Below are 53,136 nucleotides of genomic sequence, written 5' to 3' on the forward strand. Positions count from 1 at the left end.
CAAGACATGGAAATCCAGAAGGATGGTTCTTCTTCTGATTCAAATGCTGAATGCGAGTGTGCGGAGGCTGAGAGCAGCAGAAATCTGGAGGCTCAAAGCTGTCAGTTTTTATTTGCAAAAGAGGAAAGAGCTCAAGCCTCGTCTACACCATGTGAAACATCATTTTTGGAGCTAAAAGCAGGCTCTAGTAAGTGTACAAAAGGATTTGTACCATACAAGCGATGTTTAGCAGAAAGGGATGCCAGATCAGTAGTTAACAGTGAAGAAAGGGAAGAGCAGCGAATTCGTCTTTGCTTGTAGTCGTTCTTCTTCAGGCTTTTTGCTTGTGCAGTTTCATCTTGTAGAAAATATTTTTCCCCCTTTGGTTGGATTGGGGCTATTGAAGATGTGAATCTCTGGTAATACCAAAAATCTTGGATGATTGGTGAGGATGAATCGATGAAGCAACATGGTGCCAAAGAGGCTGCTCCTGTGGCTGTGTAGAGAGTCTTTTTCAACTTTGCTTTTCTTTTTCTCCTCCAACTTCTGATACATACTATTCTTTTGTAATATTTCCTTTCATCCCTTGCACTCTGTCCATGTAGCCTTTGCTGTGTAAGTTCTTCAGCTGCAAATGTTAATGTCTGATCTTCAAATTTTGCTGTCTCTAAAATTCTGTTACATTCTGATACTACTTTTCTCCAATACAAATTAATACTGAAGAAATATGGATTAAAAATCTTTCTTGTTTTAATACGGATGATGAGATGTGAAATTTTTCACCATAAATCTCTTCAATGGTCAATTGCCATTCTTAACTGCATATGCTGTCTCTAAAATCTTGTATTTAGGAGCTCAATTGGAAAAGATGGGTTCAAGGGGCTGGCTTGATCATATTAATTTAGATTGGCGTTGTGAATATGGTGTCTAACATGTAAGTTAGAGATTCAACGTTGATTTAAATTTAAATTAGGAATTTAACAATGATTCAAAACTCTAAACTATTATGTTTCGAACTTTTATTTAGAGTTTAATGTCTAATAAGTAAGTTAATAATTCAACGTTGATTCAAAAGTTTAAATTATTATGTTTCAAACTCTATTTAAATATTGAGTGTTCTTCTCCGTCTCTCTGAATAAGGTTCCGTTTGATAAAACTGAATCTGAATTCTGAAATCTGAATACTGAAACAATTAATTTGCTGAATTTTAAGCACTGAAAAAAAATATATGAATGTCTGAATTTTAATGTTAAACTAATTTATACCGTTTGATAAATTTTTATAACTGAATGTTTAATAAGTTTAATTTGACAATTTTGTCTTTATATCTTTTCATTCAAAAAAGAAATAGAACCTATGATTTAATTAGGTTAAAATAGTTAGCTATGAAAATGATAATATTTATTTTTAAATCACATTAATATAAAAGATGAAATATATTATATAAGGAGTACGGAGAAGATGTGAAAATCATTAAAATGGAGAAAAGAGAAACTGAAAACCATTAATTAGATAAGAATTTTGAATATAATTAACAAACAATGATAGATTTGGTAGATAAGATAAGGTAGTTGAAATAATTCTATTGATTCTTATCAGAATTAAGCATTCAGTTAAGATTCTTGTGCTGAAAAAAATACACACAAGTTCAGCATTGTTTAACAAGTTCAGTAGATAGATTTTCATTTATCAAACACTCAAAACATCTGAATGTCTGCAAAGGTTCAGTTTCAGCACTTTTTTATTTTATCAAACATATCTAAATGTAGGATACAATTTGCTATTCATGAACCTAACAGCCTTGTAGGTTTGACTCTCAGGGCAGAAAAGTGTCTCTAAGGCAGCGAAATTCCTCGAGGAGCAACGAGCACATTAAGGGATGTGAAGGCAGGACATCTGGTCCATCTGGAGATGGATCATGCAAGGCCTTTTCTTGAAAGTTGTCAGAAGGCGCATTTTGGGACGTGTCTATATGTTCTTAGCTTGGAGGGCGCAATATGCCAATGTTATTGAAATAAAAGAAGGCGTGGTTTTAGGTTACCAGATGTGCCAACAGAATATCCAATTGAACACGAACACTCAATTTCACATACATTAGAATATCGTATGCAAATTTATGTTAGTCTGATTTCTACAATGAGCTATATCCACTACTGAATTATCCAATTGAAGTTCTGCGTTATCTATCCAGGTTTCTGGAATTCTTGTTTAAGGTGGCCATTGAATCCAGCTTTGTTCCATAGTTCAAGGTGGTCATTGATCAGCTATTGCTTGTGTTAGCCATTTCTGTGCAAGATGTTAATTACTAACAAGCTTGTAGATTTTTCAGGCACCGTTTAAAAAATTAGCAAATGTTGCCTTTTTTCAAGTTCACATCAATCCCTATAGACTGGTTTGCATTCGCCAAAGCAAACGTGTCCAAGAGAATCAAGATAAGAAGTGGAATACCGGTCACTAAAATCCTTATCCAAGTCAGACAAGGGGGCTTTTCTCGTATGTGATTCCTAACCTGATTAGATAGATACCTGGATAACTTGGAACTTGGGAATGGAATATTCCAAGATGATTGCAGGTTGGCTCGATTGTTTAGGCCTTGTTTGTATTGTCATTTTTCCTTAAAAAATTTTATGTTTTCAATGAACCCATTTTGTCGATTACTTTTTAATTCATATGTATCAAATCGTTATAGTAATTTTTTTTTAATAAAAATTCTAAAATATAGTAATCTAAACGAGTTCAGTTAATGTCCCTAAATTGTCCATTTGCTTTTGCACGGGATGCTATCAATCAAAGAGACAATTCATCTGATAGCCTTCATAATTTTCAAATCCACTTATTCTTACATTGATTTTTACAGTGAAAAGTCTAATGGACAAAAAGTCTAGTGAAGAAAGCAACGTTAGGATGGATACTACTATACCAACTACTAAGACCCTTGTTTTCATCTCACTAGAAGAACCTTAAATGTATAATACCATGTTCTAAAATGAATCAGCAAATCTTTGACCTTCTAGAAATAAAGGCACAAAATCTATTAACAAATTGTCTAGCAAGTCGTCCCCGTGGGCTCTTCTTAGCTCCAGAACCTTGTTTTCCTGCAAATAACCCTTCTGGTTTTCTTACGACGATTGGTTAGCTTGGACAATCAAACACCCATCGAATCGGTCCTAAAACATAAAGCAATTAATTTTGAAAAACGAGTCAATGACCAAAGCTGGCCGTTAGGGCTACATACGAGCCGAATCGATTGCGAGTTTCTTGAGTCAAACTTCGACTCAAATTCGATGTTAACCGAATTCGAGGTGATCAACTCGAGTTTGAGCTAAAAAATACTCAACTCATTAAATCGCGAGTCGATTCGATTATATTTATATTTTTTATTTTTTTATTTTAATAGTAAAATTAAATATATATTTCTAACATTTTATTATTTATTAAGAAAATTTATTAATTTATTTAATTTTTAAAATAAAATAATTATTTTTTATTTTTTTAAACTTGAACTCGACTTTGACTCGGGTCGAATTCGAAATCGAGCTTTACATTGAAAGTTCATCAAGTTCAAACTCAAACTCAAGATTAGTAAATTTAAGTCGGTAATCAATTCGATTATATTAAGATTCGACTGGTTCGCAACTTTACTGCCATAATCCCGCGAGACGCACCTTGAAATGTCCCAGTAGAAGCAGTCGCAAAAGAATCCCAGCCACATGGCCCACAGGCCACAGTCATATTCGCCACCGTTGTGCTTTTTATCCGAGCCATGCTAATTTTGATTCTTTGCTGGAAAGTGTGTAACAAAATCACTTCGTGTAAAAAAGGACTCACAAAATATATAAAAAAAAGTATGCCGTGTAATTTTGAAAAGAGAATAATTTCCTCTCAAGGTACAACGTGAATTTAGGAGATATTACCACGTATCCATCTCATCTCCTAGTTTGAAGACGAATACTTGGACTAATAGTAGTAAGGTGTTGAATTTGATGAGTTTTTCGATTTTTTTTTTTCTAATGGAAGTGGAATATTTTGAGAACTTAATTCTTAAATGTCCCATAAAAGATAGGAAAACTTGCAGTGCTAAAATTTGGTGATAAGAGAAGTTTGGGCAGTTGAGGAAGGACTGAAAAAAAAAAAGGCAAATAGAACATTTAGATATTTTTTAATGGTAAAAATTAATGTGACCCAAAAGCGCAACAAAAACTTATATTATAGGCGAAAGTGCAAATTACACCAAATGCTGGGGGCTTGGGTTGTTAACCAATTACTACTACATTAATCAACCTTCCGCCAGAATTCCCGTTATTTCTAATTACCTGCCACGTGTACTGTCATTTCATTTTTCCTTTCTTTTCATTCCTTCCAAATTCCAATCTCACAACCGGTCATATATATACCCATACACACATCATCATCAGTTCATCAGTTTCGAAAATCACTCATCATCCTCCTCCTGATCCCTTCTAGAACACTTCCATTCCCTATTATTCTCTGTCGTTTTCTAGATCGGAGATTTGCGAAAGAAATTGTTGAAAATCATCAATGGCAACTGCCGCGACTCTAAATCCAGCTGAGGCTGAGAAGCTCGAGAAGCTTAAAGCTGCTACAGCGGCGCTCAATCAAATCAGGTTCCTTCTCCTTTCGCTTTTCCTTTTTGTTTAGTTTTTTGAAAGATTATGCTAATCTTTAATGGATAATATGATGTATAAGGACGAGTTAATGGATCTGAGCAATAACTGAGAGCTGATTTGGCGGGATATTAATCTGTTCGGTTCAATGTTTGCAGTGAAAACGAGAAATCTGGATTCATCAACCTCATCACTCGCTATCTTAGGTATTGTAAATTTTAGCTTTTATTATGCTTGGTTTGTCGTCCGATTCCATTTTTTTGTTTATCATGCAGCAACTTTTCCAAATTTCCATGTCTTTTGCTTCTTCTTTCCGCTTTCCGAGATTTCTCAAATTTGACATGCCAAAATTCATGAGTTCGGAGAACAGTGTGTAAGAAGAAAACTTTGCGCTGGATGTTGTACAGATTTTATGTTTTGAGTTCGCTGCAAAAGATCCTTATTTCAAATGTTTCGAATCCAAATTCGAAATATTTTTGATGATTTGATGTAATGTTGACTGCTTTACTGCTGGATTAGTATCAGTTATTCTTGTGAGTGGAATAGAATAATGTTGTTTATTGAGGATCATTCTTTCCATTCTTATCTGCTCTGCTTTTGGATTGAAGCGGCGAAGCGCAGTATGTTGACTGGAGCAAGATCCAGACACCCACAGATGAGGTTGTGGTGCCTTATGACACCTTAGCACCCGTGTCTGAAGGTAATTTTGTTTTATTGAACGTTGCTTGTTCATGTATCTATCAAAATAGTTTACTGTTTTATGTAAATGTCAAAATAATAGGATTTGCATGGTTGTTCTTTATGCTAAGAAAATTGCATATGTGGATGAGCGCAGATCCTGCAGAAACAAAGAAGCTTTTGGACAAACTGGTCGTGTTAAAGCTCAATGGCGGCTTGGGCACGACAATGGGTTGCACTGGTCCAAAGTATGCCTTTTTCTTTTTGGATAACGTGTGATAAAGTTTGCAGATTGTGATTATAGGATTCTTATGAACCAGCCAAATTTTGTTTCTTGTGCGTTGCTTACTTGTTCCTTTTTGTTAACATGAAGGTACTTTTAACAGCTTTTGATTGCTTTTCTACAATACAAAGCGTCTCTTCATTGTGCTGTTACATTTATGTCTGGTAGCACTTTTTCTTTTGGCATAAAAAGATACATAATTTGCAAAAGAATCATCTCATAATTAGCTAAGGAAATTTATGGGTTTACAAATTCTTTCAACCAGATAGTACATCTTCGCCACTTGTAGAGACTCATAGACTAAGAGACTTTTTGTTTGTGAAAATTCATGATGGAACTTCTGAGAATATTTGTAATGCCAACAAAATGACTGGTATAAAATATTAGATCTGTGTTCATATAGTGCTTTTACTATCTCGTTGGATTTTTGTTGTAAGAAGAATAAAGAAAGGACAAAAGAATGATGTCTTTTAGTTTCTGCCATCAGAACATGAAGTGCCTTTTCAATGCCTTTTTTTTTTTTGGGAATATCTTGTAATAGTGCATCCATAAGAAAAAGATGGTCATTTCTTAAGCCTTACTTTGCATTTGGCTTGACAAGTATAACAGAATAGAATAGCTGTTCGTAGAATTACACTTTCTCCTTGTCGCTGCATTGGACCTTGGGAAGACTTGGATGATGTCTCTATCAAATGTAAAAGTAGAATTATTAAGTTTTTGATAAACAGTTGTATCATCTTCCCTAGCTTTAGCTAAATTAGACATTGGACCACGGAATAAGTTGCAATTGACTTTTTGGATCTTCATAGAATAAGCTCATTTTTTTTTCTTCCCACAAGACAAAGTTTTTGCACATTGATGTTGCTTTCCCTGGGATTTGACATTGTATATCTTCATGATGTAGGTCGGTCATTGAGGTTCGCAATGGTTTGACGTTCCTTGACTTGATAGTTATCCAAATCGAGGTAATATATCTAGACACATTCTCCTTTTAGTGTTATGGTCTTTTTATCTTTGCAAAGTCAGTTGATAGTTAGAAGCCCTGTGTAGACACTCAACAAGAAGTACGGATGCAATGTACCCTTGCTTCTAATGAACTCCTTCAACACACATGATGACACGCTGAAGGTAAATGACACCAATGTATATGTATTATTTGAAGTACTTTCCGCTAACTCAGATCAAAGGAGACTTACCTATTGCTTTTACACTGAGCAGATTGTAGAAAAATATGCCAAGTCAAACATCGAAATTCACACATTCAACCAGGTCGATATAGTTTGACCACATTCAATGTTTCATTCTTTTTCCTTGTCTAAGATACCCATAGGGTTAACTCATCTCACATCCCTTCATTTTCAGTCTCAATACCCTCGATTGGTGGTTGAAGATTTCATGCCACTTCCATCTAAAGGAAATACTGGAAAGGATGCATGGTATGAACAAAATTTGAGTTCCTTGTTTCTGACAAATACACATGTATGGTTTGACGGTGGGAAAGCAGAAGCTGTAAAATCTGTAGAATCTCTACTAACACAGGATGAAACTATGATTCTTTTCAAATCTATTATTGGGTTTGGTATCATTATAACTTCTCTTCAATTGCAGAAAATTTATTTTCTGATGAACTTGCAACCTTTTCCAATGAGTTAAGCTAGCTATACCTGTACTAAAACTAGCCAATATGTACTCCCATATGCATGTAGATACACCAAGCAGTAAATATGGAAGAAAGGTGAATGTCAAATCCTGAATATCCAGTATTGGGTAAAATAAGTTGGGAAGAAATCCTAGAGTTTGTGTTTGTAGAATAATCGTCGCGCTAATAGGCACCTTTTGAACTGAAAAAAAGAAAGTTACTTACAAGGCAAGATAGAGAGCTATGGTCTCTTGATGAGTGGAAATGTGGTAAAAAGGAGGTATGACTTGCCACAAATTGAGCATGAAAACAGATTATGTACTATAGAGAGGGTAATGTGATGAAAACCAGAGAGCACTTGAACTTCCATTTCTGTAACTTGGAAGAAGGCTTGTGAGCTGTTTTCGAAAAGTTAAATAGTTTGTGAATGGAGAAATAAATTGAGGTCAGGTTAAAGAGGACGAAGAAGACAATTTATTCAATATTAAGAAAATAGCTACAAAGTAATGTCCAAATACATATGGGTATTTCTCCTGTGAAGGGAAGTCAGTAGGAAGTGAGGGAGCTTAAGTCTCAATGGTGTATGGATGTAATGCGCCTTTAATGCATTTTCTTAATGTCCCTATTTCTTTGCGTAAGGTATGTTCCTTGAACGATTGGATTAACTTTTTGAATCAGCAATCCCTGTGCATTAGGAGTTTAGTCCATGTTTCTCGAAAACTTTTGATTATCCGTTATGTTACTCATTAATATAGTTTGCCTTTTCAGGTATCCTCCTGGCCATGGTGATGTGTTCCCATCCTTGATGAATAGTGGCAAACTTGATGCTTTATTATCACAGGTTTTGCTCATCATGCCTTGATTTTTCTGATGTAGAGAATGTTCAATTTAGCAAATTAATATGCCTTTGATCCTTTTCTTCTGCCTTTTGCTTCATTACAGGGGAAGGAATATGTATTTGTTGCAAATTCAGATAACTTGGGTGCAGTTGTTGATTTAAGTATCCTTGATTAGTCTGATGACCTGACATCTACTTCCCAATATATAATGCATAATCACTTGCTTTGTGATGGTGGATCTCGTAACAAAGTTTTTGGCAATATGTGGTACTTCTATTTCCTTAATTCAATCTTGCAGAAATCTTAAACCACTTGATCAGTAACAAGAACGAATACTGCATGGAGGTAACAAAAGAGACTTTAAACTTTTGCTTCTATGTATCTAAATACTTCTCCTACAGTCTTGTCCCTTGTGTTTGGCAGGTCACTCCAAAAACATTGGCTGATGTTAAAGGTGGTACACTCATTTCTTATGAAGGAAGAGTGCAGGTATGTATTCCTCTCTATAGCTGCATCTCTCTTTTTTCATTTCTGGGCATAGAAAAAGAGAAAAGGAAAAGAAAACTTGTTTAACAAGTCCTTGACTTTAAGCAATTCCTCATAATCCACAAAGGTGATAGCTTCTGACTTACATAGAAAGACCATTTCTCTGCTGCAGTATGTTGCAACAGTAAACTTGAATTTTGTTGTTCACTATACCTTTTTCTCTTGCAACTATATTTTGGTTGTAAGTTGTAGGTAGCTTGATACGTCCATCTGCTTCTGTTTATCACTTTGTATCGCTTGGTGTAAAACCTACTCTGACAAAATTAACTGGTGGCAGAAAAAACACAAATTTAATCAAGTTGGCACTGTAAAAGTTACAAGGCCAGCTGTTGCTGGTAAAGCATTGCTTTTCATATGTAACAATGACTTAAGTTGTCAATTGTACTTAAGAGAAAATTGGAATAGCTACTGAAACTTGGTCTATTTGTAAAATTTTGACAAGATTGATAAACATGGTGTATTGTTTACATGGTATTTTTCTTACTTGTCTTTTGCTAAATGCTTTAAACAATGCCATGACATAGATAGATGTATTCATTGATGCACTGGAATGTTTTCTATTTTCATGCTTAATAGTTGCTATTAATTCATTTTCTGTCTTCTGTTGCAGCTCCTGGAAATAGCTCAAGTTCCTGATGAACATGTGAGATTCAATGTCTTCTGGTTTCTTTACCTTTTAGTGAAATGCTTTTAATTGTTGGCATACTACATGCAATCTTGTGCAATTTAAACATTCTCTCTTTAAATAACTATTTCTTCATAAGAAGTTCCCAGGATTGATGTATGTAGGGGTATAAGCATGTTACATATAACCAGCTAAGATTGTTTACTTAATGTGAAGTTAGACTAAACAAAGGGTACCCAGAATTAGCCCCATTCTTGATGTAACATCTTTTCCTTGGGTTACACAATTTCATAGACATCATTTTGATATTAAAGGATTATGCTGCTCCTCTTTTTTTACAGGTGAATGAATTCAAGTCGATAGAGAAGTTCAAAATTTTCAATACCAACAACTTGTAAGTGTTATGCTTCTCATTTTAAGCTGAAATGTTATTTGCTCCATGCACTGTGGGCAATGCTTCCTTTATGGAAAATGCAATGGAATGATATATTTTCTGCTATCATGCAGATGGGTGAACTTGAAAGCAATCAAAAGACTTGTACAAGAAAGTGCACTGAAGATGGAGATTATTCCAAATCCAAAGGTTCTACTTCTTAACTATCTGTTCTTCATTCTGTCAATGTATCTGTTCTTCTATTAAATTTTGTCTGATTAACAGGAAGTAGATGGGGTGAAAGTTCTTCAACTTGAAACTGCTGCTGGCGCTGCAATAAGGGTATATTAACCTTATCTCTTGATATTCATTTTAAACATCTTTATTTTCCGTTTCTTTCCGTTTAGGTTTATCAATATGGCATTTCACATTACCAACAACCAAAAGTAAGAAGTATAATCATTTACTTTCACACCCCCCCCCCCAACCCTCAATCAGTTCTTTGATCGTGCTATTGGCATCAATGTTCCTCGATCTCGATTCCTCCCAGTAAAGGCAACTTCTGATCTGCTTCTGGTCCAGGTGAATTTTTAGTTCATATATGGCATTCTGTTTTGAATACTATATGAATTGCTGTTTATTCATTCATTTAATTTTTACAGTCCGACCTGTACACTTTGTCTGATGACGGCTATGTGGTCCGCAACGAGGCTAGGAAAAATCCAACTAACCCAACTATTGAATTGGGACCTGAATTTAAGAAGGTTGAGATTTTAATTCCCCCCATCTTTCTCTACAGGTTGAATTGTTTATATTGCTAATTGTGTATTCCAATTTTTTAGGTCGGCAACTTCTTAAGTCGTTTCAAGTCTATTCCCAGTATTGTTGAACTAGATAGCCTGAAGGTGAGCGGCGATGTGTGGTTTGGATCTGGCATCACCCTGAAGGTAATACAAACTAACTACTTGTGTTCCTGTTACTCTGTTTCTGAAGCTTTATGGATGTATCGGTCCTTGAAGATTTGCTTGTGAAATGTGGCAATTTGTGGTGTACAGTGTGGTTTGTTATTTCTTATTTAGTGTCCATATGGCATATGCACTAACTTCTTATTTTCTTCTTTTTTCTTCTTGTATTAAGGGGAAAGTGACAATAGCTGCAAAACCTGGAACCAAGTTAGAAATTCCCGACAGAGCTGTAATTGCTGATAAGGTAATATATGCAGCTGACTGCCTTAAAAATTCGGTTCATCTATTTAAAAAATTGGTTCATGGTGCATAGCAATTTGGCTTTACATTCTCTCTCTGTTGCCAGGTTATAAATGGCCCTGAGGATATTTAAGAGGTCTAATTCTCTGGAAGTGATGCATAGTTTTGCAGAAGCGATGGGGACTTTTTGGTTGTGATGACACTTGTTTAAGTTTCTATGGGTTATGTAGTCACTTATGGGGCTTGCTTTCTTGGTTGCCTGATTAGCACATATATAGTTGACGGTAAAAAAATAAATGGACGGTTTTGTTCCGCAATGCTGAGTTGTTATATGTGTTTTATTTTTTATTTTTTAGTACATGTTATCAAATTGTGATCGTCAGTAGAGAAGTTTCGACTTTTGAGGCCGTAAAAATTGCATCCGCAAGTCAAATTTTCCTAGGGTTTTTATTTGCCGGAGATTGTTGCACCTTGAACTCTAGATGGTATCTCCGTTTATTCTTGAAGGTGGTGCACTTGAGTTTCCATCAACAATTAGATTTTTTTTTTTGGTTTTTACCTACTCAACCCAAGTTGCAAAATGGACAAAGTTCTTGGTTGACAGTTATTCCAGGTAAGCAAATGCATTGTCACCGATGAAGGGACTGCAATTTTACCTTCGTCCCGGTGCCAGTGCTTTTCCAGAAAAGCTTGTCTGGCAAAACATGGGGGCGGTTGCTCTAGTTTTGCTGCCTATTTAAGTAACCCAAATGGTATTAACACCGGCAAAAAAAATGTCTTGCAACTCATCATTGCTTTCGTTTTCAAGGCGGTGATGGTGGTCACAAGTTCCTCTAGAAGTATCAATGCTATCTGGCTTTAAGTAAGAATATGATACAATTCTCAACATAAACGACGGAAGCACCGAAGAGAGTTGATTTATAATTCTTTAGTGCTTAATTTCCGTAAATCACAAATTAGTCATAAATTTAGATTCAGACTCTTTCATGATTTATTGGGCAAAGACCAAACATTTCCTAAAGTACATGCTTGTTGATGGAATTTTCTTCATAATTCGAGATTGCGTATAAATTTTAAAAATTCAAAGCCTATTTAAGTAATTTCTGATGGAAATATATTGGTACTGGTACAGTAGTACACATTTATGCAATTTTGCATTACAAAATACAAATATGTCTTACACTTCTATTTTTATTGGTTCCAGCGAAAAAGAGTGAAACCTAATACTCCCCGAAGTATCAACGTGTAGTAGTCATGGGCTCCAACAGTAAAACACGAATATATCAAAAAGTGTTCATAGGTTTTGTTTTATCTTTGGAAAACTGGTAAGATACCTCAAATACTTGATTATCATGTTGTACGAGAAAATAGAAAAAGATGCACATATTTTGCACATACATACATCAATTTTGATGTTTGAGAACTTCCAGCCTATTAAATGCGATTCATATTTTTTCTATGGGATTCTATTAAAACTAAAGCTTATTTCGTAGTTGATGAGTAGAGGACAAAAGAGGAAAAAAAAAAAACATGAAGGAGAAAGAGATATGAAACTAGGTCCTGAAATACATCAATCAAGTACTGATAGTAATTGCATAATTCCCGAATCTATTGATGATTCTATCGAGGGGCTAGAGCCGTTGATATGAATTATTTTGGTAGATATTATGTTGTAACTTTCAAAATAAAGAAGATAGTTAGTACATAGTTTTTGATAGAACTCTACCAAAAGAAGTGGGGGCTGTGCCTCTGGTGTTAACCCGCCTGACCGCCACTGATGCCTATTCTTATGCACATTGAAGTAGCAGCAATAGAATATCCAGCCAACCAAAAAAAAAAAGAAAGGAAAAAGAAAGTTTTAGACGATTTAGTGTCAATTCTGTAGTCGTAATTAGCAAGAAAATTGATTTACATGAGCAAGGCTATTCACTTAAATTCAAGGCCTGTGGTGACTCAACTTTTAAATTATTTTGTTTCCAAGTGCAGGAAAATTAGCTGGTGAAACCATCCTTAGTAGTAGTTCCAAGAATGCATGAAAGTAGTAACGCTATTCACTGTCATATTCTATCATGAATGGGTACGATTTCCATTAAAACATTTTGTGCATGTAATGTGAAATGGAATATTGGTTCTCATGGAACATGAGGAATTAATCATAGGGTTGCAGATATGTTTGACCGACAGATTTCTTATACATGCAATTTGATTATTGGGACAAGCAAAAGTATTTGTGAAAGAAGTGGATATGATAAGAATTGATAACTAACTACCAATCTTATTATATAATGTTTAAGTGACCATGTTGATTAAATCTAACAAAGTTTGGACTTATAAGAACTTCTACATAGTTAGAGATTAACTACAAACTTTTAAAAATACAAAGCCTTTTCAAGTAATTTTCGATGAAAAGATATGGGAAGAGTACACATTCATGCATGCATGCATGCAATTTTGCATTAAGAATAGGCCTTATACTTCTAATGTATATTTGTTATAGCAAATGGAAAAAAGTGAAAACTAAAACATCTCAAACATCCTTGTAGGGATTTACTAACAAATTAAGAAACATTTATATTCAAATCCCATTACAGAAGCAATCAAATTCACCCAAACCTAGATCCTACTGCTAATCTAATCTTTTGCACAGTGGAGCTTATAAGAGCATGAATTGTGGCCACCGAATCTGTGATTAGTTGGTCAGAAAATGTGTCGGGGCGCACCATTATTTGGAAAGCCACAGTGAGCAGTGAACTGTTCGATCCGATCATGCTAGAACTAGAAGAAGCTCCGGCTCTAGCTCCACCATCAACTCCGTCACTTGAGATGATAAAGCCCGATGGTAAAACATTTGTATCTGTGGTGTCTTGACCACTTATTGCAGAAGTGATGGTTGAAACTGGCACTGGAGCATAAATCAGATTAGCCCCTAACAAGTCGATGCTGCTTTCTTGAAGTATCAACATGTTTTCCTTGGGATTAGCGGGCTGCAACCATTATATATGAGTCAATATTAAAAGTGTTCATAGGTTTTAATATATGGAAAACTAATCAGATACTCAAAATGCTTATTGCCATATGATGCAAGAAATTTGAAAAATAAAAAAACATCAAAATGTTTACCTGCATGAGCGAGATGCAGTTTCCAGGGTGAGTGCCCGTGGAGATGTGTGCAATTTCATGAACAGGATTTCCTTCGGACAGAGCATTCCACTACAAATTATATGGAGGGAAAATTATCAATAGGTTAATTTTATTTATTTTTGATTAAAGACTAGAATCTCAAAACTTGTACTATAATTCTCTATGTAGACAAAATGCTATAGTGCATTCATCGTGCAAGTTTATGTGAAGGTTGCATTTGATCTAACCAAAAAAAAAAAACTTCATGATTTCCAACTAAATTTAAAAAACGTTTGATTAATAGATGCTATGACTAACAAGAAAATTGGTGAATAGGGAATAAAACCTGGTCTCTTGCATGCTCATCTTTGAAGAAATCAAACAGATTCTCAAAGGAAGTTGGAAGCCGCAGGGACGCAGCAACACAAGCGATCATGTTATTGGGTTGGCCGGAAGTATCACTTCTATGAACAGAGACTCGAAACCCATTTCTGTTCAATTCTGACAGCTGAGGGAGATCTAATTTCTCTGGCATGCTTAATATGTGACAGAAGTTTTTGACCATCTTGTGAGAAAGTTTTGTCAGGCTTTTCCGACCTTCAGGTGCATCAATAACTGGATGAAATTAACAGCAAAGCAGAAAAGCTCAAGAAAGTTGGAATAAAATCTCAAAAATCAGTCTTTCTAAAAAATTTTAAATAGAAACTTGATTTGTGAGTACCTCCTTCAAGTTCATGTCCAGGAGAAGGTCTTGGTCCCATTGAAAATGCAAATCTCTCACACATCCTTTGCAAAGTAACAATCCATCTCTTGGCTCCATATGCTTGAGAATCACAAACCATATCTTTATAAAGAGGGTGAGTAAGAGATCTATCATCCACTTGAACATGTTCAACCCATGCCACCTACGGACAAGGATATAAATATCAGCTAGGTTGAATACGTATGTCTACTAGCAATTTCTTGGTTGATGCTATCTAAAACTTGATTAGGTACTGATTTATATTTTTTTTAGGTACTGACTCTATCATTTTTAGCACACAGTAAAAATACAGCACACAATATGCACGAATTAGATCTTGTTAGAAAAATAATAAACAAATATATGAACTGTCATGTAAACTGATATTTGTTTATACTTGTTTCGATCAATCTTAAGTCTCAACTGAAACAAATGATGAAATGAGCACTGGAACTTACATTTGCTTTTCCATTGGGCATGTCTTGAATAAGGCAACCGGAAGGAAACATCCATGTTTGTGAAGAAGAAGCATCTTCTAGCTCCTTAAGGGAATCATAGGAAACATTTACGATCACCCACGTTGTTGAATCAAGTTGTCGGATATAACGAAGGAACGCCAACTCTCTGGGTGCAACAAGAGGTGAAAGAACGTGCAACTTTTCATGCATCTGCAATAACACATCCATAAAAATTAATCAGTTTTGTATTCCAATGGCTACTACTACGTGATCAAATTTTCATTAAGCAAAATTACAAAAGAATTATACCACAAATAGAGAACCACCCCTTTTTCCCGTGTCAAGCGCTTCAATTGTCCTAACTTTGGTGACAATTGTAGGAAAAAAGTCCATCCATTTTTCCTGTAACATGAATAAGACATTAAAAGATAAATGGAATACTTACGTGCTATTGAATCTAATAAAACTAAATCATATCTCATATCTCATATTTGATGGATTAAAGGAAAAAAAAGAAAAAAAAAAAAGGAGCAAGAGATATTAGAGTAAACCGGATCTTGAAATATATCAATCAAGTGCCTGGCAGTAATTGGCACAAGTCCTGAATCTCTTGATGATTCTATCCAAGAACTAGAGCTGTTGATATGGGATATTTTGGGATATAGCTTGTCATAAGTTTCCCGATGAATCAGATATCTCTCATTAGTTGGAGACTTAACCCATAAGGGCTCATTTCCTCGGAAAAGCTCTAACAATTCATCCATGGCATTAACAGCAGTTTCAACCATCACAGATTTTTCCATCTCTTGTATTTCAGAGAGCCTTTGAGGTAACAATGTGGTCATTGAAGTCCCTGGAATATTTTCACCTAAATATGATAGGGGACTAAAAGATGGTGGCAAATAAGATTCGAGTGCTCCAGATCTTCTGGAAAAAGTGGATACCACACGGGATGCCCTTTCAAGCTGCAAATATACATAGCAAAACAAATAAATCAGTAGTAGTTAATTAGGAAATGTAAAAGGTAAATTAGATTTTGTTAAAGTTATATTTGAAAATTTTAAATACATGAAGATAGATTAGAGTACCTCTTGTTTCAACCAAGCATTTTCAACTCGTAATCTTTCTAGATTTCTTTGCCTTGCTTCTTCTCCAGAAGATGCATCCTCACATTTTGGGCATACAAGATTCCTTAACGCTTCTCTCATAACAAGATTCTCATAATAGAATCTGTCATTTTCAACTCTAAGGGCATCGTTGTCAGCTCGTTCATTGTGGCTCTGGAAAAAAAAAAAAAGAAGATCAAATCATAGTAGATGATTTTCAATGTCCCTAAATTTTTATTTGAAATCATATTTAGATCCTATAGTGTGACCGCGCGTGCAACTCATGTGACAACCATCAAAGATATTATTATTGTTGCCAAAGGCAACATTATCCCAAAAAAAAAAAAAAAACAGTTCTCACCGTTTCCATTTTCCAATAGATTCTTATTTCTCTGTCTAAAATTGTCGAGCCCAACTCACCAACATCAAGATAATATATTCACCAAGTAAATATATATCATTAGTATTCTCAATTTCTTTTGAATGTGAAATGGGACAGGAACTCGAATAATGAGTCCTAACATTTGAACATGCAATATTAATTAGAAATGTGAGGGAGCTCTTAGATATTTTTAACCAAAAACATCAATTTTACTCATTAATTCAATTATGAAAGAAAAGTACAGAACTTGAAGAAACATATTTAAGCACAAGGACCTTCCAATAATCATCCAATGAATCTCATGCATTCGTCCCATTTTATAGAAAGAGAAGTAGTGCGACCAAAGAGCAGTTGATATCTTCCGTAAACTCCCAATATTGGATAAGAGCAAAGATTCAATGGTACAAACAAAAAAACAAAATAGTTTTTTTCTTCCGTATGAAACTACACTTTGATTCTTTATGGATTTGATTTCCAAAAAAAAAAAAAAGACACTACCTATGAGTTGTTGCCTACGTTATGCATAGACCCTTTACGAGAGAATGAAAGATATTGGAAATACGTGGTTTTCTCATTGATGATAGTGCTCTTGAATGGTTATCACATGAGTTGCACATGAAGAATGACACAAAAAAAAAGTAGCATTTTAAAAGAACTAAAAATATAAAAAAATAAAGAAATAATATACCTTTGTTTGGGTTCTTTTATTTTGGAACCAGAACTTGATTTGTCTAGGTTCAAGCCCTAGTTCTCTACTTAATTGTCTCCGTTGATTTTCATCTGGATGAGGACAGTCTTTGAAAAACCTACCAACCAAAACATCTTGTAAAGACGTAGGATTAGAAGAATAATATAAGTGCTACTTTCTTTTATTTTTTCAAAAACAAAATGAACTATATCTGTCCAAGATGTGTGCAAAAAAAAAATTACATGGGTCATCATAAATTTTAAATTTAATAAAAATCTATCATGCTTGCAAGAAAACATGGAGAAATAAAATGAACAGAAAAGAGTAAATACACAAATGTTTAGAAAGGATCTAGCATGTAAAATGTAAACTAAAACTTTTGAAAGTTTCATTGAAACGTATAAGATGGTAAATAATACTGTTATCTCTACATAAACTAACAATAGAAATAATAATTATCTTGTAAAAAGGATTTACCACTAAATTGGGTTTACATATAAATTCCAACATTTCAATAGAAGAAAAGAGAGAAAATAGTTATGTTTTGCATCATAAATCAAAATAATTAACACAAACTTTTTTATTTATGATGATTTACTAAAATCAAGTAATATTGATATTTCAAAGAAGATTAAGATGTGTTTTAGTGTATTTAAGTAGCTTTAAACAACGTTTTTGCAAATAATTATTAGTATTTCATGATCATCAAGATAATCCTTAGGAACTTCATATGCACAAATACTACGAGGGTGAGTAAGAGAAATTTCTATTCTTACTCTTCAAGTCGTTGGATTTGTTCAGCGGAGTGTCGATGATACTGTTTTCTCTCCCTCTCCCTTCTTGAGTTTGAAGAATCGTCATGTTCATCAGCTGATCCACTGCCCTCAGGTGCAAAATCCATTTCTGCCTTCACAGTAACAAAAAAAAAAAAGAGTGAAGGTATTGTAGTAAACAATATTGACTGGGACAACACGACTTACGCCTAACTAGTCTACTTTTTAGTACTTATATCGATATAGTAAAAGCATCATATTCACCACTAATCTTGAATGACATCACCTATGAAATTTTCACAAAATAAATACCATATACAAAAGAAAGAGGCATTCGAAAGAAGAAAGAAGTTCCTTCTACCTAGTATACTTTTGCTTCAAATTGGAGTTATGTTTCCTCGTTCTCTATGCACCAACAATTTTTGGATGGAGATGCAGAGCTTTTCTTATCCTTAATGCTAGCTGTGAATAGCATGGCCATGGGGTTTGCTTGTCTATGCTCATATAATAGCATGTGCTACTCCATATAAAGAAAGTCAGGTAGGCAATTTCCTACATAATCCAGAATCTAAAATGAGCTAAAATAGTAGGAATCAAGATATTTGTCTTAAAGGAAATAAAAACTTTAACATGTATGACTAGACCAAGCATGGAAAAGTATCAAAATACATTGACCTTAGCCTTATTTGCACATTATCATGTTAATCATTTTTTGTTTAACGCAGCGAGTTACCATTTTCGATGTCTATGAGCCAACTCAGGATACTTAATTTAAGGCGATCGATCAAGTAATTTTCATTAAACAATGAATTTAAGGTGATCGATCATGTAATTTTCATTAAATATTATTCAATAACGAATGCTTAATCAAGAAAATCACCTAATTATTGCTTAAAAATTTAATTAAACTTTTAATTAGCGTGTTGTGGAATTGAAAAATTTTCTAATTAAGAAGTATTGCGGAGAACTTCCAAATAATTGTTTTGTTTTTGTTTTGAGAACTTGATTAGCTCATTATTTTCTTTTCTTTTATTAACGGTTAATTTATTTTTGCATTACACTAACTTGTCATATATAATTTGTCTAAAACACTTATCCAAACGACATATAATCATTCCAATTAAGAATTGAAGGCCAAACTTATATTAAAATCTGGCAAGATTCAAGGGATCAAGCTAAATCTATTATTTTTCATACATTTAATCTCTATCTTGTTAAGAGATAACAACAATTATACTATTATTTCTATGCTAGGTCCTTAGAAATCCTAATGCCATGTTATCAGGTTCCACTTTTTAAAAATAATCTCAAATTTCTGACTATAGGATAGGAAAATATTTTTTCTATGCGAGACATGTAGCAAAGATGTGTTTTTAAATAAATCTCAATAAACAATTACTGTGCTAAAATACTTTTTACATATACTTAATCGTGGATATCATCATTGCTTTTTCCTAGTAAATCACGTTCTCTTTGTTAGAACATAGTTAATCACTTTGTCTAGCAGAATTATCAATCCAAGATAATTATATATCGTAATTTAACTAATTCTCACATACAAGTAATCATTGCTGTTGTGGTTGATATAAATGTTTGCTAGAAGAAAATTACAAAGTCAATGTAACCATGATATGGCATGATAATAGGGCTTTCTAAAGTGATACTTCCTATTGCAAAAAAGGAGTACCATTGTTTCTAGATTGTTTATCTACTAATGTACATAGTGTACATGTATAGTTATTATTGACATATTATCTCCATCAATCTCTTTTAAATACAACCAATAAATATTGTTAGTCTATGACCTAAATGTTGCAGTAGGAGAGATTAATTACTTTGTAGTTGATTGATTTATGTTATCTTGAATGCAATATGTATTATAGTTATGATACTTGTATTATCAAAGGATTAAATCCTATAGGATACAACTTTGAGATTATAAGATCTAATCAAAACAAACCCTATAAGAATTAATGGTAAGATGAAATTACGATTCATCAAATTGTTATTAATTACTTATATAGTTCAAATTTTTTTTGTAAAACGATATTAAATAAAAAAAAATTAACTACATGATTAATAGTGCCATCTAGCTTTATAAGAATATACCGCCAAAATTGCAAATCTGTGTTCAAAAACTAAGGGGGAAAATCGAATTTCATTGTGAGCACTTAATTTTTGCTATTAAATTAAACAATTATAAGCACAACTAGTTTTGGAAGACTACAGTAATGTTTACATACTTTTACTTTTTTACATGTACATTACAATCAACTTGCTTTGGAAATTAAAAAAAAAAAAAAAACTTGCTTTGGAAATATGTTTGCATCGCTAAAGGTCCATTACGTTCCAAAGTTAGATATAACCCTCGAGTATTTTTACCTTCAAACTGCGAACATAGAGATATATAATTAACCACTTTCATAATAGTATGCATGCACATATCAATGAAGACATATAAATGCTACCAAATTTTAAGAATCTCCATTCTGTAGTACGTCATTTTTCCCAAAATTTTCATGCAGGTACAATTAGACTTGTCATTAGCTATTCTTTGATATTTATACATTAATATAAATAAACCCTTCTTGGAACTTGCATTTCTAATCAAGCTTGACATGTTACAAATTAACCAACAAGTCATGAATTTGAGATTTTCCCCTACTCCACTATTAAAATGTCTATCCTCAACTATCAAAAAAGCTGTAAATTGTAAGAAGAATACATGCAATTTCCCCAAAATTTAAGATTCCGTGAATATTTAATAATCATTTCTCTCATGAAATCCAAGACATACACACCAAAAACGTCAAAGTAATAATTCACTAAAGCATCAAGCAGTATGGAAAAATGATTAATATTGCAAATTTGATGGGTAAGAAACCTGTACTTCCTAATCACCAATGCATTTTTTTATTCTTTAGTGTTAAATTTGTTCATGAAATGTTTGAATACTAGGACTGGCGAATGGATGCTTGTCAGAAATGTTATAGCTAGGGCTGCAAACGAATCGAGCTGCTCGCGAGTCGAGTTCAAGCTGGCTCAAGTCGAAATCGAGTTCAAAATATTAAGCTCGTTAGCTCGCGAGCTCAAGTATATATATATATATTTTTTGTTTTAAGTATATATATATTTTTTATTTTTTATTTTAATAGTAAAATTACATATATATCCTTAATATTTTATTATTTATTAAAAAAATATTTATTTTATTTATTTTTTAAAAAATAAAATAATTATTTTTTATTTTTTCGAGCTCGGCTCGAATCAAGTCGAGTCGAGCTCGAGCTTGAAATTGTGAGCTCGTCGAGCTCGAGATCGAGTTTGAGTTTAATGAATTTATGTCGAGACTCGGCTCGATTAGGCCAAAACTCGACTCGATTCGGCTCGTTTGCAGCCCTAGTTATAGCTAGAAATTGATATGCATCAATTTTGTTTTAAAATACTGTATAATTTGCAATTGGTTAGCTAAAAGATTTATGGATTTTGAGGAGGGTCTTTTATTCAAAAAGTTCCCCAACCCCATACTTTTAAATAGAGGTGTTCAAATTTCATAAAAAACCAAAGAACCGACCAATCCAATCTAGATTGGATTTAGATTCTGGCAAAACAAGAATTTAGTAAAATCAAAATATATTCAATTATAATGTTTGGTAAAATAGTTTGGGAACGGATATTAAAAATATATTATCAAATTATCAGTTATTGATCGAATCTTTGAAACTAATATATATATATATATATATATATATATATATATATATATATATATATATATATATATATAAACACACAAACACATTACAAAATATTGGTAATGAGTAATTAATTAACTATTGACTACTAACTAGTGGTCCAGTGTAGTATTACTAGCTAAATGGATTGAATTTTGTTGAAAACATATATGGGATATTATTTTCGTACAATAATTTTTTATAGAAATAAAAATATTTTAACTTACAATTGACATTTTACATTTCGGATATTATCCGATCACCAATGTCCAATTTACCAAATTAAAGTTTGGACAATAATTGGATATTGGTTTTTTTTTTCTTTTTCATATTCTTCCCACTTCCCTACTCCCTTCCTAAACCCTTACCCCAAACCTGCCAGACTAGGAGTCGAACTCTCAACTTGACAGGTGAGAGCATAGCTCCTGGCCAACAGTCCAGCGAGTTACTGGTTAATCAGTTATTGGTCTTAAAAACTCCTAACCTGACTGATAGGCGAGAGCATGGCGTCTTGACCAACAGCCCAACGAACTGTTGGTTAATTGGTTATTGGTCTTAAAAAATCAATTTTCCAATTCTCAAGATTTTTTTTTTTTTTTTTACTGAATTATCAATTACCGGCCAATGAACATCCTTAGTTCTAAATACACAGTCGAAAAGAAAATCAATTCAAATACACGGTCTCCATTCTCTCTGGACCTTTTTGGCAGTTAAAGGCCAAACAAACCAAAAAAAAAGCCCAAAATGCTCCAAGATCTGATTGGCATTGCATTCGTAATTCCAAAAGCCCAAAGTTCAAATGGTGTAAATTTAAGATACAACTGAATATAAATGGGCCAAATTTAAGTCCTAGACCCAGCCCATCTACAACAACCAAAATGATATCGGATAAAATAAAGGAAAACGACAGAAACTCTGAATAAGCAATCTCTTCGTGTCAGACTCTCAGCTGCGAACCAGTTGAAGTGTCTCATTTTGAAGTTTAGGGAACGAAGTGGGATTCTGCAGATAGTTTGAGGGGAACAAAGTGGAATATACCTTTTCTTTCCCCTGAACAATTAAAGTTCAATCTTCTACAGGTGAATTTTGCCTTGTAAAATACTATTCAAGAAATATATTTGATGGTTCTGGGCTTTATGGCTTTATAAATCTTTGTTGAAACTAGCTGGGTTGGGGTTATAGGAAGTGATGGCTCAGGCTCATTCGGGTTTGTGTATTCATGGGGAGTTTTTTCATGAGAAGGAGGAAGGAGTTAGGGAGCTCTGAAATGGAGGGAGATGGGGTATATGTCGGCTTATTTGGATTTTAACTACTGCCACGTTAGGCCAGCCATATCCTTCCTAGTGTATCGATTTCTTGTTAAAATTGTTGATTGTCAAAATTGAAAGAGTTTTCAATATATTGCGAATTGAATGATTTCTTGAAATATTTTGCAGTTGACATGTTTACGAATAATCGGAGGCAAGAAGAGCGGACTGGAAAATATGGAACTCCCCGGGTAAATTACCTTCAGGTATATCTCTGCTGTAAATTATTGCTATCAGAAATATTCAACTTTTCCCTGTTCAAAATGGTTGTGAATGCGAAAATGTAGTTGAGAGTTGTATTTCTTTTATCTGCCTTAATATTGATTGTTTGGGAACTTTCATTAGTGGCAGTTGATAGTTAGCATCCATTGTTTTCTTTGTTTGATTTAGGAATTGGTGAGTCAGTTTCAGAATGCTACTGATGAAGGTATGTTTTGTCCAATTCTTGTTTAAGCATATTTACTTGCTTCTTTCGTATAGCATTTATGAGGTTAAGGCATTTGATTAATAATTAGCCTTGACATCAGCTGGTACTGACAAGGTTTATGAAGTAATGAAACTAATGGAACAAAAGATTATTCTGCAGTTTTTGTTGTAGATTGCTAATTAATAATTGATTTTGACATCATTTAGTACTAACAGGGTTACGAAGTAATGAAACCAATGGAACAAAAGATTATTCTGCAGTTTTTGTTGTAGATTGCTGATCAAATAAAATTCAAGTTTTTTTATTTGCTGACATGGAGCTGGTACTGGGATCCCTAGATTGCTTCTGCCATAGAATTTCTGTGACTGCTAAAAACATTGTTTCATCCATGGAATCTATACAGAATCAATTTCTTGCGGTAATGGTCATGTGACCGTAGACTAGAACCTTTTCTTTGGAGGGGAGACATGCATAGATGAAAAGGGTCTAGAGGCGAAGTTGTTGTATGAATGCCATATTGCCCTGGATTGGTTTGGATGAAGCAGCCTTAGCAAACAGGTTAAAGGTGGACGATCAGTTTTGAGCCAATGACCTCCTAGGTTGAAAACTCAGAATGAAGAATTCTTGACTTTGCCACAACCCTGATGGTGATAATGCTATCAGGGAGTATGAACTGATTCATGTTGATGAGGAATATGGGGAGCTTGTCTTATGGATAGGGTTTATATTAACTTACTCCAAGATAAGTGGGATGAAAGGATTGGTTAATTTCATGTTTTAGTCCTCATGCCTTCTCATACTGTTAACTAGGGACATGGTTTCTGTGGGAGTATCTGCACTTATGACATATGATATCTATCAGCAATTGGTATTCTCTATCATGGAATAACGTGTCCAACTAATAATCCTACTCATCCTAATTCCAAATATAGCATTTGTGGTCTCAAAATTTTGTGTTATGTATCTATGAACATCTGTACCTAATTTTGGTCATTCCGTTTTAAGTTAACCTATGAAATCTTGTTATTCAGAGATAAAGGAGAGAATTGCTGCTAATCTAGCAAACTTTGCATATGACCCTTACAACTACACATTCTTGCGCCAGGTAGTTCTTGAACTTTTGAGTTATATACATTTTTCTTTCTGCCATGACAATGAATGTGCTTGCCCTGATATAAGCAGCTTAATGTTTTGGAACTTTTCCTCGACTGCATGACAGAGCCCAATGAGAGGCTTGTGGAGTTTGGTATTGGAGGAATCTGCAATGCCTGTGTTGGTAAATTGGACCTCTGGCCCTATTTTATTAGTCATTTAAGAAAAGAAGATGTCTATTATTTTTATATCTTCTAAGATTTTCTCAACTGGTTTTTATTGCCAAACAGTCACTTATGGTGTATAATGTAATTTGCTTTTCACTTGTAATCTAGATCCGTCAAATGCTGCAGTTGTAATTCAGTGTGGTGGAATCCCTCTTGTCATTCAATGTCTCTCTAGTCCTGTCCGAAACACGGTAATTAGTAGTATTTGTTTTCTGGCTTGTTCAGATCGTTGTTTGGATGCCCTTACCCTTTGACTATTGGAAGTTGACTTCAATCAGGGCTCAAGTTGCATATCCATACTGCATAATTTTTGAAACTAGAAAAGGTTTACATCGCTTACTTTACTCAAAGTTCATTGACTATCATTCACTCTATTTATTGCTAAATATTACAGAGACAGCAGTGGAATAGAGATGAACCCTGTGGCAGTCACATGCTAAATATTCCAGTTCTGGAGCATCTTTTAACATTGGCATTGTAGTTTATGCTTGTATTTCATGGAAGCCACCTAATGCTATCTTCATCGTAATTACTAGATTGACAAACTAGTGTACTTGGTTGATTTTTGTTGACTTGTATTTCGTTAATATGCTATTTGAGCTGAATTTGGAATGCAAGGCCTCATGGATACTCCATGGATTACTGTTAGTCATGGCACATTGACCCTGCTATACTTTATTGCCAACCATTTATTTAGAAGAATTTGTTATTTGTAGTTATCCTGAAAGTCACTTCTGCCAGAAAGAGAAATGAATCTCTGAAGTGTCCTTTGAAAAACGGAAACTTGGTTATCATCTTGGTATAGTTGTGGGTATTGTGTTTACCAGCAGTATAATTTTGTGCAAGTGTCCGGATACTTACTAGTTACTGCAAACAAACCTCAATATGGCAGGTGAACTATGCTCTTGGGGCTCTGTATTATCTCTGCAGTGCATCAAACAAGGAAGAGATTTTGAAGCCAGAAGTAGTGGATATCATCAAAAGATATGCTTCAGCTGGTGCAGTTAGTGTGAGCTTTAGTAACATGGCCCAGGCTTTTCTCGATAAGCATGTCTCTGAGCTGAACCAAGCATAGGATTAGGAAGCCCAATGAGACTGTGGCATGTAGAAATTGTATTTATCATGTGTTCATCTTCTATTCTAATTTCTTTTGCGACTTAAAACATCCCTATCTATATGCATAAAATTGTTTTTACCGTGTTTCTTGTGGTTTTTTTTTTTTCAACTTCAGAATCAGTAGTAGTACTTCAAGATCAAAAGCCTACGACTTTCTTCCAATGTATACAATGTGGTCCATCATCTTAAGTTCCCTACGCTAATAATGGTCAGAAACTCTGTGTACTTGAGTCTGTTCATAATTGAGGTAGTAGATATCCAAAGCAGGAGAGAGAGTAGTTTCAATTGTTTGGAATGATTAGATGCATCAAATGGATGGGATGGAACCCGTCCGATCTTTTCTCATTCCTGTGTGTTATGTCGGCTGAAGTTCATTGTCAAATAAGGATGCGCACATTGGTTGCAGTCCTGAAGAGTAAAGAGGGACGGACCCCATATGCTAAATGCTATGCTCTTTAGAAGTTTCAAAACTCGTTAGTTTGGAATAATCATTGGACACATAACCTTCCCCAGTGGCCACTCCACATTGGACATCAATGGGATAATCATCTGCCGGTGACAGTGATGTGGGGGAGCATAATTGAGTGTAGGGACCTTGAAAGAAAGTGTGGGGTTGTTGAGAGTAGTTTAATCAAAATTTATGTTCACTTTAGATTCGTGCATTTTTAGAGGAGGATTTGCAAAGTGCATTTTTAGAGGCTTTGAATCCGACATTTGTTTCTTGTGATCAATTTACAGTCACAGGTCCTATCCTTGCAAATCCTCCTCCCGGAAAATTCATATAAATGGAGGGCTCAAGGCCATTTTCAGGGGAAAAAAGTGTCGCTATTCCATAAGAGAAGGAAAGTGTTAACAATAAAAGTTCACTGTCCACCAAAGAATATGTCATTTTTTTTTTTTTTTTTTATGTTTTTTGTATCCTGTGCCATGTCAGGATTGTTAGTTTTGTGAAATAAATTTTTAAGAATCTTTTTGAAATAAGGTTCTAACGCATGTTTAAGTTACATGCATTATATCCTTAACCAATACAATGTCTTTTTTTTTTCAATAAAAACTCTAAAAATTTTCAAAAACAATCTAAAAGAGTAGTGGCACAATCTTAATAAAAATTTTAAAAAGTCACAAATACCAAGTAGAGTAATCCACTGATTTTCACCTCCAAGTAACATGCATGTTTTAAAGTTTTCCATTGGGGATTTCTTGAATGTTAAGAGGAAAAAGGTTTCTTTTTTCATTTTTTGGGTTATTTTTTACTTTGTAATTATAGATTGGATTGAACTATTAGAGTTGGCTCAATGACCAGCAGAAGATTTTTAGAGAAACTCTTAAACTATATGTTCGAATTTTGAACCTAATAGTTACCATTAAATCGTGAAACTTATAATTGGCAAGGATCAAAGTAAAAAAAGTTTAAAAAAAAAAAGAAAAAAAGCTATAGATTGGACTGTTTGGTTCATTCAATTCAATGCTGGGTACTGTCAACTGTGATGGTCGATGGTAGTGTCGTGACGTGACCAACCGCTCCCCTCGCTCGCCCACCAATAAAATTTTAAGACAGCACTTAAATTGGAGCTGATTTTCCTTTCCTTTTCCCACCCCTCTTCGGCTCATATTCATTTCTCCAACTCAGGGTCCCGGATTTCTCGCCGGCGGAGATTTTCTCGCTAATCTCCGCTTCCCCCGTTCCTTGCGACTCAAACCCATCTTATATATCTAGCTCTTTCATCAGATAAGCTCGCAAGAACAAAACAAAGAAAATGGCGTTCGAGAAGATCAAGGTTGCCAACCCCATCGTCGAGATGGACGGTTAGATATTTTCCCACCCCTTTCTTTTGATCTGTTTCCTTTTCTATATAGTTAAATGATTGTCATGCAGATCTGAGTTGCTGTTGATTCTTGCTATATGGGTTGACTTTTGGATCCTAGAGTGCCAATGGGTCGTGCATATGAAGCGAAAAATTAACAAAAAACTCTGATGTTTACGAGGTTTAAGTGATTAGTACAAAATCCTAGTATTGATTTTAATGAAAGTTGGTGGGCCCTTTTTTGGCTTTTATTGGAGATGTTTGTTAGCATTTTGAAAGATGATATGTTTAACTGTTGTACCTGCATTGAAAAATCTTGATCCAGCTTCCATTTTTTGTTTTTTGGTTTTGTTTTGGCAATTTTGTTTGCTGGTGTTGGTATTCATTAAACTTTATCTGTTCAAAATATTTGAAATTTTTTTTATTGATCAGTGTATGTCAGCGTCTCGATTCAGATGTTAGTATGTCAAAATTGTAGCTAAATGTTTGTCAACAACAGATACAAGCAGATAGTCTGGGCATTCTTGTTCTGGCTTGTGATGCAGTAAACTAACCAGAAAAAAAGGTTCCAATGGAGTTTTAAGGTGTATAGTAGTGGTTTACTAGATAAGCATTTAGGAAAGAGATATAATCTGCCCAGACATTGGAGAAAAAATTGTGGAACTGTTACACTGAGGTTCAGTCTTGTTGCTGGCTGATCGGAAATGGCATATGACTTACACTGGTTAATACATCAAATGAGCTGCTATACATACAATACTAGATTGAATCTAAATAAGCCAAAGTTAAAATTTAATTATGATGTTTTAGTCAATGTTCTGCAGGTTTTCTTTGTCATTAATGAGAATGTGCCTTTCACTGTATTATCTTCTTCTTTACGTAATGCAGGAGATGAAATGACCAGAGTCATTTGGAAAGCAATCAAGGATAAGGTAACAAGTTTGCATTTCCAGTGCTTATCTTGTTGGACTTCCTAGTTTATGTTGTTATATGTATGTTTAATTGCCAAGAATGTTAGTAACAAGGAAGTATGCTTGTGCTGCAGCTCATTCTCCCTTTCCTGGAGTTGGATATTAAGTATTTTGACCTTGGACTTCCTCACCGTGATGCCACTGATGATAAAGTTACAGTTGAAAGTGCAGAAGCTACTCTGAAGTATGACTTCATGTTACTTATGCTTTAGTTTCAAATTGTCGGACCGTTATGTCTCTATGTTCGGGACCCAGTAATTTCAGTTTGCATGCCACGATGTTTTTATGTGGTTCTTATTTACATGTCATTTTCCTTTTCTTGGTTATATTTGCTTGAAATATCTCCTGTTGCTTGCGTTCTTTGGCCTTACATTTTGTTGATGTGATTTAATTGTAGGTACAATGTGGCAATCAAGTGCGCAACCATCACACCTGGTATGAATAGTCACATGAGACCTGAAACCCTTAATTATGCATTTTGTTATATATGAGGTTCACGAACATTTATTCTTCAGAGTGCAGTATGATTGCTTTACATGCTTAATAATATTCACATTCTGTATCTAACAATCACAAACACAGATGAAGCTCGTGTGAAGGAGTTTGGTTTGAAGGCTATGTGGAAGAGCCCAAATGGCACAATCAGGAATATTTTGAATGGTCAGTGAACATGAATCCTCCCTCATGCTTTTAGTTTTATTTGTTATTATTTTTTTATAGTTTCTTCATGCGAATGCATTAATCTTCAATGCCCATCAATTTACTCTCACTGCAGGCACGGTCTTTAGAGAGCCAATTCTCTGCAAAAATATTCCCCGGCTTGTTCCAGGTAATGAACTTCATGCAGTTAAAACAATTATACTCGAAACATAAATCATGAAATGGAGTAATTTTGGTTACTTGCTATCAGGATGGAACAAGCCAATATGCATTGGAAGGCATGCATTTGGAGATCAATACAGAGCAACCGATACTGTGATCAAAGGAGCTGGAAAGCTTAAATTGGTGTTTGGTAATTCCTCACTATCCATCTTTCATTACCTATTAAGCACCTTAACCAAACCTCATTGACTTGTGAATTCTGATTTGGTTATCAACAAAGAAGTTCATGTTGGTATCTATTTTACTTATAACATACTTTTCCCCTATTCTTTTTCTGGCTTCTTAATCCCTAATATCAATATGCAGTACCAGAAGGAGCCGATGAAAAGACCGAGCTAGAAGTATTCAACTTTACTGGTGCAGGTGGAGTAGCTCTATCCATGTACAACACAGATGAGGTATGGCTTTCAAAATTGGGGTCTTATGGTTAATTTTTGATGATTCTCTTTGTGGCTCATTTATAGCCCTTTTTTGTTGTTTGTTGGAATTGCAGTCTATCCATGCTTTTGCTGATGCCTCAATGAACATTGCACACCAGAAAAAATGGCCACTTTATCTTAGCACAAAAAATACCATTCTCAAAAAATATGATGGAAGGTATGCTGCACTTCCATGTTAGGAACTTGTTTATTGATCTAAACAATTGCTTGAGTACTCTTGTCAAATATTTTATGTTTAATTCCTATAATTTGTCTGTTTCCAATTTTATGCTTTTCACGTGTTTATCTGAGCCTTCTCTTGTTGTTTTCTCCCGTCATTTAATTTCTGCCTTCTCTTTGTCTTCTCCAATTTCGTTTTTCAGCCTGTATTTGAGCTTTCCTTTTTGCTTTTCTCCTGTCATTTAATTCCTGCCTTCTTTTTGTGTCTGTCAATTTTGTTTTGTTATGTAATCTTATCTTCTTTATCATTTGTTGCTCCTTAAAAGGTTCAAAGACATATTCCAAGAAGTATATGAAGCCAACTGGAAATCAAAGTTCGAGGCTGCTGGAATATGGTGGGCTACTTATCTGCCTTTTTTTTTTGTGTTTGGGGGGGGGGATGCTGCTTCCTTCCAAGTCTTGTGAATTTTCCCAATTAACTGCATAATACATGTAACAGGTATGAACACCGTCTTATTGATGATATGGTTGCATATGCTCTAAAGAGTGAAGGAGGTTATGTGTGGGCTTGCAAGAATTATGACGGGGATGTTCAGAGTGATTTCCTAGCACAAGGTATGCAAGTTGTATTACTGATGTCTACACATTCTGATTGTGTTCTTGGAACAGGAGTTGCTTATTAAAGCCTCTTTTGCTTATGGAGAAATAAAAGTCCTCTGTGTCATGTAAATGTTCAATTTTTGCACAAACTTAAGTTTTCGGCTTCTTTTCAGGGTTTGGATCTCTTGGGTTGATGACATCTGTCCTGGTATATTTCTTTTCATTGTTTACTTCCATCATGATATCTTTTATATTTTTGCTTCCTTTATTTGCTCAACTGAAGGCTTGTATTATTGGATGAAATTTTGATATGACTATTTACTTAGTTTTGTCTTTACATTCATCTGCGTGCCTGTGTCAATGGGTTTGGTGTGATTTAGGTATGTCCTGATGGCAAGACCATAGAAGCTGAAGCAGCCCATGGAACTGTTACACGGCATTACAGGGTTCACCAGAAAGGAGGTGAAACAAGCACAAACAGCATTGCCTCGATCTTTGCTTGGACACGAGGACTCGCACACAGGTATGGTAGTGTTAATTTACTTTTTTTGGCTCTTTAGCTCATCATGACCATCTCATGGCAGACAATTGTTTTAGTTTACTCACAAATGAGAATGATGATGAACGTATTTCTTTTCTTACTTTTTTACAGGGCAAAGTTGGATGACAACCCTAAACTGTTGGACTTCACTGAGAAACTGGAGGCAGCATGCATTGGTACTGTTGAGTCAGGAAAAATGACCAAGGATCTTGCACTTATCATCCATGGACCTAAGTGAGCAGCTTACCTAGTACTGTTTATTTATGTACTTTTCTTCAGACTTGTCCATAGGGAGGATTAGAGAAGACCATCTGTTTAGTACTGCTACTGCTGTAACATGTTTTCCTTTATGGTGTAGGTTAAGCAGAGATCGGTATTTGAATACTGAAGAGTTTATTGATGCTGTGGCTGATGATCTGAGAGCAAGACTCTCCTGCAAAGCGTAAGTGTATGTCTCCTACAAATTTAATCCTGAGATTCCCCCCCCCCCCCTTCCCCTTTTTTTCTAATATTTATTTGGTGAGTGTTCTGTTTGTCATTTGTGCTAGTGTTTTCTTTTTCTCATAAACCTGGAATTTTTAATTTTTTTTTTAGATAATGAAGTTTGTGTACAATTCAGAGGCCAAGCCTCTTGTTTCTTTTGTGACCTTTTCATCAAGATCTAGTTGCTGTTCTTATTTGTTCCCAGAATTTTTTATTCTTAGTTTAGTTCTTTGCTTGTTTCTTCGTACAAAATTTAGTGATTGAACATGTAACAGGAGCTCTTGTTCTTTTTGCTGTTGCATTCTTACCAGGTCTCTGTAGGCAGGTTGATGGATCTGCTTCTCTCTGTTCTGGATTTTGCTGAGAACAAATAAAAAAGGGGAATGAGAGGAGGCTGTTGGGATGGTGGTCGCCTGAATTTGCTCACTCAGTGAGATGTATTCTGGTTGTCAGTTTAACATTATTTCCCTAAGCTAAATGCTTTGGACATTTCAAATGTTTCTTGGAGCTCGATTTCTCATTACGCATCTATAATAACCTTAATTTATGCCATGTCTTTCTTTTACTCTTTAGCCATTTCATCATTTATGAAGATTGTGAATGCGGGGGAAAAAAAATTGGTGTAGGAATATGTTTGAAGTAAATAAGCTTTGTCATCTAGCATAAGTAATCCTGACAGAATCGGATCTTTCTGCCCTGTTTTTGGCTTTGAATGGCTAAACTCGTTTATGGGAAGGGGCACTCCTGAGGACGGGGGCACAGTGCTAAAATTTCGATGCCGCATGCATGCATGTTCCATGAGATTTTTTAGATGTTGCCCGAAAAATGTTTGAAAATCTGATGCGTTATTCCTCCTTCACTGCCCACAGAAATTATTTTCACATCCATTGAGAGAATTGACTCTTTTGAGTATCTTATGTAACAGCCCTTTTTGTGTCTTAGGATCAATTTGTTATGCGAAATACTAATCTCCAAATGTTAATCGAACTCGGGACTGGTATTAATTTAGGAATTTTGCTTCCCAAAATAACTTTTTCGGGGACCACAAAATTTTAAGAAAAGGAAAGGAACAGAAAGAATTTTTCCTGAAACAAATCTTGAATTTCACAAATCTTGACCGCAAGCCCTTGTCAATGTTCTTGAATCTCTCTAATTGCCTTCTTTCCAAGTTATGTATGTGAAAAATGCCTTTAGACCCTAACAAGTGTGAGTGCTGACATACAAGTCTTTGCAAGTAGATCTCGTTTCGCAGGGGGCCAACTATTCAATGATATGTGATTAAATCCTCGTCCGCCATGCCATGTTTGCATCAAGGAGACAACTCCGTAGTCGAATGCTTTTGTTTTGCTGTATGGTTCCATTGCTGAAGTAGAATGCAGTAATAACTAAAGACAGACCTGATGGTCGGCATTTCACTTTGATAACTCCAAACCCTGATGTTGAAAATTAATTCATTAAGAGTTTTTTGAATTTAATATATTTATTTCATAACAGAAAGAAATGCCTTAAGAACTGCTTAATTTTTGTTCATAACTTTAAATGAAAATTTTTTTGCTGAATTTTCTGAACTGATTATAGATATATTATACCTCCCTCCCACAAGCAATACAACTCTAATACACATGGCTCTCACACGCAACAAACCCTGATACATAAAGTGCATCAACATCCTCAAACATTGAGCTTTAGTATGCTGCATGCAAAATAACCTGTTTTTTCTTCTAAATTACAGTAGTATCACCTGCGGCATCTCTTTGTTTCTTGAAATCCTTGTCGAGTTTTCTGTTTACAACATGTATCTTCAGTTACTTCATAAAAAACACAAAGGAGATGCTCCACATTTAGTTGGGGGTCACATAAAAATGACCCAAGCAACAGGTAATACGACTAAATCAAGGAGATGCTCATGAGTTGAGCGAAAAATTTTCTAATTGCACGGCCGGCAGAGACTAGTATATCCTTGGATCTTTTAGCGAACGAATGAGTGAAAGCTGCCATAAAAGAAAGCAACTCCAGTGTATCTGCCACATGAAATGTGAAAATTTCTCCGTTTAATCTACGCTCACAAGCAAGCAACATGGGGTTAATTGACAACTAAGCGTGATTACCAAGTAGCAGAATCAGTTGAATGTCTTTGATGCCCATCTCCAATTTTGAAATTGCTGCTCTCATGCCTGAAAGAATGGCAATGGTCAGTCTAGACAAAATCTTTACAGTGGTTCAAATGCTGCCGCTAATGTATGACACTTTGACTTTCTGATATATAATTCGATATCCTGCCTCTAATAAAATGGCAAACCATAGATTATATATATATATATATATATATATATATATATATATATATATATATAGACTGACTAACTAACAAAAAAAAAATCATGTTATATGGTGATTAAATACAGAGTTCAAAGATAAAATGCTTACTGTTTTATCACCCAGATTTAACCATTCATGCCAGGAAGAAGAGCATCATCTATTTAGTATTCCCATAAGAAAGATACTCATTCTAGAAAATCCCCATGTACTTCACAGTTCTATAAATCCACGGAATCCTACAAGCCCATCTGACTTCTACTACATTAAAACAAAACAAAACATGCATTTTCCTAGCACATAAGCAAAGAAAGAACTAAAAATAGCTCTATTCTGTAAACTTAAATAGAATCTCACCAGATTCAGATTTTTCTTTGGGGTAGAGACCATGGAATGCATTTTTAGCATAAGCCCTCAAACGGACCCGTTGAGGAGCACCCAACTTGCTGATCAAAGACCTAAGCAGACCACTACAGAAGACAAAAAGGGGAAATAAGGTGATCATCAAAGAAAAAATACATCCTTAGACTTGTGAATCATATTAGACATCAAAGTATAAAACAAATTGCAATTAGAATGGGAGGAGCATGGCTGGAAATGAAGGAAAGCATTCTTACTCAGCACGCAAAACTGTCAAAAAATCAGCTGGTAAAGATTCCATGAAGGAGGATATGTCCTCCATCTTAAGGGACTTCAGTTCTCTTTTTAGAGTCCTCTTCTCTTCATCTGACATTCCTCGTCCAAGTGGAGATTTGCTGTGAGGTTGCAGATTTAGAAAGTGTTGTACAATTATATTAACAGTACTATACTAGTAGAAACTCGAAACTACAGGCATTAAACAAACACATGAATCAATGCTTCATAAGTTGATTTTTCATGCCGACCAATTGACAGTAATTTCCATTCAAAATCAAAGAATAATGTACAATTTTTCCTGTTCCACTGGACATGCATTAGCATGAGCTAAACTATGAAACCAAAGTTCTCGCAACAAGACATGGGAGAGAAACGAGCAACGAACTTTCAAGTAACTTGTTAACTAATAAGTTATGAATTGTATCTGATTGTTTTGAATTTCTCCGAATGATGCAGGTAACTGTATTCTATAGATAAACAGACCAGCTTTAGCTGTAATGTGTCATGTGGTGAACTTAAGTGCAAGGACTTGCATTTCTTGAGCATATCCAGCTTTTTTCCTATACTTTCGCATTAAATTATCAGTATATCCGCACTACTTGGTCATTACCAAACCAACATGCATATATTCAACTTAGGGCATTAGTGCCAGACCATAAGCAGGGGAAATATGAGCTGCATCTTCACAACCTATCCCTTTAAAAATAAATAATCACCTGTTCAACGTTCTTCCTGTGAAAATGACGGGAAAGTATCTGGAGTACTTCCCGACACCCATCTGTTCACCAATCTGCTCAATTTTGTTTGAGTCCATGAAAATCAAAGCCTTCCAAAGTTGGCAGTAGTTCAGCCTGAAAGCTTCATCCAATTCTTTACAGATCCCATGATCCAGAAGAACTGCATGACCACATCAAATCAAAGTTATGGCATCACTAAATGTCAAAAGTACACATTATATTTTCGAGTTAAATTAGCTCATTTCTTATTTATCACTTTTATTTATGAATAACTGCATACCTAAAGAAAATCCATTCTGTCCTTGAGAAACCAATATATTTCCAGGATGTAAATCCCCATGCAAGAAACCATGGATAAATATCATTTCTGCCACAACCTCCGATAGGGCCTTTGCAACCTATGAATACAAGCCAGTGACGGAGGCGAATAAAGAGTGTCAAACAGTAAAAAAAACGGCACTGCATGGTAAGTTAGAAAGCTTGCATAATCCCTCTACTTCTTGATTAAAAAAGTCTGAAGAGATAGTCTACTACAAGTAAATATGCTTCTGATGGAAATATGATCCGCATCAAAACACAGCCTACTTTCCAGAAAAAGAAACCAGAAAAATTTTAGCCTGCTAACTTGAAAACCAACCTTAGCTGGATTAATCCCCATTCGCTTCATAGATTCCAAGTCATCAACCTGAAAGCTAAGGAATTTCCTGTTAATGGCACATATCGATATGTCAATACAAATGGTGGCCAAGAAAATTGAAATTGATGTACTAGCATTTTATACCAACAATGACTAAGAAGAAATTAAGGAAACCAAGCATTTTTCCTACTTAAGGAGAAGAAGAAAAAGAACTTTGTTGATACCAAGAAGAGTACATACATACACAAGAAGAACTCAGCTAAATGGGAATTAAACAAGACAAGACATAACAGTTTCAGAATTACTTTGCAAAATCTTCCAACATTGATTGATAACCATAATAGAAAGAATAAAATAAAATGCTCTTTTGCAGACTACAAATCGGTTAATGCTGGAAACCATATGTGAGCAACTACATGTACCAAGAGAAGCAACTCATATAGTTGTTTCATCCTGACCAACATGGAGACGACAAATAAACATATTCAGAACTTTAGTTTTGGGATTCTGAATTCTGGTAGTGCATCAACATTTTATGCCTAGGAAGCAAGATGGAAATTGTACCTTCTGCCCTTTACAATATTGCATTGTCAAAACCTTGGTGGTTGTCAAATCTGGATAGATTTCTTAAAGAGTGAGTGAAGCTGATACATGCATAGTAAAATAAAGTACCAGGGGCAATGTACAAATCTGAGAATGTAATGGACTTGAATACCATACCCAAAAAACACGGGGAACCCTGACAAAACTGTTGCTTCGTAAATTTTTGGCTGCTCGTTCTGAGTTCATAGCTTCTTGAATAAAATCTATAAAGCAACAAAGATCATAAATGTCCAGAAAAACTTTTGTCAATATATCATTTAGAATTTGCCAAGATTTACAGCTACAAGAAAAGAAAGTTCAAGGAAAATTTGTCAAGGAACATATAATGATCACTCTTATGAACGACCAGTTTATGTAACTCTGAACTCTAATATTATTGGTCTTCTATTTCCTTGCAATGAAGCCTAAGAGAAGAGAGAAAATGATGTGCAGCACGGGGTAGAATGCATAAAAGCTGCAAGGAAAGAAATTTTCTACTTGGTATTCAATCAATTTGTGCCAGTCTAAAATCACTTACCAAGTTCAGAAGATATAGATTTTTCAAATTCTGACAGTATCCACCCAAATCTGTAGTCAGGAAAAAACTGTCGAAAGAGGGACAAGAAGAGAATTGTAAAGCGTGTGGAGCCATGTGAACAGAAGAAGAAAATAACATTAAATAATTAACCACATACATGGAATTGAAAAGTCAAAAATGTAGAAAGATGAACAAGCACACCAACCAAGTCCATAACTTGTGAGGTTATGCAGTATCTGCAAACATTTTCAAGTAGAATACCTCTTTCATTTCAACTTCATTCATAGACACCACAAGAAAAAAGCCAAGAGACACGGATATTAAAAAGATTGTAGTCTACAGCCTCAAGGTCAAATACCACTCCGAGTCAAAAGGCCACTGTGAAAAAAAGCATTCCCCAGAAAAAAAAGTTCACTGAAAGTCATTGTTCGTTCTTAGATCTTACACAGTGTCAACCTCTGTCCAAAGACATTACCAGCCCAAAAACTAGCTGAGTTTGTTTAATTTTTCCTTTCTAACACTCTCAAAAGTCCATTTTATTTAATTAAGCAAATTTTATAATGGATACCTCTATGACTTCAATAACTGTTAAAATGAGATGTTGTATGTACCATTAGAATTTAAGTTATCAAAATGGGTGCAACTGTATTTGAGTTGGTCTAATGGGGTAAAAGCTGAAAAATAAACAAACTCCCAATTCAAGCAGGGTCCCAAAGGGTTTAGTCGGGATAGTTTAGGTTTACTTCATTGCTAGTTTGACCTTTTCTAGTTATTTGTTCCCCTAGGCCCTCCAAAGAACCATTCTCTAAGAACTAACATCCCCCAGAAACCCAGTCCCACACCACTATTTCCTGCAATACTTGCCAAAAAATTACAGCTGGTGGCTTTTGGTGGATCCAAGGATATATCAGATTTCCCAGATGTATATCTCTAGTAAATACCGCACTAGATAAGACTTTAGAAAATCAATTCTCATTGAAGAAAGGAATTGAGCTACATATATTTCAGGCTGGAAAAAGTTAATATTTGGTGAAACTGAATAATGAACAAGGAGAAACAAAAAGACAGAATCAACAATTAAGAGCTAAGAGCATTGCTTGATGATGTAATTAGTTCATACCCAGGTGACTAGTCTTGAGAGGAGAGACATGGTTGCAAGGTCATACTTCATCTGCTTCTCTAACCCAGGATACTGCACCTGCAATTATAGTGGTCCAAATCAATTGAATACCGATGAAAAGTTGTAAATATAATTATACATCACCAATCACCACATCCACTTAGTTTTTAAATAAGTACTGATGGTGACTAAGGATGGCTGCTTCAACCAAATGCTTAAACTTGAACTAAATGGCAATAAGCCACAAATGTTAACTTCTTCCAATGTTATGTGATAGAATTACTAAAAAAACCACTACATTCCCATGCAACAGGAATCTTACAGGGAACATGAAATAGAAGAAGTGGTTCCGTTGACAAACATATGAATAGCCGAAGGTTGACTTTTCATCTTGAGGAAGGGTGGGGAACAAATATGCTGACAGCAAAGTCTCACAAATGTGCACAATTACTTTTTTAGAAGATGAATAAACTAACATAATTCTAAACATAAGAACACATATATTGTGAAAGAAAAAAAAAAGAGGGGGGGGGGGGGCAGGGGAGGTAGGAACTCCACAATGAACAATTAACAGATAGAAACAATAAACCAACCTTTACTGCCACTTCCTGGTTATCATTTAGTACAGCATGATGTACTTGAGCAATAGAAGCAGCTGCAACTGGCTGCTCATCAAATGAAATGAATCTAATAGGAATAACACAAAAAAAAAAGTGGTAAGCGGTTGTTGTACCCAATGATCTTCTAGTAACAAACAGTTTAAAATTCAGAAGCAGTTTTGGTCTAGATAAATGTTCAACAGATTTTAGCCTATCATATGAAGAGTATGTTTTTCAGTCACTGAAGGTTAAAACATCAAATTGCATTGAACAAATGAATTCCGAACTTGGAGTTTCTCTTTTCTTTGAGAGGGGGGTAAGCTTGAAGCACTTAGGTTAATATTCGTCCATCACTCAAGATGTATATGCCAAATTCAACCTCAATTTAGGAAGTTCAATGTACTTCAAAAAACAACTAAGCCAGTCTAAAAAATTAGGCAACTTCAAAACTTACATCTCTGATAAATCACGACCAAAATTGCTGACTAGTAATTCTTTGATAGCTTTGAATCGGCAAGGAGCTGTCTAGTATAGGATCCAACCAAAATCAGTAAACTTGCCAGAATTGAAAAATTCTCATCAGAAACCAAATGAAGGTCAAATTTAGAAGGGGGAAAATATTAAAACCACATAAAAATTTATTCTAATTTCAGAACCTGATCCTGTAATGAGGAAAGAGTTGATGAGTACTCCTTCGGAACTTGCCGCAGAGCCGCAACAAATTGACCAGCTTTCACATAAAAACCTCTATTGAACTCGCATAATTTCAAAATTCTCTTCGCTGACCGCAAATGGACCTATTATTGAACAAAGAATCAATATTTTAAACGCATTTCCTGCCAGATAACTGTTTCATAAAACAGTAATAGGCAACAATAATGGACATAAGCACCTAAAATTAAGAGAAGTTTAGCAATGTAATCAAATTTCTGAAATACCAAACCTCGGAGAGAACATTCCGGTACTCGTCGGACTTCTCCGGCAAGTAATGTAGAGAGTACTTATAGTCAACTACAGTGGAAGCTATCTGCAAGAAGCAGCATTTAGTACTAGTCGAGATTCAGACAAGAAATGATGATTAAAAATTCCTGTTCAAATGTTTGAATGAAATGAAGAGGTACTGTGAAAAGAGCGCGAGAGGATCGAACGGCGCCATAAAGGAAGGGGAAGTCAGTAGCGTGAGGAGGTGAAGGTAAGCGGAGAGAGTCAGGGTTGTCTACAAGAGCTGCGACACCGGCGGCGGAGATGAAAAACACCGACGTCACCGCGGCCTTGGTTCTGGCGGGAAATAAATTAAACAAAAATCGGGTCCTCATCTTGCAAAAGATCAATCGGAGAAGGACGGAGAGAAAGAGAGAAAGAAGACCAAAGATTCTTGCTTTATTTGCAGGAGACTCTCGAGTCGATCGGAATACTCGGGTTAATTCGGGTGAAAAAGTTATGGTCCCGCTTTTGAGGGAAAAATCGTGTCGCTACTCCCCTCAAGTGGAAACGTTTTTTTTTTTTGGGTTTTAATAGTCACACGACTTTGTGCATTTCTTTTGATGAACAGAGCATGATGTGAATTGGGGAACAATTTTTTTTTCCCCAAAAAAATGAGTCGAATGAGTAAAGGAAGACTCCTACTCCAACCCCCCCGCCCCTCCCCCCACACCCCACGATAAACACAAAAAAGCCACCAAAAAAATTTTGTTTGTTGTTTTTGAAAGGAGGATGCTTCATTTGTAGTTGGTGACAAAGTTGCCTTTCTTTTTTCTGTTGGAAGACTGACAAAGTTGCCTTTACCAAAGAAGGATGATATTGAAGGAGAGAGCATTTCATTATTAGGACAAAGTAAGTACATTAAATGCTTTGCATTTGACATTTTATAGGCGCTTGAAATAAATCGTGTGAATTATACATAGATAATAGATCCCATTTTAAGAATATTCTTCTTCTTGAAGAAAATCTGGAATGATTTCTTGTAAATCAAACCAATTAGGAAAGAGCTTATGGTAAAGGAGTATTACTATATAATATACATTTATGTACCTAAATGCAGAATTGCAGATTCAGGATCATTTCTGAAATATAGATACACAGATATTAAGTATAGATACACTCAACTCCACTAAAGCTCGAGGGACATTTAAAGAGAAAATATAAGTATGGATACACAGATATAGATAGATCATAGCAGGCTCTTTCAAGTGTTGAAAGCCAATGGAAAAAGTTTGGTTCATGTTATAGTTGAGTAGAATGCATTGCAATTCAGGATAGGGAACTGTTTGAAAGAGTAGAATGCATTTCAATTCAGGACAGGGAACTGTTTCAGTCTGTCAATTCAATAAATATGAATGACTACACTTGCGTCCCTTTATATTAACTTGCGGAAATGCACAAGGACTTTTAGGTGTGTCAATAAGACTTTGAAGGCTGTTCCTGCCCTGAAAGTCTCAGAAAGTAGCAGAAATTGATTTCAGGAGGGGTGTAATTAAAGCTCATACCATTATCCAATTAGCATATTTAATCACCCGACTCCCTTTAATGCTATTTCCCGTGTAATTCCTTTCATGATTTTTATATCAACTGTATTACATTGTGCCTCAAAAATGTGTCAAAACATGGAAAACCAGCATACAGATGGTCATTGACCAATGCTGCCACTGTGATGCTCAGGCCATGATATGACATGCTTCTGCCCAACTTGTGATAATAAATGCCAATTTATGCACTCTTATTACAAAACCAAGGAAGATTAAGTGGTCTAGAATGACGTTTCAGACTCTCATTCCATCTTCACAAGGTCTTACCACTGTGGAGTCTGGACATGTCCATGAGAACCAGAATCCAACCAGAGAAGCCTCACTTCTTCAAGCCTATCCTTCCAGGCTTCATAGATGGAGTGGTAAGCTTTGCTCTTCTGTCTTCCAAGTCCAGGTTTATCGGTTTATGCTTGTCTTATGTGTTTGTGGGACAAGCTTTACATGATTACATCTACAAAATGTACTAGTACTAGTGAAGTTAGGATAACTAAGCCCAGTTACTTTTCTCATTGTTAAGCATTTTTTTTAATTTGCAGAAAATTCCAGCATCTTTCTTGAAGTATTTAGGTGGAAAGATATCTGAAAATCAGGCAGTATTGCGAAGGGGTGGTGTTAAGGAATGGAGGGTAGAAATTAGTGACCAGTGGCTGAGAGAAGGCTGGAGAGCATTTGCTGTGGAGAACAACTTGCAGGTGGGAGATTTTGCAGTGTTCGAACATGAAGGAAATATGGTGTTCGAGGTTTTGGTTTTTGACCCTAGTCATTGTGAGAGAGAATATGCATCCATTGATGATGAGACAAAGTGCTCCAAGAAATTTAAAGCTGCAGGTTAGGTTTTCTTTTCTTTTCTTTTAAAGTGAATGTGTTTTTCGTTTTCTGCTTGCATTTGTTATTTGATGGATCCAAATGAAGTGTGATTAATGTTCTTTTGAAGCAACTGAAGAGATTCCAAGAAGCAAGAAAGTTAAGTTGGAACTGTCTGATGATCAAGAGGAACCTGATTCTACTGATCAAATTTGCCATCCCTATTTTATCTTTACTGTCAAGCCAATTAACCTTCTGTATCACCGATTGGTAAATGTGACTTTTCATGGTTTTCCTTTTGATATATATGAACTCTACATCTGTAGACCTATATATTTTACTTTTGGTGCATGAATGATAACATACTAGCGATACTCTAGAAAATGTATATGAAATGTCCTCATAACTCATTAGTATTAATACATTGATAAGCATGCTTTTAAGCAGAGAAACTAGCTATATACTGAAATCTTATGATCAAGTTAAAATGGTTAATAAGCATTTATAGCTCCATACTCTAGGGATATGCTCCCCGGAAAAAAAAATTTCTTTGAGTTTTCACCCAAAAAAAAAGAGCGCTGCTACAGGGGAAACGAAAACGTATGTTCAGTGCTCTCGCCTTCATCTTTATACCATTTAAGTGTCCACGAGTAGTATCAACTGATACGCATATTTGTAGAAGTTACGATTAACGGCCTCGCTTGATTTTGTTGTCAGAACATTCCCAGGGATTTTGCGATGGAGAACGGTCTATTCGGCAGAGAATGCAATATAAAGCTAAGAGATCAAAGCCAAAGGTCATGGAGTTTAAAGATAAAATCCAGTAGCGACTGCGCTTCCATTCAATGTGGATGGAAAAGTTTCGCAAAAGCACAAGGGCTGAAGGAGGGAGATGAATTCGTGTTAGAGCTCACTGAAAATGGAGAGGCGCCTGTCTTCAATTTCTATGGCAAGCTTTTCTGTTATTATTATGTTTCCTGATATGTATAAAACATACATAAGCTTGAAGAAATTCAGGCAATATAAGTGGAAAAGTGATGTTCTAAGTTCATCCCTAAGAATTTGATACATACCATATGGTTGGTAGAGTTAATTGCTGGGCTTTAGAATAATTGATGAATCAGATAGGTTTTCAGACGTACTAGTGAAAAATGCATACTTTTTAAACTGAGGCTAAACCTAAATGGTAGTTCATCATGTACGAGGAAAGGAACAGAAAATGGAGACTTCACAGTTTTGGAGATTAGTTACTACTTAGTATTACTAATTAATCTTTTCCTGGAAGCACGAAGTACAACATTGCACCAAAAGGGCTGCTTTCCTTTATAATTGGGTAATGATCACTCCTAAAGTACCTTAGGATAATTTTTTCAATCCAGAGCCTCTGCCTGCCTCTACAGTCAAAGTCCATTCATTATAAAGCAGGAAACTTTCACGATTTTACTGCATGCACTAATGTATGGTAGTGCTAAGTAGAAGATTTGAAGGTTCCAGAGTTCTATATAATAAAATTTGTCTACCTGCTGGAAAACCAGGTTGTAATTTGTAGATGACTTCTTTCTTGAACTCTTTTCATTCATTTAGGAAAAGACAAGGCATCAACTCGAAAATCAGGAAAGGAAGTCTCTTGGCGTGATGAAGAACCTGTTAATCCTCACTTTACGTCAACAATAGAACCTCATTGCATCAGACGTTGTATATTGGTGAGCCTTTTTGTCTCTTGCCACAATCCATTTCTATGGCACGCTATACACTACAGTTGCAACATACCTGGCAATCCAATGCAGTATCTCCCAATGAAGTTCGCGAGATCAAATGATTTAAGCAACAGAAGCTGCAAATTGATCCTCAAAGATCCAAAGAAAAGGTCATGGCATGCAGAACTCAACTCAAGAGGCAGCCGAGTTTGCATCTCTTTTGGCTTGGACGAGTTCTTTACTGCAAATGACCTAAAGGAAGGAGACACTTGCAGTTTTGAGCTTGTGGAAAATGGAGAAACACCTGTTATTAACTTTCTTACACTCTTGACAAAAGATGATCAGCCTCCACCACAGCCCGCCACTGATGATCATTCTTACTTCATCTCCACAATCAAGCCTTATAACATCAAAAGTTGTGTACTGGTAAGCATTGGAACTTCTTAAACTGTCAAAGTCCATTTATATAACGAGCTTTGGGACCTTTTGGGATCTCTGATATGATTTGTCCTGCAGCATCTACCAGTGAAGTTTGCTAAACCGAATGGTTTAACCAAGCTGAAGGGAGAAATGATCGTCAAAGATGACAGACAAAGGCTGTGGAAAGTAAAATTGAAGGACAGGGGAGATAGAGTTGTGCTTTCAAGCGGATGGAGTAATATCTCCAGAGCAAACGGCCTTAAAGTTGGGGACAGGTACAAGTTTGAGATCATCAAGAAAGGAAAGAGACCTGTGGTGAATTTCCATTGTGAGTATTTCTTTCCAGTATACTTTATGCTTTGTTAGTTAAAATTTTAGAGTTAATCTTATAGTCGCTATTTAATTTCCCTTGTTGCTTTTAATTGTAATCTGTACTGATCAAATATTCAGTTGTATACTCTTCACTGATTGCTAGGATGCCCAGTTATAAATTTTAGAAGAAGAATGAGAAATGCTACTGAATGCTTAACCAACCCTTTGAACTCGCAAGTAAATTATCTCATCCTAATTTACAGGTTTTGCATGTTTTAATTTTGTGAATTAATTTACCATTCTTCAATCAAATTTTAAGTTTCTCTTGATGTGTGTTAGCGTAAGCATTATTCTCCAAAACTGATGTGATCTGCAGGTAAGTTTCTGAAATCTGAAGAGGACAGCCCAGCTTTAACACCAAATTGATGATAATTGACAATTACACCCAACCTTCCAACTTCCAAGCACAGTATTGGCACAGCCCATCATTTCTGTAACACCGTGCTTTCTTCATTTCTGATTTCTGCTTTCAAGAAATCATTAATTATGTGCTTTTCACTCGGGCTACTGCTGAATTATGTAAAAGCATCATTTGTACCATTGGATGATTTTCTTTATCTGGATAAGTTCACATTCTGTTTAGGAAATGAGGTAAAATATTTCTCTTCGTGTGGGATATATCAGAATAGAGGGATTGATTCCTATTTCCTAATTTGGTCAATTCTGCATGATAAAGAAAGTGTAGGGGTACGTATGTATAGAATTACATCCCCATACCAAAAATGTGGAGTAGTTAGAAACTAAGGATTACCGAGAAAACATTCTAATTATTGCTAGCTTGACAAGAAAATAAACACTATCTCCCATAACTCAACATATCCATTCTCGCATCCATCTCAATAACCTAGAATAAATCTTTTTTAAAAAAAATCGTCTTCATTTTATTACACGTACATGAATGAAACCTAGAAAAATTTTTAAAAAAAATTATGAACGTTAAAAAAAGTATGGTTGCTTTGGTTTAGCGTTCATTAACCCAACCCAAATCTATATTGCGACTGTTTCACTCAAGCAATTGTTCGAGCATGATTTGGACGTGAGAACTTGACAAGTTGAACCTCTAGAGAGAGTCCAAGAACAAAAAAGAAGTTACTAGATATTTTAGGCTTATGCCGCTTTTATTTACCAAATGGTCCATACTAGCGTTTGTGAATGGTAGTAGGAAAAAGACCATATGGTGCAAGACCTTTCGAGTGTCACGGGTTGCTTAATTTTCTATAAGCACGGCGAAGCCTCGCTGTCTGGCCGGTTGGTCCAAGGCTGGTGAGCGCGGTCGTGTGCGATACGTGTCACAAGGAATCCGTCAAAGCTTTTGTGACTTCATTTTGCACACATCGGAAAGAGTGGAATATTTGAAGCCAAATAATAAATGTGTTATTATCATCTGCAACTTGATTTGCGTAGAAAAATTTTGTTGGAACTGTTAGACCTGTTCAAGTCTTTAATGAAGTTGCTCGACTTCTCCTTTTGCGGCATTGTGAAGCAGTTGACTTAAAAAATGTGGAGTATATGGAACTCAGTTTGAAGATTCGAAGGCAAGATGGACAAACTAGAAAAGCCGGATTCTAGAATAATACGTTAACCTCCCAAAAAAAAAAAAACCACTGTCTGCACCCCATTTCTAACGTTGGTATTCTGCCTTCCCCATCCTGATTTTCTTCTTTTCAACCGTTGGAATCTCACGACGAGTATTGACAAATACACAGACAATCACCCAGAATTCTTTTGACCATGCAGAATAGAGACATACTGGAGCCGCGGCTGGAACGGTTGTCAATGCAACCGTTCCGTTCCGGAAGCTTGTATGCATTTTATACATTGTGTAACATCATTTGTACACGATGTAACACTAAAACAACAGCGAGTAACACTAGAACAACATTTTGTGGATCCCACACATGTTAAAATCTGGACCTTACAAATTTTATTGGCCAAATCTTGGCCATTAACTGGCAGGGACCCTGCCCCTTCTCCAGACATGCTTACGTGTTACTGTACACAAGCGTGTGGGTACAGAACGGGGTCGACGAACGTCCAATCTTATGTAATTGATTTCGATCGTAATCAAATTGGAGGATCAAACCACCCTATAATTATGTCGGCAAATGCGCATGGCCTGTATCGAGTCCACCTAAATTTTTTTTCTATATATTTGTATAACTTTGCATTTCTGAGCCACTGATAAGTGCGATCTTAAATATATCATGGGTTTTTTGGATGTTTATACTGCAGAAGTTGTAAAAAAAAAATTTGAAGTGTATAATTTTTGGATATTTTGAAATATATAGTTTAAAATTTTTGAAGAGTTTCTTAAGATTACTGGGGCTAAAGTTATTAAAAAAACTTATAAAAGCCAAACAGATCCCATATTATATTAAAAAAGTAGGTAAAGATAGTGATTAGAAAAATCTTTTATCGTTTCTCCTTTTCTATTTATTTTTTTCCCGGCAAAGCAAAAGGGGGAAAAAAAAAAGGTTACTTGTTCCTTGCTAAATTCCGACCCTGAGGTCCAATCTTCTTGGGCAAACAATCCTGATATAGAGACAGATGCCAAACCGTGGTATAGTAGAAATTCGCTTTTGTCTGGGGGACTGGAAGGATGCCCACTTTGTATTTTCATCGCATGAGGCGGCGAAAATTAATCCGCGATGTTTGTTGATTTTTGTGTGGAAGAAAAATCGCGATCCAGATGTAGCCCAGCCGGCCCCACCCCCGGTTCAATTAATTTTGATCCCTAAACTTTGAGTTATTGACACATTTGATCCTCAAACTTTTTAGTATAATACATTTAGTATTCGAACTATCAATTTCATACTCAAATGAGAAATTAATCAATTTGAATGGAAATTAGAGTTGGGAAGAGAGGCATTATTGGAGTTGGAAAAGTGAAAGTAGCTGCTCGCTCGTTCTATTTTACTGATTTTAAATCATGTACTGTAAGATTTTTTACCAAATGATCTCTTGCTCATCAAGCGTTCAAATTGATTTTAAGTGGTGCACCGCACTTTTTACTCAAAAAATACTCCAAAAAAAAAATGCCATTCTATAAAAAATTGTAGCAAAATCATGCGCGTTTCATTACTCGGTCCTCCTCATCGTTAGTCAACTGCCAGTTGCCAACAAAAGAAATTTATTCCCCCAATCTCCTGGAAACATGACCCCAGCCCATTGGTTGTCTTGCTGCCGGCGATGCCTCCAACTTCTCCACCACTCGTCTGGAAAATAACACGGACCTAGTCCTAGTCCACTGTTTCGCTCGCTAGCTGCTACCGGGGACGGCTCTAACCCATAATTATACTATTCATCCTTTTAAGAGGAAATTTCAACTCTAATTGTAGCAAAGAGCTCCAAGAAATCCAAAAGAAAGAAAGGAACCTGCTTGGTGCCAAGGCAGCAGCACCCATGTTCCCACGCATGCCATCATAAACACCATGGACATGCAATAATCCTATCTTGTCGCATCTATTGACCAAAAAGGATGGACCATCCGTGATTATTCTAACAAGGGTGCCCACCGTCTAATCGCTTCCTAATCTCCATTTTTTCCATAATTAATTTGTTTACGGTTTTACCTTTCCGCGGCCCTTCGCTTGCACTATAAATATCATATTACTTCCTCTGCAAACTTTCGTCATACACGGAAAGAAGCCACTATTGCCTTTTTCCTTTACTCTTGAAAGAAAGTCTCTAATCGTTTTTTTCTTTTTCTTTTTTTAAAAATAATCACTCAAAACCACCATGGTTATCTCCAAGACTGCATCCCAATCGGATGTCTCCGTCCACTCCACCTTCGCTTCTCGCTATGTTCGAGCTTCTCTTCCCCGGTTTGTACATAAAAAAATCTCGATGATGATGATGATGAGGCGTTATCTGGTGATGATTATGCCTTAGTAAGTTAATTATACTCTTACGTATTTTTGTTCTTTCTGAAGGTTTAAGATGCCGGAGAATTCGATTCCAAAAGAAGCAGCTTATCAGATCATCAACGACGAGCTAATGTTGGATGGAAACCCGAGGTTGAATCTGGCATCCTTCGTGACCACATGGATGGAGCCAGAATGCGATAAGCTCATCATGGCTGCCATTAACAAGAACTACGTCGACATGGATGAATACCCAGTCACCACTGAGCTCCAGGCAAGTCTCCTTCTTCTTCTTCTTCCTTTTTTTAATTTTTTTTTCTGCTTTAATTTGCGACAATATTAATGATAATAATATTAGTATAGTGTTGCATCTCACTTCAGCGCCAAGTTACCGAACTTTGCGGCCAATCAAGTATTTGTATCCTTTCTTTATTGAAAGGGACATTGAATCTCTCCCGTCAATAATCGTATAAAAGTGGTAAGGGTGTCAATTGTAATTTACACCCCTCAACTATTTGAGATTTGCATTTTATCCCCTAAACTATCAATTATGGGAATATAGTGCCGCAAACTTTTTAGTTTATTGCAAAATATTTCAATAACCTAAATCGCGTTGGAATTAAACTAGCCATTCACAATTAATAAGACAATCAGCTCCTTGATTAATATGGAATGGTAGCTCAACTACTGGCATTTCTTTTTAATCTTGATTTGAAATTTTCTTTCCCAACGTAAAACGCGAATTGATGGAGCATTATTTTTTCACGCAAAAAAGTTTATGTCAAATTGCTACTTTGAAAGGGTGTGAGTCCGTTTAGATTGCTATTTCTTACGAGTTTTTATAGAAAAAAAATATATTATAGCAATTTCATAAATATAAAATTAAAAAAAAAAGTGATTGAAAAATATGTATTCATCGAAAATATAAAAATTTTTGTGTCAAAACAAGGCCTAATTTTTTAAAAGATAAAGGGTTTTTATTAGGTTTTTTTCACATGTGAATGGACAATAAAATTGATCTGTATCCAGGCTATCATAAATGCCACAATTGATAGTTGGACTTTGGAGGGGTTTAAGTGCTAAATCCGAACATTTCAAGGCTGCAAAGTGCATTCAACTCAAATAGTTTCTACAATTAAATAAATAGTGTCATAATAAATTTTAGCTAGTTGCATGTTCTGTGGAGTTCCTGGAGCGTGGTCCCTCCATTTATTTATAGGGCTGGAATTATTCTACATAGGGTAAGTGCCGCGGTTTGATGGGCAGAAGAAGTCTTGAAGATGCCCTCCAACAAGTGGAAGTCCACATTTGATCAAGAATGTGGACTTGGTTTTAAAAAAAGGAAAAAAAAAAAAAGTGGACTTGGTAGTATCACTATACATTTTTTTTTTTTGAATATTGTATCACTAGACTTCACTTTGCTCCTCTTAGCTATAGCCTAGTTGCAGTACTAATTACTACTATAACTGGTTCATTATTTAAAGAAATCAAGGGCGGATTGAGTCGTAACTCCTGGGCTATCATTTTCTTTCTTTAACCAACTCCACCTGTTTTCCTTACCTCTTTGTCTATTGGAAGAAAAATTAGGCCCTGTCTCGATCATCATTTTTTTCCAACATTTTTTTCAAAAAAAAAATTATATTTTTTGCAAATACATTTTTCAATCATCTTACTATTTTATATGCATCAAATCGCTAGAATATATTTTTTCACAAAAATTTTCAAAAAAAAAAATAGTAATAATTCAAAGGGGCTCTTAATTGAACAGCCAACCGAAAGGACAAGGCTGGTACCACATCCCATAAACAATAATCGGTATGGAAAGTGGACAATTTGGGACCGCTCCAATAATTTTGCACCATTCCATAACTGGAAGGCTAGTTAGAATAGTAGTACACTACATTCTTGTGTCGTCTGTCTCGACTCGTGCCAAATTCTTAGGCGTACATTTTTCTTTGTCGGGATACTGAAAAATCAAAATCTTTATTTCATTGTGATTGACATATTAAGCCCTGTACAGTTTCTTTGTTGAAAGAAAGGTAAGATGCTGCGTTAGCTTTTAGGTCATTGCCTCCGTCAGTTAATTTATTACTTTGGGAATGTTCAAAAGTTTTCCACTTTCAATTTCTAAGATATATTCGTTAGTCAATGAGAACGTATTTGCAGTGGAGTGGACCAGTTGCTGTGTTTTTTCTTCAAGAATTATTTGCACGTTCAGATTTGGAGAATTCGTTGAGCTTCCTTCCTACAATGTTCAGACAAGATGACGAAAAAAAAAATAAAAAAAGAAAAAGGATCCTAGGTTTGGACCCAAAGTAAAGTACATAGAAGGCCCGAACATGGCACTATCATTTGTCGACTTCACATCAAAGATGGGTTTTAGGTAAAATATCATTTCTGGCTATTAGTATCAATTAGTCAAAACTACCATATTGGGTCTCAGGAACAATAGAAAATACGGACCAATGCTGCCCCACAACTTTACCTTCTATTTGCAGTGGCCCTCACCCGATTGGTGCGATATCACTACTCAGTCACTACTAGCTTTATGATTTCATAATTACATCCCTTTCTTGACTTTTTTTGCCGACGCTACGGACCAAAAAATATCTAGCATATCTTGCTCGGTGTCCATTTGGTGAAGTGACCAATTCAAAGAATTCATTTGGTCTGATTAAATTATTGCTATTTTTTTTTTGGAGTTTTTGTGATTGAAAAATATGTTCTTGAAAAACATACAACCTAAAATTTCTTTTCGGATCTATGTACGTCGTATTCGCCCTTTAATTCACAATTGAGGACCGAATATGTCTCGCTAATCAACATTAGGATATGCAATGATATATCTGTACAAAGTGATAGTAGTGTTTGGCAAAGATTACAATTGAATAGCTCGAAAGTTGCTTTGGAGAAGCTTCGTGGTTTGTCCAATCATGGCATCCTGTTCTCCCTCTTACACCAAGGGTCAGAGGCATCTACTTCTTCTTTTGTGCATTAATTGAATGAATTAACGTCACAAAAGTAAGATACTTGAGAAAAAAAAAATTGAATATGCTTTAGTATCTAACTTTTACTTTGCATCGTTGTTTGTTTTATGCTGTCTTGTGAAAAACGAAAATAGTAATACAAATGTATACCTCAATTCCAATTGTAACTTCCTGCTTTCTATAAGAGAAGACACAAGTATGCTGCCTAGGAGGATGCATTTTATCCTCCTTTTACTGAATTCCGCCTGAGAATTGAACTTTCTACATGCAGAAAACAGTTCTTTTTTTTTTTTGAAATTATTAGGTGATCCGAAGTTGGAAACATGAAATCAAATTTGTTTAGGACTGATAGAGGACCTGCAATTCTGGACATTGAAAGAAGGCGTTCTATGGCCGGAAAAAAATATTGTTGACATGTTACTGCTAGCACTCTCATTCACATATTGGATCCAATGCTAACAAATTAAGTGATTGTATAAAACTTTGATGGCCTTTGATCTAATTTCTGATGCAGAACCGATGTGTGAACATGATAGCCCATCTTTTCAATGCACCTCTTGGAGATGGAGAGGCTGCTGTTGGAGTGGGAACAGTAGGGTCATCAGAAGCCATCATGCTTGCAGGCTTAGCATTCAAGAGAAAGTGGCAGAACAAGATGAAAGAACTAGGCAAACCTTATGACAAGCCTAACATTGTCACTGGTGCCAATGTCCAGGTACATTTTGCTTCTCTACCAGAGTTATTGTGGTAAATCCACAGCTTAAACTATTAGAGTCTGCCAAAAAGATTTAGCGATGCATGGCGAGCCGTGGTTTATCATGATATGGGAAGAATATGCGTTCTTGGTATGTTCTGTTTGGGAACTAAGTCCATAATGAGCTTCATTTTTCAGTAATGCCATCAAATTTTACAGGTATGCTGGGAGAAATTTGCAAGATACTTTGAAGTTGAGCTAAAAGAGGTGAAATTGAGAGATGGATACTATGTGATGGACCCCGAGAAAGCAGTGGAGATGGTGGATGAGAACACCATCTGTGTTGCTGCTATCTTAGGTTCCACCCTTAATGGAGAGTTCGAGGATGTCAAACGTTTGAATGACCTCTTGCTAGAGAAGAATAAACAAACAGGGTAATGCCCCTTTCTTTTTTTTGAAATCGCACAACTCCTCTAAGACCTTTGGCGTCTTATTATATCTGTGCTTGGCAGATGGGATACACCAATTCATGTGGATGCAGCAAGCGGTGGCTTTATCGCACCATTCCTTTACCCAGAACTTGAGTGGGATTTCAGGCTGCCGCTAGTGAAGAGCATCAATGTTAGTGGCCACAAGTATGGACTTGTATATGCTGGAATTGGTTGGATCATCTGGAGGAACAAGCAGGACCTGCCTGATGAGCTTGTCTTCCATATTAACTATCTTGGTGCTGATCAGCCCACTTTCACTCTCAATTTCTCTAA

At 35.5% G+C, this 53,136-nt stretch overlaps 8 protein-coding genes across 20 annotated transcripts in view; 6 read left to right on the plus strand and 2 right to left on the minus strand.

The window, feature by feature from the left end:
- The window catches only part of LOC113702080 (protein REVEILLE 1), a 4,369-nt gene extending 3,734 nt beyond the window's left edge, over positions 1 to 635 (plus strand). For both annotated transcript variants that reach the window (XM_027223049.2, XM_072059387.1), the window contains one exon: positions 1 to 635. This exon is cut by the window's left edge and continues 441 nt beyond it. In XM_027223049.2, coding sequence (XP_027078850.1) covers positions 1 to 300 — 300 coding nt within the window. In that variant the 3' untranslated portion in view covers positions 301 to 635.
- Positions 636 to 4,281: 3,646 nt separating this feature from the next.
- LOC113701904 (UTP--glucose-1-phosphate uridylyltransferase) lies at positions 4,282 to 11,109 on the plus strand. The gene is made up of 21 exons (XM_027222798.2): positions 4,282 to 4,604; positions 4,763 to 4,810; positions 5,213 to 5,304; positions 5,440 to 5,530; positions 6,470 to 6,530; positions 6,616 to 6,693; positions 6,784 to 6,834; positions 6,928 to 7,001; positions 7,973 to 8,045; positions 8,147 to 8,204; positions 8,342 to 8,388; positions 8,467 to 8,532; positions 9,200 to 9,232; positions 9,556 to 9,608; positions 9,722 to 9,797; positions 9,873 to 9,929; positions 10,086 to 10,169; positions 10,250 to 10,351; positions 10,430 to 10,534; positions 10,725 to 10,796; positions 10,899 to 11,109. Exons 1-21 carry the CDS (start codon positions 4,519 to 4,521, stop codon positions 10,923 to 10,925), a joined length of 1,434 nt encoding a protein of 477 aa, XP_027078599.1. The 5' UTR covers positions 4,282 to 4,518; the 3' UTR covers positions 10,926 to 11,109.
- Positions 11,110 to 13,395: 2,286 nt separating this feature from the next.
- On the minus strand, positions 13,396 to 18,189 carry LOC113702050 (homeobox-leucine zipper protein HDG11-like). Its single transcript, XM_027222998.1, has 10 exons — positions 18,065 to 18,189; positions 17,289 to 17,406; positions 16,201 to 16,392; positions 15,664 to 16,077; positions 15,422 to 15,514; positions 15,113 to 15,322; positions 14,634 to 14,817; positions 14,259 to 14,527; positions 13,913 to 14,002; positions 13,396 to 13,776 (listed from the first exon to the last, which is right to left on the minus strand). The coding sequence occupies exons 1-10, from the start codon at positions 18,187 to 18,189 to the stop codon at positions 13,396 to 13,398; spliced, it is 2,076 nt and encodes a 691-aa protein (XP_027078799.1).
- A 4,523-nt stretch (positions 18,190 to 22,712) lies between these two features.
- On the plus strand, positions 22,713 to 26,050 carry LOC113700467 (uncharacterized). 4 transcript variants are annotated; one of them, XM_027220933.2, is made up of 7 exons: positions 22,713 to 22,874; positions 23,232 to 23,308; positions 23,493 to 23,529; positions 24,561 to 24,634; positions 24,712 to 24,805; positions 24,957 to 25,039; positions 25,741 to 26,050. In XM_027220933.2, the coding sequence occupies exons 2-7, from the start codon at positions 23,237 to 23,239 to the stop codon at positions 25,921 to 25,923; spliced, it is 543 nt and encodes a 180-aa protein (XP_027076734.1). In that variant the 5' UTR covers positions 22,713 to 22,874; positions 23,232 to 23,236; the 3' UTR covers positions 25,924 to 26,050. The 4 variants fall into 4 exon arrangements, with proteins under 4 accessions (XP_027076734.1, XP_027076737.1, XP_071915721.1 ...); XM_027220936.2 differs by lacking the exon at positions 25,741 to 26,050 and adding an exon at positions 25,243 to 25,496 and having other exon boundaries at positions 22,733 to 22,874; XM_072059620.1 differs by lacking the exon at positions 22,713 to 22,874 and adding an exon at positions 22,998 to 23,114.
- Positions 26,051 to 27,549: 1,499 nt separating this feature from the next.
- On the plus strand, positions 27,550 to 32,397 carry LOC113701673 (isocitrate dehydrogenase [NADP]-like). Of its 2 annotated transcripts, none has more exons than XM_027222433.2 (16): positions 27,550 to 27,770; positions 28,658 to 28,701; positions 28,815 to 28,924; positions 29,138 to 29,175; positions 29,323 to 29,400; positions 29,516 to 29,569; positions 29,651 to 29,752; positions 29,929 to 30,020; positions 30,116 to 30,219; positions 30,548 to 30,616; positions 30,721 to 30,836; positions 30,995 to 31,029; positions 31,202 to 31,344; positions 31,474 to 31,596; positions 31,721 to 31,810; positions 32,157 to 32,397. In XM_027222433.2, the coding sequence occupies exons 1-15, from the start codon at positions 27,722 to 27,724 to the stop codon at positions 31,806 to 31,808; spliced, it is 1,245 nt and encodes a 414-aa protein (XP_027078234.2). In that variant the 5' UTR covers positions 27,550 to 27,721; the 3' UTR covers positions 31,809 to 31,810; positions 32,157 to 32,397. The 2 variants fall into 2 exon arrangements, with proteins under 2 accessions (XP_027078234.2, XP_027078233.2); XM_027222432.2 differs by having other exon boundaries at positions 31,721 to 31,804.
- A 1,075-nt stretch (positions 32,398 to 33,472) lies between these two features.
- LOC113701255 (uncharacterized) lies at positions 33,473 to 40,604 on the minus strand. Its single transcript, XM_072059679.1, has 16 exons — positions 40,132 to 40,604; positions 39,954 to 40,037; positions 39,667 to 39,807; positions 39,465 to 39,535; positions 39,005 to 39,098; positions 38,412 to 38,489; positions 37,292 to 37,358; positions 36,879 to 36,977; positions 36,736 to 36,785; positions 36,172 to 36,219; positions 35,815 to 35,932; positions 35,514 to 35,694; positions 34,779 to 34,916; positions 34,519 to 34,631; positions 33,954 to 34,019; positions 33,473 to 33,866 (listed from the first exon to the last, which is right to left on the minus strand). The coding sequence occupies exons 1-16, from the start codon at positions 40,324 to 40,326 to the stop codon at positions 33,733 to 33,735; spliced, it is 1,677 nt and encodes a 558-aa protein (XP_071915780.1). The 5' UTR covers positions 40,327 to 40,604; the 3' UTR covers positions 33,473 to 33,732.
- Positions 40,605 to 40,637: 33 nt separating this feature from the next.
- Positions 40,638 to 45,444, plus strand: LOC113700386 (B3 domain-containing protein REM14-like). 8 transcript variants are annotated; one of them, XR_011818434.1, is made up of 9 exons: positions 40,638 to 40,843; positions 41,774 to 41,897; positions 42,072 to 42,363; positions 42,470 to 42,609; positions 43,057 to 43,288; positions 43,924 to 44,462; positions 44,553 to 44,784; positions 44,907 to 45,031; positions 45,145 to 45,444. XR_011818434.1 is itself a non-coding variant. In XM_027220822.2 (9 exons), the coding sequence occupies exons 2-9, from the start codon at positions 41,820 to 41,822 to the stop codon at positions 45,192 to 45,194; spliced, it is 1,479 nt and encodes a 492-aa protein (XP_027076623.1). In that variant the 5' UTR covers positions 40,639 to 40,843; positions 41,774 to 41,819; the 3' UTR covers positions 45,195 to 45,444. The 8 variants fall into 8 exon arrangements, 4 of the variants coding, with proteins under 4 accessions (XP_071915779.1, XP_027076623.1, XP_071915777.1 ...); XR_011818433.1 differs by having other exon boundaries at positions 44,907 to 45,005; XR_011818435.1 differs by having other exon boundaries at positions 44,932 to 45,005.
- Positions 45,445 to 48,449: 3,005 nt separating this feature from the next.
- Positions 48,450 to 53,136, plus strand: part of LOC113702480 (glutamate decarboxylase-like) — a 5,782-nt gene continuing 1,095 nt past the window's right edge. Inside the window, exons 1-5 of the mRNA XM_027223712.2 lie at positions 48,450 to 48,652; positions 48,761 to 48,965; positions 52,193 to 52,393; positions 52,592 to 52,806; positions 52,885 to 53,136. The exon at positions 52,885 to 53,136 is cut by the window's right edge and continues 2 nt beyond it. Of these exons, the coding sequence (XP_027079513.1) occupies positions 48,567 to 48,652; positions 48,761 to 48,965; positions 52,193 to 52,393; positions 52,592 to 52,806; positions 52,885 to 53,136 (959 nt within the window). The 5' untranslated portion in view covers positions 48,450 to 48,566. The remainder of the gene's footprint in view (positions 48,653 to 48,760; positions 48,966 to 52,192; positions 52,394 to 52,591; positions 52,807 to 52,884) is intronic.

The sequence above is a fragment of the Coffea arabica genome, chromosome 7e (assembly GCF_036785885.1).
Source record: "Coffea arabica cultivar ET-39 chromosome 7e, Coffea Arabica ET-39 HiFi, whole genome shotgun sequence".
NCBI classification, from domain to species: Eukaryota; Viridiplantae; Streptophyta; class Magnoliopsida; order Gentianales; family Rubiaceae; genus Coffea; species Coffea arabica.

What these genes read in the sequence shown, in the direction of transcription:
- LOC113701904 (XM_027222798.2), top strand. Translation starts at nt 4,519, where the DNA reads ATGGCAACTGCCGCGACTCTAAATCCAGCTGAGGCTGAGAAGCTCGAG. An exon ending in CTTAGCACCCGTGTCTGAAG is followed by an intron (nt 5,305 to 5,439) that starts GTAATTTTGTTT and finishes GGATGAGCGCAG; the next exon opens with ATCCTGCAGAAACAAAGAAG. An exon ending in GATCTGGCATCACCCTGAAG is followed by an intron (nt 10,535 to 10,724) that starts GTAATACAAACT and finishes TCTTGTATTAAG; the next exon opens with GGGAAAGTGACAATAGCTGC.
- LOC113702050 (XM_027222998.1), bottom strand. Translation starts at nt 18,189, where the DNA reads ATGGATTTTGCACCTGAGGGCAGTGGATCAGCTGATGAACATGACGAT. An exon ending in ATAAAAGAACCCAAACAAAG is followed by an intron (nt 16,393 to 17,288) that starts GTATATTATTTC and finishes TTTTTTTTCCAG; the next exon opens with AGCCACAATGAACGAGCTGA. An exon ending in ACTGCATCTCGCTCATGCAG is followed by an intron (nt 13,777 to 13,912) that starts GTAAACATTTTG and finishes TAATGGTTGCAG; the next exon opens with CCCGCTAATCCCAAGGAAAA.
- LOC113700467 (XM_027220933.2), top strand. Translation starts at nt 23,237, where the DNA reads ATGTTTACGAATAATCGGAGGCAAGAAGAGCGGACTGGAAAATATGGA. An exon ending in ACTACACATTCTTGCGCCAG is followed by an intron (nt 24,635 to 24,711) that starts GTAGTTCTTGAA and finishes TGATATAAGCAG; the next exon opens with CTTAATGTTTTGGAACTTTT. An exon ending in CTAGTCCTGTCCGAAACACG is followed by an intron (nt 25,040 to 25,740) that starts GTAATTAGTAGT and finishes TCAATATGGCAG; the next exon opens with GTGAACTATGCTCTTGGGGC.
- LOC113701673 (XM_027222432.2), top strand. Translation starts at nt 27,722, where the DNA reads ATGGCGTTCGAGAAGATCAAGGTTGCCAACCCCATCGTCGAGATGGAC. An exon ending in CCCCATCGTCGAGATGGACG is followed by an intron (nt 27,771 to 28,657) that starts GTTAGATATTTT and finishes TACGTAATGCAG; the next exon opens with GAGATGAAATGACCAGAGTC. An exon ending in AAAGCTTAAATTGGTGTTTG is followed by an intron (nt 29,753 to 29,928) that starts GTAATTCCTCAC and finishes ATCAATATGCAG; the next exon opens with TACCAGAAGGAGCCGATGAA.
- LOC113701255 (XM_072059679.1), bottom strand. Translation starts at nt 40,326, where the DNA reads ATGAGGACCCGATTTTTGTTTAATTTATTTCCCGCCAGAACCAAGGCC. An exon ending in CCTCTCGCGCTCTTTTCACA is followed by an intron (nt 40,038 to 40,131) that starts GTACCTCTTCAT and finishes TGCTTCTTGCAG; the next exon opens with ATAGCTTCCACTGTAGTTGA. An exon ending in ATCTATATCTTCTGAACTTG is followed by an intron (nt 36,978 to 37,291) that starts GTAAGTGATTTT and finishes GTTGCTTTATAG; the next exon opens with ATTTTATTCAAGAAGCTATG.
- LOC113700386 (XM_072059676.1), top strand. Translation starts at nt 41,820, where the DNA reads ATGTCCATGAGAACCAGAATCCAACCAGAGAAGCCTCACTTCTTCAAG. An exon ending in CAAGAAATTTAAAGCTGCAG is followed by an intron (nt 42,364 to 42,469) that starts GTTAGGTTTTCT and finishes GTTCTTTTGAAG; the next exon opens with CAACTGAAGAGATTCCAAGA. An exon ending in ACCTTCTGTATCACCGATTG is followed by an intron (nt 42,610 to 43,056) that starts GTAAATGTGACT and finishes TTTTGTTGTCAG; the next exon opens with AACATTCCCAGGGATTTTGC.